At 45.3% G+C, this 72,089-nt stretch overlaps 1 long non-coding RNA gene and 1 pseudogene across 1 annotated transcript; one reads left to right on the plus strand and one right to left on the minus strand.

Annotated features, from left to right (window-relative positions):
* The first annotated feature begins 41,777 nt into the window (after positions 1–41,777).
* Positions 41,778–53,739, plus strand: LOC149328863 (uncharacterized). Its single transcript, XR_016285617.1, has 2 exons — positions 41,778–42,043; positions 53,490–53,739. It is a non-coding gene; the product is annotated as an uncharacterized LOC149328863 (long non-coding RNA).
* LOC149328864 (uncharacterized) lies at positions 48,786–50,803 on the minus strand (annotated as a pseudogene).
* Positions 53,740–72,089: the final 18,350 nt, after the last annotated feature.

Raw genomic sequence — 72,089 nt, forward strand, 5'->3', positions numbered from 1 at the left:
ACAAATGGGGCTAGATGGTATTCGATAGCTGTAGTAAAAATGCGCTGAGTATTACATTCGCAAAAGGAGACACGACTGGACTATACGGACGAAGCATAAAGCCTGTCCAAGTGCCTTCTATGCCATTTTTAACTGCTCACTAAGAAAACAACTGAAAACTTCAGAAGGCAGACATGCTCAACAGAAACATACACCTGGCAGCCATTTCATTACAGTCACTCGGCAGCTGCTCGAAAAATATGGCCTGTCTGTGCAACTAAAGAGATTGTGTACTACTTTTAACTTAGGACGTGTTGCACATAGCTCACACACCAGGCTTCAGCTTGTGTGTTGGTCATTGGCACAAACTCTGAACAGAAAGGCCTTCACTTCATCGAGATTAAACGCGCCTTTTATTGGGCAAGCATCACATAGATGCAAAGACCAACAAGCAATAAAAACAGTGCCCCACTTTGGGCAAAAGAAAAAAAAATACCAGAGACAAGCACGGTCATCGCTCCATGGCAGCAATACACAAATGGAGCTGGTCCATGAGCTGCTTCAGCTAGGAGGCCTGCCTCAGGAGGACGGTGGAACCCCGTATTTCATTCTCCATTGCAATTACAGACTCGCTTAGACGAGCGCACATGGTGCTCAGGGAACGCAATGCTTCCGTGTGGCGGTCGCACGCAGCCTCCAAGGCAGCTATGCGCTCGGCGCACCGCGACCTTCCAGTCTGCAGCTGACAGCGGCACGGCTCTGGGCATCGAACTCTGCTGATCTCCATGGGCAGCCTTGGAGCGGCTAGGGAAGCAAGCACTTCATCTTGCAACATTTGCTGCAGCCACGTTGCACGGGGGTCTGTGTTGTAATTAAGTGAAGCCATTCGTACTTCTACCCATCCATCTGTTGGTGACTCTGACTCCTGCTCACGCTGCCCGTCCCCAGCAAAGGCCACGTCGACGTCTGGAGATCCGACACCAGTGGGTCCAGGCGCAGAACCTTCTGCAGATTTGGATGAGGCAGCCACTGGTTCCAACAGCCTGTCACTGGTCGGCCCATCACTGGCCGACCCATCACTGTTTGATGAGTCACTGTCTGACGCATCACTGGATGACTCTGTGCTGCTTGATGTGTCGCTGCTTACCATGTAGCTGGTTGAGCGGTCACTGTCGGACTCTGACCCAGTGTCTTGAGGTGGTGTGCATGGTTTCACAAAGCTCTGCCCATCACCGAAATCTATCAGCACAGGGTTCCAGGCAGCACACGTAGAGTCCGACGGGGTCACATATGGCAGTGGCGACTGGTGTGCACTCGCCCGCAGTTCCTCAACTTGACCAGCTGCGTTTCCCGACTGAACCGGGGGATCTGTGCTGTCAGAGTCGAAGTCCACTTGGTTACTCCGAGACCACATTTGGGCCCTGCACTCGGACTCCACATCCCTGCAACAAGACTTGGACTCTACATTCTCATCAGATGAAGAGTCATATTCAAAGACTGACAAGGTGTTCAGGTTATGCGTATCCGCCTGCTTCCCCTGTGTGGCCTCCAATGGAGCTGGCACCGGTGGTATGCACTCCTCATCAGACGAAGAACTGCTGTACTCCAACAATATGAGGTCATCTACATCGCATGACTGGCTTCTGTTGATTTTGCCGATGAGCTTATTGATGGCGAATGTCTTGCACAGGGATAGGTGGCGAAAAGCTGGATGGGCGACTTGCAACAGTTCTGTGGAAAAAAGACGGGCGCAGCGACGTAGGAACAGCACTAGGCGTTGTTGTTCGTCTTGCTGTGCAGGAACGCACGAAACGTCCGGATGAGTGCAGTTCAGCAAACCAAGCGGTGAACATCCAGCAACACGAAGATCCATTCTATCTGCGGCCAACCAAAGTAATAGCTCTTGGTGGAATGCCATATGGTACAGGGTTCGGGTTATGGAAAAGAACGTTTTTCTTTAACAACGAAACTTCTGGGAGAGCTGTATAGCTGTATAGGAGGTGGATGGCGACTTGGAATTACTTGCTTTAAGTAATAGTCGGTCGAAGGTCGGTGCCGTGAAGCTTCCTTTCTTTCCAACCGGTTTTAAATATTGTTCGATTTTTCTCCTACGGCGTCACTGTCGGGGATCACTGACATTCCACTTCTCGATGGTCGCCAGGGACACGCGATCTCCCCGCGTGACGTCTCACTAGCTTTATTATTTATTTATTTATTTGAACATACTGCTAGCCTCACATTTGAGGCCGTCGCAGGAGTGGGACATCACATACACTAAAATAACATAGATCAAGTAAGTGTAAACACAAAAGCGATCGTAGTCCAACAAGGCAATATGCAATATACAAAAGGTAAAAGAAAGTAGCAAAACAGGAGCAAGTAGCATATTTGAGGACTTCGGCACGGTAAAGAAAAAAAAACTAAACAAGAAAAAAAACACAGTAACAAAAATGCAGACAATTTTTTAGGGAGCAAGAATTGAAACAATAGCTGCTGAAGAATGATACTGTCATGAGAAACGAGCAATAAGGTTAAAAAATATTAATAAGCGAGAGTCAGATAAGAAAGTCGGGATGTCATCGTCAGCAAGGAAAAAAGAGTGCAAGTGTACAGCGCACCAGCATCGTTATTGCAAAACAAAGCGTGATATGTTGGCGATGAAATATTTGAGTGATGCGCAGTTGACAGCATCGCAAAGCAGACTATTCCACTCACGGATTGTTTGTGGGAAGAAAGAGTACCTGAATATATCGTTGTGAAATCTGTACTCGGTTAAGTGCTTTTGGTGCTTTGTTCTGGTAATGCGCGTGTTTGACTTCATTAAGTACTTACTCGTATCGATTTTCATACCGCCATTAAGCAGAAGGAAAAGAAACTTGAGGCGCAGTAGTCTGGCTCGGTTATGTATAGTGGGAAGGTCGGCTTGTCTTAAGAGCTGTGTAGGGGAGTCATGACGGCGATATTTGTTAAAAATAAATCTTACCGCTTTTCGTTGTACGCGCTCTAATCTTTATATGTATTGTTTGCGGACGGGGAGCCAACATATTATTCCATAGTCCATTATAGAGCGAACAAGCGAAGGGTATGCTAAGAGCTTAGTGTCGACTGATGCGGATTTAAGCGAGCGTTTAATCGAGTAGAGAGCTGCCAGTGCTTTATTAGTAATATAGGCTATCTGCTTGTTCCATTTAAGATCCGAGGAAATTATTACTCCTAAATATTTATATTCTTCCACTTTCCTTAACTTCTGTCCTTGTAGAAAATAAGGAAAATGTATTGCCGCTCTCTTATTTGTTACTGTCATGCAAACCGTTTTTTCTACATTAATCGTCATCTGCCACGTTTCACACCATTGTGCTATGCTTTCAGGGGCACTATATAGAATTGCTTGGTCTGCATGGCAGGTTATTTCTTTGTAAATGATGCAGTCGTCTGCAAACATTCTTACTGTTACGTTAGTGCTATTATGCAGGTCGTTGATAAAAAGAAGAGGACAGGCGCCAGAACGAAGCCTTGTGGCACGCCAGACATCACATCGCCGCATTCTGAAGAGTGCCCTTTAAGATGTACATATTGGCGCCGGCCTGTTAGGTAGTCTTTCAGCCATTTGGTAATGTTATTGTCACCGAGATAATGGAGAAGTTTTTGGAGGAGCTTGAACGAATGCCAGTTTCAAGCGATGTGGAGCGTCTTCAGAGGATTTTACCGTGGCCCTCCTTTGAATATAGGTTGTGGTTGCAGGCGAGCAGCTGGTCGCGCACCGCCTTGAGGTTGTGGAAGGGATTGAAAACAGCGAGCGAAAATCGCTTCACGCATTCAAAGTGCGCGAGAATCGTAGAAAGTGACTTTTTTTTTTAGCGAAGCTCCTCAACTTTAACGTGGTGGCTGCTACCATAGTCCTTCAATGCTTTTATGGTCATGAAACTTCCCCGTAATGCTATGGGAGAGCTTCATATGTTGACCGCGCCTTCCACGAGGCGGCGCTAAGTGTCCTGTGGGGGCAACGACGCGAGGAAGCGAGCGTCTCTACGGCCGCGAGTCTACGGGCGGAATGTGACGCCCGCTGTGTGGCAGCAACTATTTTTATTGCTAAAGCAATACTGGATGAACTTTCAGTCCATCGCGTAGCGAGGCCGGTAGCTACCATATTAGAATATTGGATTGGATTGTATAACCGATGCATCACCACAAGTCTAACCACAAGCACCACCAACAGCTACACTACCAGCTCAAGCATGGCGTAGCTATTTCTTTTCACTTTGCCTTCGTTTGCAAAATAAGTACAGTGCACGTGACGTGTAAGCCTGTGATGCCGAATACTGCTGCGTGACTGGTTGCCGCTCCGGCTACGGAGGTACACAAGAAAAAGCTACGGAGGTACACAGTAAATCACATTTTAATCTCTTGTTCGCATCTCGAAGAACTTAGGAAAAAATTTTTTACCGTATTTTACAATGAACACATTCCATTTCATCCCGCATTGCTTTTAGGCGAGCAAACAATCGTCGAGTTTTCACTTGTTTGTAAGTTTCTAAAGAAAGCCAATGTTTTAAATTTAATATAATGTAACTTCTATACACTTAACATAACATCATCTAACCTTGTGTTTGGCGCATGATAGCCATAGTTGCTTTTGCGCCATAAAACCCCATATAACTAACTGTTCGCCGAGCAGCGTAAAATATGGCAGCGGGCGATACCCCGACCGGAAAGCGGTGGCTTTAGCTTCGTCTCCAAGCATGGCGGTGTCTGCGAGAGGCATGTTGCCACGCGGATTTAATTCAGCCTCACGAGTTTGTCATCAACGAAGAAGCAGCGTCGACGCAGCGCGAGAAGCTGAAACTCAGGCCACGGGCATTCGAAGGCCAACCAGCGTACTTGAGCACGAATTTTTGACGATGTTGAATTTCAGACAGCTGTACTCTTCAATGTGCTTATGGCTTTTGTTGCGAAAGTACTACTTCATGGGGTCAAACCGAACCAAGAATCGTGTGGCGTCCCTGAATTTAAGGATGCGTAAATAAAAATAAATATTGCCGCGACTGGAAATTTCGAGCCCCCGGCGGCACGAATCGATCAGCTTCGCTGGCCACTGCACGAGAGCACTGTGCTATCGGAGCAGGCGATCAAGCCTCGTGTTGTTGTTGTTGTTGTTGTTGTTGTTGTTGCCTGAAAAACGATGGCACATACCCACGGTGGGAGATTAGGGGGGAGGCCTCTGCCGGGAGCTGCTCGACTGACTAGAAGCGACTGATTTCCGGTACAAATCAATACCATTCATATCCAACCTGTGGTTGGGAAAGGACGGTGCATGAGTGACAGGCAAACGGAACAAAGGCTGTGTAATACATCCGGCCAGTTCAGACGAGCCGAGAAGGCCCCACAGTGAAGAACAAAGCGTGTCTGTTTCATTGGCATAAGTTTTGGCGCAAGATCCGCTGTGTCTCCATTCCAACGGATCCGTGCTGCCCGCATGTCGTAGTGCTGTGGGTTTCGAAATCCGCGGACGTCGTCCAGGCAATGCATGTCCGCTATGCCTCGTGCTGCAGGGTCTGGCCGGACGGCCATACATTCCATCACCTTCTTTCTGGCCAAACGAGAACCACCACCGCTCAAGTTGTCCAAAGAAAGTTCACAGTGATCAGAAGGCATTGCGGGTCTTCTAAATTGATGTGGTCGCCGGCCGCGGCGCCAGCTGAACAGCTGCTAGTGGCGGCGTCTGCTAGACCGCCCAGAGCGCGATGCCGACCCGCTCGGGTATCGGGCGCCTAACTTCGTAGGGGGCATCGGGTTGCTTTTAACATGTTTTCGCATTTGTTGGCACATAGATATCATACGGTTTGAACAACCGATATAGTGGGGCAGTGTGCAGTATGCAACACTTGCATAAAGGCTGCTGTATGTGTTATGCAAAAAAAACAGCGCGAACAAACGGGGACGAGACGAAGAATAACAGGAACAAGCGCTGACTCTCAACTAAAGTTTAATCACAGGAAACACGCTTAAAAAAGGAAACAGAAAACAAACAAAACACCAAAATCACAACGCATGTGTTACTATGTGATGTCCAGATATGCAACCTCACAGTCACGCAGGAGCAGGGATGGTTTGCTGACACACAATCTTGCTTTCTTTGCCATGTTGTACGCCTCGATAATTTTCCTGGTCAACTGGTCGGGGTGTTTGTACAAAATGTCAGTAAAATGCATGGACGGAAAACATGATTGAAAACGTCCCGTTTGCCCAATGTATATCTGACCACAGGATAGGGGGATTTTATAAACTAGCCCTTTGGAGCACGGCCCAAAACTTTTAGCGAGCGTAACACCCACAGGAAGCTACAGATTTCTTGGGGTTGCGGGACTTATTTTCTACTGCTGAAGAAATTTTACTGAGCTTATTCGGGGCCGCAAAAACCACACCAACTTTACACCTATGGGCCACATTTTTAAGACAATGAGAAAGGCGATGCACATAGGGAAGGACTGCGAACTTTTTCCATTTCTGTTCTTTCTGTGAAGGCGGCAGCAATGTCGGCGCTTTAAGCTTTTTAATTATTTTATTGCAACCCAAACTGATAAGGAAGCAGGATATCCAGCTGAGCTTAAGTCTCTTAGCCTGATTATCAAAGCTTTCTTGCATAGCATGGTGACAAGATTTTGGCAACGCAGATGACAAGGATGAAACAATTCCACATTTCACTACCTTCGAATGATGTGACTTTGATTGATTGATTGATTGATTGATTGATTCAATTTTATTTGTCAACATTCATACAAGGCATGTTTGTGACATCTGGATCCCTAGCTAAAAGCTAGTTGGGATCCATGCAATTCAGTTTCAAAGAAAATTGCAGGCATAACAAAAATTAATTACATACATATAAAAGCTCATGAAATTAGAAATACATAAATGGGTACATAGAACAACAATATTCAGAACACCAAGCCTCTTTTACAAATACTCCCCGCAGGGAGGCGTCTGCAGCATGCAGACGTTGGTGAGTGGCGACACCACGGGGTTAACCCGAGCATCCGCAGGGACATCCCCGCAGGGGGATGATGGTGAACAATGCGTCACCACGGACCCAAGCATCCGCGCTTAGCCGTGCGTGGCATCGCCGTGTCCGGGGAAAAGGGGATCCTGGTGGTTGAGCCGATGCCGAGCGTTTGGACCCTTAAGGCCCCTCGGCGGGGGCAACACACCACTTTGGCCCCAGCTTCCTGTAGACGGCACCTCCGGCCTGACACGACCGGGGGAAATCGGCAGTCCCCTTTTCCTGTCCTCCCCTCTATATTTCACTTTCCTATATCTTTCTTACAACTCTCCTGTCTCCTCCTCTTTTCTTCGTTTTTTCCCCTTTTTCCTGGCGGCGAGGGTTAACCGTGTGTGACCAACTACCCTGAGTTGAGTCATATTAGGTTATAGTTAAGGTGTACAGCTGGCGTGGGCAGGACTTGCTTTCAAGTTCCTGTCGCGTCCCCTTGTTGGACTCCATGGTGGGTGGCTGGCACCATGACCGAAAAACATCAATTTTTATGGCTCCCGCCTTTTCCAAATTTGATCACTCTCTCAAAAGAGTGCGGAACGAAGCAGCAGACGTTTTTTCGAAAAAGAAACCGACATTCACGAAGTTTCATGTGATACACAGCAACAGAGACGAAAAGCAAGCCCGAACAATATCCCCATTACTTGTTACCAAATGCCTAACAGATACGTTAGGGCCTGGCTACAAGGTATCCAAAATGTCCAGCGGTGACCTACTCCTTGAACTACGCGAGAGCATCCAGTGCTCGGAACTTGCAAACATTGTTTCTATAGGGGACATCTCTGTCTCCGTAACTCCCCACCGATCCCTCAACACAGTCAAAGGTGTAATCTCAGAGGCTGACTTCATCCATCTAACAGAAACCGAAATGCTTGAAGGACTTTCCGATCAAAATGTAATTGAAGTGCACAGAATCAAAATCCGTAAAGACAGCAAAGAAATAGACACCAAACACATGGTCCTCACGTTTAACACCAGCAGTTTGCCCGAAACGATCGATGTTGGATACCTGAAAATCACCGTAAGGCATTACATACCCAATACCCGTCGCTGTTTCAATTGCCAGAAGTTTGGCCATGGCTCACAGAGCTGCCGCGGCCGCAAAACCTGCGCGAAATGCGCATCAAAGGACCACCAGTCTCAGGAATGCGACGCAGCACTACGCTGCGCAAACTGCGAAGGCGACCACGCTGCGTACTCCAGGGCGTGTCCGTCCTGGAAAAAGAAATCATCACCATTAAGACCAAAGAACGCATTTCATTCAAAGAAGCGAGGAGGCGTTTTGCGCTTACCAACACATTCTCCTTCACAGCGAAACCTAACTTCGCTGATGTTGTGCGCGGGGGCGTAGCACCAAACAGCACTCCGGCACCTGCCGAGGCCAGTTCTACTGCGCCTGTGGCAGGGCCACCCACGCCCCAGGCAGGGACAGCGAAGGCTGCTCTGCCAACTCCAAGCCAGGGAGCGCCGGCCCATGGGTCGACATCCCGCAGGACTTCCCCCCGTTGGGGGAGGCCTGACACTCACCTACCCGCGGCTTCCCCGCGGTCGTCCAGCACCTCTTGCGAGGTAATGGACCAAACTCCCAGCCCGCCTGCTTTACAGCGGCGGAACAGCTCCCTTGAGCGGAAAAAAGACAGGACCATCATAACGGCCCCAGAAAATAAGTAAACTCTCAATCACTCCTATCCCAAACATAAATATGGCTTTTCTGGTTCAGTGGAACTGTAGAGGAATGTTGAGGAACTACAATGACATAAAAGATATCCTAGGGTCAATCTCGCCCGTAGTCTTATGCCTTCAAGAAACAAATCTAGGGCCACAACATACAAATATCCTGAAACATTATAAAACTTTTAGACGCGATCGTGAGCACGCAAATAGACTATCTGGAGGCGTTGCGATTATCGTACAATGCGGCGTTCCTGCTCGAGAAATAAAACTCAAAACAAAACTTGAAGCCGTTGCGGTCAGTGTCGTCAGCCATAAAACAATTTCTCTCTGTTCTGTATATATTCCTCCACATTCTACATTAACAGTCCACGATTTACAAGAACTTATCAACGAACTTCCAGAATCGTATCTAGTAGTTGGGGACTTCAACGCTCACTCCCCTTTTTTGGGGAAGCGAGCGCTGTGACTCTAGGGGTCAAATAATCGAAGATTTTATCATCACAAATAATGTATGTCTTTTAAATACAGGAAAAGCCACCTACTGCTCCCCTACTTCGGGGAAAATGTCCTTTTTAGACTTGTCATTTAGCTCACCTTCGGTTTTTAATGGTTTTAAATGGGATATCATTGACAACCCATATGGCAGTGACCACCTCCCTACACTAATCACTTTAACATCCCCACCGGAAATAATACCCACAAGGCCACGGCGCTGGAAGCTTCACCTCGCCGACTGGTCTTTTTAGAGCAAAGGCAAATTTAGAAAATATACTTTTAGATAATCTCTCCATCGACCAGATAAATGAAAAGTTCACTAATTGTATCATCACTGCCGCACTCACAGCTATTCCACAGTCGTCAGGAGTGGTGCAACAAAATCATAAAATATGGTGGACAAAAGAGAGCAAGGAAGCAAAAAAACTACAAAACAGAGCTTGGGGTAAATTTCGCCGGTATCCGACACATGAGAATCTCATAAATTTTAAAAAAGCAAGAGCTAAAGCTCGGTACGTCCGTCGTAGTGCCGAGAAAAAATCATGGCAAACTTACGTCTCTTCCATAAACAGTCACATCACATCTAAAAAAAATGTGGGAACGTGTGCGAAAATTAAATGGTAACTTTTCGCCATTCACAATTCCTTTTTTAACAACACCCGGCACACAAACAAGCATAGAGGAACAGGCAGACATACTAGGGGAACATTTCGCTGCAGTTTCAAGTTCGTCTCACTATACAGTCTTTTTTAAAATACAAAAACACAGCTGAAAAACAGAGGCTCCCAACAAGTGGAGGCACAAATGAAAAATACAATTGTCTAATTACCCTCCAAGAAATCAACAAAGTACTGTCTGCCGGAAAAAAAAACTGCTCCAGGACCCGACGAAATACATTATGAAATGCTTGCACATCTTTCCGAGCCAGCCGTGGACGCACTTTTAAGATTCTTTAACAGAATTTTCATATCTGAGAAAATACCAGAAGCCTGGAAGAAAGCTATTATTGTACCTCTTCTTAAGCCTAGTAAGCCCCCAACTTCTCCTAGCAGTTATAGACCCATAGCCCTGACTAGTTGCCTTGCCAAATCCTTCGAAAGTGTCCTAAATATAAGACTAACCTTTGTTCTTCAAACTGGTGAACTTCTTGATATCCATCAGTGTGGATTTAAAAAGGGATGCTGCACTACAGACCACCTAGTCCGCCTTGAAAATACTGTCAGAGAAGCTTTTATACACAAGCAACACTGTCTTAGCGTTTTTTTTGATTTAGAAAAACATATGATACTACCTAGAGGTTCGGGATCCTCCAGGACTTAGCTGAGCTTGGCATCCGTGGCAGAATTCTGAACTCAATTAAAGACTTTTTGACTAACCGTTCATTTAATGTTCGAGGGATTTTATTCAGAAAATGGAGTGCCTCAAGGGTGTATTTTAAGCACAACTCTTTTTATTGTAAAAATGAATTTTCTTAACAAAATTATACCAAGGTCCATAACATATTCAGTCTATGTCGACGATCTTCAGATAGCGTGCACATCTTCCAATATATCTACATGTGAAAGACAAGTACAACTTACAATCAACAAACTGGCAACATGGGCAGACAAGAATGGTTTCCAGTTCTCACCACAGAAAACAGTAGCCTTACTTTTTTCACTGAAACGAGGCTTGCACACAGATCCCACATTACACCTAAACCAAACCACACTGCCTTTAAAGAAAGAACACAAATTTCTAGGCATCACCTTCGATAAAAAGCTAACTTTCCTGCCTCACATAAACGCACTAAAGAAGGAAGCGTCGCTATCACTGAACATACTTAAAGTCCTTTCACGCAAACACTGGGGTTCTGATCGGGTATGCCTTCTACAGATTTATCGCTCTGTAGTACGTTCCGTTTTAGATTATGGCTGCATAGTGTATGGATCAGCACGGCCATCGTACTTGAAGCGACTGGATCCTGTGCACAATATGGGTTTGCGTCTTTCAACTGGTGCTTACAGGACATCACCCATAAAAAGCCTTTACGTGGAAACCAATGAACCACCACTTGCAGACAGACGAACAATGCTTACATGCTCTTACATTTTAAAGATCCGTTCCCAGCCTAAACACATCTGTTACCCACTCGTTACAAAGTGCCCATCCCGAACACTATTTACCAACAAACCTCTAGCAATCAGACCACTTCTTCTCCGCTTTGAAGAGAAATGCCAAGAACTAAACATAATGAACATATTACCTAATATTGCCCGCAAACCTGATCCACTCCCGCCTTGGCACTGCCTACCATCTGTGTGCGACTTCCCATTAACACAATTTCGGAAAAAACATACACCACATGAACAGATATTACAAGAATATATAGCACTCAAGGAAAAATACAGAGAATACGAAGCATTTTATACCGAGGGATCAAAATCGGCGCACTACGTGGGAAGTGCTGTAGTTCAGAATAATTGGGAAAAAATAGTACGGCTACCTGAGTGTACATCCATTTTCACCGCCGAGGGTTACGCAGTCTTGGTGGCTGTAGAAAAAAATAAATGAGAACATTCAGAACAGTATCATTTACACTGATTCTCTGAGCATACTAACCTCACTTCACCATAGAAATGCAGTGACACCACTAATTGGTAATATCATACACAACATAACGAGCGCCACAATACAGGGACAAGACAAAATTTTGCTGGGTTCCCAGCCACATTGGAATCACTGGCAATGAGAAGGCGGATGAATGTGCTGCGAAAGCTCGAAACAAAGAAATAAAGAAAGTGAATATCCCCTACAATGACTGTATGAAGTTGGTGCAGTGCAAGCTAAGAAATAAATGGCAGTCGCAATGGAATATTGAAAGAAATAATGAGCTCCACTTAGTAAAACCATTTATAGAAGAATGGAAGTCATGCTCCCACCAAGACCGTTCCATCGAAGTTATTTTATGCCGTCTCCGTATTGGACACACACATCTCACACACAACTTCCTGCTAACAAAGAAAGACAAACCTGTTTGTGAAAAGTGCGGAGATGAACTAACAGTAAACCACATATTATTCTCATGTACAGAACTCGAATCACTAAGAAAAAAACATTTTACTACCTTTTACCAAGAACACATTCCTTTTCATCCAGCATTGATATTAGGCAAAGAAGCACTTGTCAGTATACCCCGTGTTTTTAGCTTTTTAAGGGAAGCCAGTATTCTTCATCAACTCTAATCTACTCACCCTGTGCTTCACTACATACAATTATACACCTCAGCCACTTTCTCAATCAAGAGAAGGAGGCTGAGGTCTTTATCTGAGTTGTTGGGAGCCTCGAAATCTTGCCGAGCCAAGGATGTCTGCGGAGGTAACCCAACCTTGAAAAGTTTCTGCTATCAGACATTTTTTAAAATTCTTGTCTTTCTTCAGCTAGTTAGTAAAAATAACTTTTAGGCCCTTTACACCACCGTTTTTATCCACTTTGTTTTCAAACTCTGCTCAAGCATATTATTTCCATACCTTGTTCTTGGCGCATGATAGCCTTAGCTGCTTATGCGCCAATAAACCCAACACAACACAATCACTCCCGAGAAGACGGCTGAGGTCCCTATTCCATTGGTTGGGGACCTCGAGATCCTTGCACAGCCAAGGATGGCTGCTGAGGTGTCCAACCCTCTTTAAAGCTTTGACCATAAGTCACTTCTAAACTTTTGTCTTACGTTTATACTAGGTTGCATGAATTAACTTTTTAGGCCCTTTACACCGCCGTTCATTTAGTCTTTTGTATAACATCCTATATAAAACAATTTTCTTTACCCCGAGCTTGGCGCATGATTGCCTTAGTTGCTTATGCGCCATTAAACACAACACAACACAAACTCTTTTACAAATACATACAAGCACACAAAAATGAAAGAAAAAATATTTTTTCAATGACCCAGGAAAATTTCTACAATATTTGAGTTCGCCTGGAAGCTTGTTCCACAGCTTAGTACCAACATGGGCCATCCTTCTTTCTCCATAGACATTTTTCGTTTTCAGAAGAAGAAAATTTCTATGAGTGGCGTTGCGAGTGCATAGTGGTGGGATACAGAATAGCGATGAGTGTAACGGGTAATTGTCTGTAAGGCATGTGTGTATTGTCAAGACAGTCCTCTATTCAAGTAATGATTGTAGTGGCAGTATATTCATCTGTTTAAAAAGAGGAGCAGTGTGGGCGTTGTATCCCGAATGTGAAATGAATCGAATTGCCCTTTTTTGCAAGACCCTAAGTGGTTCCAAATAAGATCGGTTGGTGTGGCCCCATGATTCGATGCAATATGATAACTGGCTTTGAAAAATTGAGAAATAAATAATTCTGAGTATGTCATTACCAAAATAATCTCGGCATTTGTACAGTGCAAAGCATGCTGCAGCTAACTTTTTACAAAGCGCCTGAATGTATGGCTTCCAGTGTAGGTTCTCATCTAGAATTATTCCAAGATAAGTGATGTTATTGACAAGTGCAATAGGTGTTTCCAGCCATTGCACGGAAGGCAGGTTTAATGTATTATTTTTCTGGAGCCCCTAAATATTATGCATTTTGTCTTATTAACATTTACAAGTTTATTTGAAATAAACCAGCTATACAAAGTTCCCAATTTTCGGTTTGCGGTGCTAATAAGTTCCGTTGTCGATTCATGAGCACTCAGAAGAGCAGTGTCGTCAGCATACATAAAAACAGAGAAGTGTTGTGTGAAATGCGGCAGGTCATTAATATACAAGGAAAAAAAAATCGGACCAAGGACTGAACCTTCAGGCACACCAACCGTAACTGTTTCAAAGTTAGAATTTACACCACTAAGTTGGATCATTTGCCACCGATTATTGAGCTAACTTCTGAAGAATTCTAAACTAATACCTCTAAACCCGTAATGCACCAGCTTTTTCAGTAAAATTTCGTGATCAACAGTGTCAAATGCTTCCTTAATGTCCAAAAAAATTCGTAACACTATTTTATTATCATTTAGGAAAGTGTTGATCGTGTTTGTTAGCGGTATGACGGCCGTACCAGTTGATCTGTTTGGTCTAAAGCAGTGTTGTTGAGGAGATAGCAAGGCTTCTTTCTCGAGAAATATTTTGGGAAAATGAAATAATTTGGGAAATATTGGGAAAATGAAGGACACAACAAGCTGCATACCATAAAACCCATTTTAACAGAATGGAAATCTTGCCGCCGTAAAGAGCGCTTTATCGAAGTCATTTTATGTCGTTTACGCATAGATCACACACACATCACCCATAACTTCTTATTAACAAAAATACAAACCTCTGTGTGAAATGTGTGGTGAGGAGCTCACAGTAAATCACATTTTAATCTCTTGTTCGCATCTCGAAGAACTTAGAAATAATTTTTTTACGGTATTTTACAATGAACACATTCCATTTCATCCCGCATTGCTTTTAGGCGAGCAAACACTTGTCGAGTTTTCACTTGTTTGTAAGTTTCTAAAGAAAGCCAATGTTTGAAATTTAATATAATGTAACCTCTATACACTTAACATAACCTCATCTAACCTTGTGTTTGGCGCATGATAGCCATAGCTGCTTACGAGCCCTAACATCCAGCATACGCCCTCCTTTGTTTTCGATTGGCTCTTGCAAATGTCTGTTCTGTAGCGTCTTGCAGGCCTGATGCAGCTTTTGCATGACCAAAAGCGGTAGGGCTGCCGCCCTGCTGCCTCAGACCTTGCGAACCTTCAGAAAACTGTCGTCGTTGCCACGAGGCATTCTGGTTATTTGGTCAATTTTGTTTTGGCTTGTTGTATCTTTCTCGAGGAAATTTGCCACTTTTACGGTGAAGTGCAGTGCGTTTGTGTAGAGTCACTGTGCATAGAATGCAAGGACGGGGCGCAAGTATTCCGCAGAGTGTCCAGAGTTCTTAACGTTGCCGACTGCATTAGCTTACGCTCCAGCCACTGCCTGGAGCTCAGCCACGCTCCAGCCTGGGGCTCCAGCCACGGCCAGCCACGCTTCCACGGCCTGAGCGACAATAAGTTTCCTTTAGCTGAAACCAACTGAGATGAAGCGGCTTTAGTTTAGACTTGCTAATAGCCGTTGCTAAAAGCCTCTTGACCTCAAATTCTTAAATTTCAAATCTTCAAAGAAACCACCATTGCTGGCGGAGACATTGCTGGTAGAGTTTTTCTAGTCTGCCAGAGACGAGTTCTAAGGGCACGGCAATATCACAATAGCACCTCAGGCTTACGCCCTCTCAAACCAATTGTGTAATAAAGTTAGCCGAAGGAACATGCAATAATTCGTGGCTTGACAACGAAATGAATGCTTTTCTTACTCGGCGTGCGCAAGATCACCGCAGTAGCCGTCTTCGGATACCTTGAAGGCGAAACCAGGCGGCAGCACAGTGGCGGATCCCCCAGTGCGAAATACTAATCTGCGCCCTCTCCTAAGCCTCAAATTATTGCAGAAAATGTGGACAGGATTAGCGAACGATTTTGTGCAGCCGACTGGTAAGTTAAGGGCAACGCAACGAGCTGTGGGGAGGAAAATGACAGATGTCTCGTTAAGATCGAAGCAGAGGGTCCGGTAGAAAACTAATGGAATCCTAGTTAAGGAAATCGTGGTCGAAATGTGCTTGGGCAGGGCATGTAATGCGAAGGCAGGATAACCGCTCGTCCTTAAGGGAAACGGAGTGGATTCCAGGAGAAAGCAACTGTAGCAGGGGGCGGCAGAAATTTAGGTGGGTGGATGAGATTAAGAAGCATGACAGGGTTAATTGGAGGGACATGAGATGCTTTTCGCACAAATTTGCTATGTTGTTTAATGAGATGTTTAGTCTAAATTCGTCGCCCAGAGACCTAATGGTGGTGCAGACAACACAGTCGTCTGCGAAAAGTCGTTCCGTTACACTAGGCTCAAGACATAAGATGTCGTTTATGTACCTACACCAGAAAGAGCAATGGAACCAACAAAGACCCCTGTGGCCCACCAGAAAACACCACTCTCCGAGTCAGCATTGCTTATCGTTACGTATGGGGGCGCTGTAAAAAAACAATTGAGGATGACGCACACGATCAAACGCTTTGGAAAAATCTAAGAATATCGCGTCCCCTTGAACTCTGCAATTGATTATCTCTGCTAAGTCATGGGAGATTTCTAAGAGCTGTCACCGTGGAAAGACCCTTCCTGAAGCCATGCTGTCTAGAGTAGATTGAGTTATTACTCTCTAAGTAACTAATGGTGGATTTGTTAATGATGTGTTTCATTAATTTGCAGCAGCCACTAGTTAGTCTTGCCGCTAGGTATCTGTGTGCAGTCTATTGCAACCTTTCTGAACCGGAATTACTTTTGCAATGAGCCAGTCTGAAGGTAATGCAGCTGTTTGAAGCGATGTGGTAAACATTGTGTAAGAATGGAGCTTGTTGCGCAGCATATCGGTTTAGAAACGCGTTAGAGGTATCATCAGGACCGGAAGTTTTTTTTCGTGTCAGTGTTCAAGAGCAGGTTCAGTATACCGGTCTCACTTATAACGACGTCGGGCGTCACATGCACACGTCACGTCACCTGGACAAGAAGAACGTTTGAATACAGATTGTAAATGGGCGTTGACAGCGTTAGCGATTGCATGTGCATCATATGTTAGAGATCGAGCGAGTTCGATTTGTACTCTCGGAGCGTCTCGGACGTCATCTTTGAGTTGGACACGATTCCATACGATAAGGTCGTTGACAACACGTGCGGCTACGGCTGGCTGGACCCCGTGTATCTGGAAGCGTTCGAGAGCAGACTGAGCACTGCACTGACTACTACCAAGGTGGGTGAAAAGCTGACTGAATTGAAATTGTTATACGTCCTCCATGAAAAGTGGCAGATCGCCCGCCACGAGAATCTCTACTCGGTATCGATGTGGACACATGGCAAGAACCAGACGAAAGACTTTTGCGACGCGATCATGCGCAAGGGCGGACCTAAAGCCACACTGACTGAATTTTCCGTCTGCAGATTCGACATTCGCTCGATTCGGGCAGTGAGTACCGCAGTTGTGCGCAACAAGATCGAGTTTCACAGGGCAATCACTGCTATCGTCCGCGAGAACGAAACTGAGGAGCCATCTGTGAAAGGCTGGGACTGGCTGTCAGTCCTGGCGTACAGAAATCATCCAGCTCTGATCAACGAACTGCGGCTTCACTTTGCAGGTTCCACACTGACTGCGTCCGAGCTGGCGGACAAGGTAGATACCGTGATGAATGAACATCGCCACAGATTTCAAGACTTTTCGGATGCTATAGTGAAACTGAGTGACACGGGAGGGCGGCAGCAAAAGAAGCGCAAGCGTTCCAGCAGCAGCAGCGTACGCGCCAAGCGTCGCAAAATCACTACTTTGATTAAATGCGCATGCATGCAGTCCCGTTTGGAGCAGGATCGTCGTGAATGCAGACATGTCAGACACTTTGATTGAGGGCATAGCAGCAAGCGCCGCCGTGACCAAGAAGGAGAAGAATCCTGTGAGTGCTTATCTCGCATCTTCATCGACCACCACGGACGGTGCTTGCGCGTGTCACGGCACGGAAAATGTCAGGTTGCTAGAAATGGCTGTATGTGAGGAGGGGAAAGCACAGGAGTGTCTAAAGTCTGCACTGGAGCGTGTTGTGATGAGCGCGGCTGTGGGCGAATCGCCGCTGGATCCGATGAGTGCAATCGTGCCTTCCCAACTGTCTGTCGCCGCATCCTCGGCAATAATTTCTAAGGATTTGAATGCCTTTGGTGACTTTGTGACCCAGTCGTGCTGTTTTTCGAGGCTGTCTCGTGTACAATGTCTGCATTTTAACAGACATTAACACAATGTCAGAGGAACTATTCTATGTCAGGAAAAGGTGCTACTGCACTAGGTGTACGTATATGTGTTACTTTCCAATAAAGTACGGGTCGTGAAAAATGTATCTTTATTGCAATGTTAATAAAGAATTTTTACAACAAACACACTGCATTTACACCACATGTTTGAACAAATACAAGCCTTCGGCAGCAAGGGGAATTGCGTATGAGCGCGATAGTGCGCACCGGGTGAAGGCAGCCACTGCCGCCGTTGGTGGTGCGTCGTCGTCGCCGTCATCACCCCATTGCACTCTCGTCAGCACATAATCCTTGCAACTGGGCGGCGCGACCACCCCGTATGCGAAACAACGCGCATCCCTGCGATCACGTCTGCGCGTTATGCAGATGCGATGTAGGTTAGGACATTTTGCTTGAATAGCCTGAATTAAATTTTTCCGCGACGCTCGAGAACAATATCGCGGCGCCAGGGTAATCAAGTTGTTCAAGTGCTTGAAGTTTGCGAGAAACTTGACGATTGCTGCGTCTACAGCTCCGCTCGTTTTGCCTAGGTAGATATTCCTTACGCTGCAAAACGCCCCGCTAGTTAGGTAGGTCAATACTTCCCTATCCAATAGGGGTATTGCTTGCATGAATAGCGTTTCTGCATCATGCGTGTAGGCGTCGGTCGGAGGCTGCTGCTGCTTTATGAACGCGACAACGCCGCAACGAGTACATTTTATTGGCGCGTATACACCGAATCTGTCATCTACGCTAGCGACGATGACAGAAGTAACAGGTGTCACAAGACTGAAGGCGGCTCCTCTTCTACTACTACAATGGCACGAGGCAAGAACAGTCGTCGCGTACCTCACGTAAGGCGCCTCCTGAGAAGTAGCGGCAGCGTTGTGTGCGAGCGCGAAAGGAGCAGGAACTGCGTTCGAAAATCTATGCTCGACTACAACACATTCTGATGCTATCAGACACACGGCTTCCATAATTTCTGGGGGCACTGGATGCTTACATTCGCCAAGATCTACCCTGGCAAATGCACCGGTCTTGCTGGCAGTAAGGCGTGCAAAGACTGTTGGCGCTACGGTCCGAAGCCCGAACTGGGGCAATAGTACATGGCTGCACTCGGACGGCACTGTTGCTAGAAAGTTTGCGACGCTTTTAACAAACGGCGTTGATAGTCAGCTGGCATGGTCCGTTTGAAAACAGCGTCAGGTGGTCGGCGCTGTCTAACCGCTAGCACTTCGCGTGGATTTGGAGGCTAGTCGGCGCGAAGCCGAAACACTAGTCTAACGCGTCCACGAAGCGGGCGGACATTTCATCCACGTGGATGGTTAGGTTGATGATGTCGGGTCAACAACGCTGCTCCGTTGGCGATGCGATAAAAGCTGTACTCGACCGAAACTTGAGAACGACAGTAACACTCGGCCGTTCGTTCCACACACTCAACACACGCGCCAATTCGGCAGACCTCTCCGTGATGGCGATTTCCAGAATGTCCACGCGTGTGCCGCTCGGTAGTCGTCCAGATTCCGCCGTCGCGAAAAAGTCTTCTTCGTCCGCCGGTGACGCTCTCCTTTTCTGCTTGTTTCGTGGGTCAATTCGCTCACTCACTTCGTTTGTCAAGGTGGCAGTTGGGCCAATTCGCTGAACCGCCCACCAACCGCAACTGCATGCTCGTAATATCGGCATGGCGCCCAGTAGAAAAGGCCCGTCGCTGCTGTCGTCGTCGTCGTCTTCCTCTGCTGTCACTGCTGCCATCGCTGCTGCTGACGGGATCTGACCCCCTTCTAAACGCCGAACCACGTCCACAATACCGTTCTGCACAAGCTGCCACGAATCCGGCCGATTTACTGTGGCAATTCGTTCCGTAATGGACTTTACCCAGTCCAGCTCAAAATTGTGCAAAAGAAAGCCCAAAGTCTCTTGCACAAGACGCGGCGGACTTGTGTATCTCGAGTACGGCAAAAGCCTGGGGGGCGGTGGCGTTGGCGGGCCACTGCTGTCGTCGTCGGTAGCCATAGACGAGGCAGACGATTCTAGGTCCATCGTATTACTGCACCAAATAAAATTCGCTTGCCGGCGTGTATATATATAGGGTGTAATACGATTGATTCTAATCACTTATATACCTACCCTTTCCTAAAAACCGCCGGCGTGACTCTCGATTTGTACGATCGTACATGAAGATTACTGTAGCGTGGCGTCGCATACGAATAAGCATAACAGTTAAGACACTACATCGTAAGCTGTTAAGAATATTCAGTGACTGTTGTTCAGGAACTGCGTGATAGAAATAAAGAAGACACGTTTACCACCAACAATCGTGATTAGAATATCATCTTTATTTACACACGTTACGCAGCAAAAGCGTGACGTCCAACCTTTCCAACAAATCGTCCATGTTTTCCACACCTATTCTGTCTCTGATTTTGCGCCACCGGGTGATTTTACTTTCACTGGGGTCGTCGTTCAACACGGCTTGTATCACAGCAGCGCCGTTGATCACGTTGCGAGCCAGAACCTGGGCCAGACCGTCCACTCGTCGCGCGTCCATATTCCTCTCGTAGTGGTGCTCCACGAAAGCGTGAAGTCCCGTAGTGCACGCTCGTTCGCCTACCGTGATGGGTCTTTCCTTGGTCAGAATCTTCAGGTACGCCAGCGTCTCGAAAGTCACCGGGGTCACAGATTGGATCGGGGCGTTCAGGTCGATGCCGTCCGATAGCACACACGCAGTGTCTGTCACGATGCGAAGCACGTCTCTTCGCGTCCACTCGTTGGTCGGGCGTCTGTGCATGGAAGCGGCCCAGCCCATGCGGTCGCTCACCAAATCTCTGTATGACGAGTAGCACCGTCGCGTGGGGGAGTCCGCCATGTATGTTACCGTGACCGCTTCGAACACGTGCGAGCTGTGATGCGTGGACATCTATGCGTACACCACCGCTCTGGCCCCGTCGTATTGCTTGCCGCCTTCTACTCTCTGTAGTGAACACTTTACCGATCGCTACCATCTCGCTCGGCGTGAATCTGCCTCCCAGTAGACTTCTGGTGTACGTCCATCATGCGGGCGTCGTCGCTGCTGCAGTGGTGGCTGACGGAGGACGCGTGTCCACGCTGTATCGTATCCGCCGATCAAACAGCATGCGGCCCGGGTCATTTATGTCTAGAATGACGGTGGCGTGCGACTGGTCGGGAGGACAGGTCATGGGCAGACGAATGGAACGTTCAAACGAAGCCTTGAATTCGTCGTTACATTCCATACCCTTTCCTTCCCAGAGCACGAAATCTATTCTCTGTCTCTCGCAGGAATTGTTGTTGTTGTTCCCTTTGCTGGTTCGCTGGTGTATGACAGATGCGTGTACTACGACCAGTGTGAAAAAGTCGAGAAACGTGTGACCGACATCCACCACCAGTTCCCGATGAGAGCAACACGTGCAGTTCGAGCTGCATCGGAGCAAGTCTCTGTGCGCGTTGTACGCTGAGCGTACTAACCTCACTTCACCATAGAAATGCAGTGACACCACTAATTGGTAATATCATACACAACATAACGAGCGCCACAATACAGGGACAAGACATAAAATTTTGCTGGGTTCCCAGCCACATTGGAATCACTGGCAATGAGAAAGCGGATGAATGTGCTGCGAAAGCTCGGAACAAACAAATAAAGAAAGTTAACATTCCCTACAAAGATGGCATGAAGTTCGTACTGTATAAGCTCAGAGATAAATGGCAGTCGCAATGGAATATTTAACGAAATAATAAGCTCCACTTAGTAAAACCATTTATAGAAGAATGGAAGTCATGCTCCCACCAAGAACGTTCCATCGAAGTTATTTTATGCCGTCTTCGTATTGGACACACACATCTCACACACAACTTCCTACTTACAAAAGAAGACAAACCTGTTTGTGAAAAGTGCGGAGATGAACTAACAGTAAACCACATATTATTCTCATGTACAGAACTTGAATCACTATGGAAAAAACATTTTACTACCTTTTACAAAGAACACATTCCTTTTCATCCAGCATTGATTTTAGGCAAAGAAGCACTTGTCAGTATACCCCGTGTTTTTAGCTTTTTAAGGGAAGCCAGTATTCTTCATCAACTCTAATCTACTCACCCTGTGCTTCACTACATACAATTATACACCTGTGTACCCTGTGTCAGTGTACCCTGTGTTTTTAGCTTTTTGTGTTTTTAGTATAGCAAAATCATTTGCTATACATTTGCAAAATCATTTGCAAATGTATGTGCTCAACGTTAGGCTCATGTTCATTCTTGAATCACGCGAACTCCTTGACATCCACCAGTGCGGATTTAAGAAAGGATGTTCGACAACTGACCATCTCGTCCGCTTAGAAAATACAGTTCAAGAGGCGTTCATACATCAACACTGTCTGGCAGTCTTCTTTGACATGGAGTAGGCATATGATACCACATGGAGATATGGCATTCTACGCGACTTAGCAGATCTCGGCATCCGGGGCAGGATGTTGAACAGCCTGAAGGATTTCCTGTCAGACCGGTCTTTTCAGGTGCGCCTGGGTGCAACCCTTTCGAAGAGCTTTGTCCAGGAGAATGGGGTACCGCAGGGCTGTATCCTAAGTACCACTCTTTTTGTCGTGAAAATGAATCTCATAGCGAAAATTCCCAACTCCATTATGTATTCTGTGTTTGTCGACGACCTTCAGATTGCCTGCACGTCCTCCAGCCTGTCAACATGTGAGAGGCAGGTACAACTCACATTAAACAAGCTAGCAATCTGGGCAGACAAAAATGGGTTCAAGTTCTCTCCACAGAACACAGTGGCTGTTGTTATATCGCTTAAAAGAGGCTTGCAGATCGATCCGAACTTACATCTAAATGGAGCCACACTACTGGCAAAGCAAGAACATAAATTTTTAGTAATAATATTTGATAAAAAACTTACATTTCTGCCGCACATAAACAACTTGAAAGTAAAGGCCTCCCGTGCAATGAATATCCTTAAAGTACTCTCAAGGAAACGCTGGGGATCTGACAGAGCATGCCTCCTTCACATCTACCGTTCCGTAGTGCGCTCATGTCTAGATTATGGGAGTATAGTGTACGGCTCCGCAAGGCCTTCATATCTAAAAAGATTAGATCAAGTTCATAATCTTGGTGTCCGCCTTTCTTGTGGAGCATATCGAATATCTCCGGTAATGAGCCTTAATGTTGAAGCAAATGAGCCATCACTTGGAGATAGAAGAAAAGCACTTACATGTTCATACATTCTTAGAATTAGGTCGCGAACAAAACACGTGTTCTTAAATAGTCACAACATGCCCTTCTCGAATAATATTTACAAATAAGCCCCAAGCAAACAGGAATTTGCTAATGCGGTTTGAGGAGATCTGCCGAGAACTTGACTTATCAGAAACACACCCAAATGTTGCAGAATGTTGTACCGCATTTGCCCCTTGGTACAGTTTTCCATCGGTCTGTGATATAAGTTTTACACAGTTCAACAAATGACAAACTCCACCAGAAGACATCATACAAGAGTTCCTTACACTAAAGGAAAAATATGACAGCTACACCGAGTTCTACACGGACGGATCGAAAACTGAAGGTTATGTTGGAACTGCAGTAGTGGAAGGGAACTGGGAAAAAATAGTAAGGCTTCCTCAGTGTGCATCAGTTTTTACAGCCGTGTGTTATGCTGTGTTTCTTGTTACGGAGAAAATAATAAGCAACAACATCGAAAACAGTATTATCTACAGACTCCCTCAGTGTACTGAAAGCACTACAGTCCAGAAACAGTCATGCCATAAATAGGTACTGTCATACACAAGATAACAAGGATCATAACACAAGGGCATAACTTGAATTTATGTTGGGTTCCAAGCCATGCTGGAATTGATGGAAACGAGAAAGCGGACGCATGCGCTGCTCAGGCCCACAACAAGGAAATAAAGAAAATAAGCATGCCACATAATGATTGCATGAAGCTAGTTCAGAGCAGACTAAGGAACAAATGGCAGAGCACATGGAATAGTCAGATAAATAATAAGGTACTTAATGAAACCAATATTAGGAGAATGGAAATCAGGCACTCATCAAGAACGCTTTTTTGAAGTTATTTTATGTCGTTTACGTATTGGACACACACACACCTTACCCACAACTTTCTACTAACCAAACAAGACAAACCTGTTTGCGAAGAATGCGGAGACGAACTTACGGTTAACCATATTTTAATCTCTTGTGGTAATCTAGAAAAACTAAAAAAAAGTACTTTAGTCAATTTTATAAAGAATGCATTCCTTTCCATCCAACACTGCTCTTACATGATAATGCCATTGTTAACATACATGCTATTTTTAACTTTTTACAAGAAGCTGGCTTACTCGAAAAACTCCAAACACTGAACCACTGGCTCGCTTCATTGCATGATACACCTCAGCCGCTTTCTCATTCCTGAGAAGGCTGATGCTTTTATTTGATTGGTTGGGATCCTCGACATCCTTGGCCAGCCAAGAATGGCCGCTGAGGTTGCCTGACCTTTTTTTAAAGCTTTTACCATTAGCCATTCTCAAATCTCGTTTTGTCTCTTATTACTAGCTAGTTAAAATTTTTAGGCCCTTTACACCACATTTTTATTGAATCACACAAAGCATTCCCTATTACCTTGTGTTTGGCGCATGATGGCCTTAGATGTCTATGTGCCATTAAACCCCACACAATACAACACGATCTTTGAACACTGTCCGAGGCGTCATATCTGAAATCGACTTTATCCACCTCTCTGAGAAAGAAATGCTTGAAGGCCTTACTGACCAAGATGTCATACATGTTCAGCGCATAAAGATCCGGAAGGATAACAAGGAAATAGGCACAAAGCACCTGATCCTCACTTTCAATACCAGCACACTCCCCGAAAGCATTGAAGCTGGTTACCTGAAAATAAATTTAAGACCATATATACCCAACCCACGAAGATGTTTCAACTGTCAGAGATTCGGTCATGGCTCAGAGTTGTCGCGGCCGCAAAACTTGCGCAAAATGCTCGTCAAAGGAACACCAATCTGAAGAATGTGTTGCTACACCGCGGTGTGCAAACTGTGAAGGAGACCATGCTGCCTATTCCGGAGCTTGTCCTTGAAAAAAGAAAAAGAAATCATTACTCTCAAGACTACTGAAAACATTTCTTTCAAGGAAGCAAGAAGGCGATATGCTCAAACACATTCTCCTTCAGTGCAAAAACAAACTTCGCCGATGTGGTGCGTGGGCGCGGCACACCACACCAGGCTTCGGCACCTGTCCAGGCCACACGCAGTGAGCCTGTGGCGGGGCCACCCGCGCCCCCGTGTGGAGTAGCTAGCGCTACTCCGCAAACCCCGAAGGAGGCAACGCAGACCCCCGGGTCGGCGGGCCTCAAGACCTCTTCCCACAGGTCGAGGTCTAACTTGAAAACCAACGTGCCTCCTGCACGGTCGTCCAGCGCCTCTGCAGAGGCGATGGACACAACCCAAGGCAGCCCCGTGCCGTCCATGTCGGACGGACGACGAAGCTCCTTGGATCGACTGAATAATTTCAGTCGAGGACTCGTAAATAACTATACAGATATCAAAGACATTTTAAACATAAATTCTCCTGTTGCTTTATGCCTGCAGGAAACCAGTTTAGGTCCTCGGCACACAAACGTGCTAAAAAAATACACTGTCTTCCACCAGGACCGAGAAGGGGCGAGTAGACTCTCGGGAGGCATAGCCATCGTTGTGCAGCCTGGAGTAGCAGCTCGCGAGCTCAAACTGAAAACTAGATTCGAAGCCGTAGCAGCCACTGTGGTTGCTCACAAAACCATCACACTTTGTTCCATATATCTTAAACCGCACCTCGAAGTAACGCAGCATGACTTAGAGAACCTTTTAGAACAGTTGCCAGAGCCATACGTGGTAGTGGGAGATTTTAACGCACACTCTTGTTTTTGGGGCAGTGATAAAACAGATTACAGGGGTCATGTCGTTGAGGATTTTATACTATCTAATAATATTTGTCTACTAAACACTGGTAAGCCCACTTATTGCTGTCCTAGCTCAGGAAAAATGAGTGTTTTAGATTTGTCTTTTAGTTCTCCATCGGTTTTAGCGATTTTAAATGGGTTATTTTAGACAACCCCTACGGAAGCGATCATCTGCCTGTTGGAATCAGCCTGTCATCCCCACCATCAGTCATCCCGACAAAACCACGGCGCTGGAAGCTTCATTTAGCAGACTGGCAACTTTTTAGAACACAAGCCACTTTAGAAAAAATTGTTTTAGAAAATCTTAATATCAATGAAATAAATGAAAAATTCACAACTTGTATTCTCGCTGCCGCACACTCGGCTATACCTCAATCTTCAGGAATAGTGCGGCAAAACCATAAAGTGTGGTGTACTGAAGATTGCAAAGAAGCAAAAAAACTGCAAAACAAAGCTTGGGGCATATTTCGCAGATACCCTACGCAGGAGAACCTTATTAACTTTAAAAAAGCAAGAGCTAGGGCTCGGAACGTACGTCGAAATGCCGAAAAAGCATCATGGCAGAGCTTCGTTTCATCAATAAACAGCCACATCACATCAAAAAAAAAAAAAATGTGGGAGCATGCACATAAACTAGATGGTCGTTACTCCCCATTCACGGTTCCTCTTCTGACGGCTCCTGGTGTGCAGACAAATATAAAAGAACAAGCAGATATATTAGGTGAACATTTTTCCACTATATCGAGTTCCTCTCACTACACAGAATCATTTTTAAAATATAAAAACACGGCCGAAAGACAGAGACTGCCGACAACAGGCAATGCTCACGAAGCATATAATATCCCAATTACACTACTAGAAATTAAGAGCGTACTTTCTTCCGGTAAAAAGACAGCACCAGGACCAGATGGCATTCATTACGAAATGCTCGCCCATCTGTCTGAACCTGCTGTGGTATACTGTGGTATATTTTTTAACAAAATATGGGTATCAGGAGAGATACCAGAGGCTTGGAAAAAAGCCATTGTGGTACCATTGTTAAAGCCCGGAAAGCTGCCTACATCCCCTGGCAATTAGACCCATAGCCCTGACAAGTACACTTGCAAAATCCTTCCAAAGCGTTCTGAACATTAGGTCAATGTTTGTATTACAATCCCGTGAACATCTTGACATTCATCAGTGTGGGTTCAAAAAAGCATGCTCTACAACAGACCATCTTGTTCGCCTTGAGCACACAGTTCGAGAAGCATTTATACACAGACAACACTGCCTTGCGGTCTTTTTTGATTTAGAGAAAGCTTATGACACCACATGGAGGTCCGGCATTCTGCGGGACCTTGGAGACCTCGGCATACGTGGTAGGATGCTGAAGTGCTTGAGTGACTTTTTATCCAACCGTTCATTTCAAGTACGTCTCGGTGCCACTCTTTCTAAGAAGTTCACTCAAGAGAATGGCGTACCTCAGGGATGCATATTAAGCACTACGCTCTTCATAGTAAAAATGAACTCCCTAGCAAAAGTAATTCCAAAGTCCATCATGTATTCAATCTATGTCGACGATCTCCAGATTGCTTGCACATCCTCTAGTGTTACATCGTGTGAAAGGCAAATACAGCTGACAGTAAACATACTAACAACATCGGCAGATAAAAATTGATTCAAGTTTTCCAGGCTAAAGTCAGTAGCTGTACTCTTCTCGCTTAGAAGAGGGCTCCACACTGATCCAACTCTTTTCCAGGTCACAGTACAAGTACAAGTTTTTAGGAGTAACTTTTGAGAAAAAACTCACATTCCTGCCACACATAAACACCCTCAAAAAGAAAGCTTCTCAATCCCTGAATATAATAAAAGTACTATCACGAAAAAATCGGGGTTCCGACAGGACATGTCTTTTAAAAATTTACCGTTCTGTAGTACGCTCTACCCTTGATTATGGATGTACAGTATATGGCTCAGCGAGACCATCATACCTTAAACGACTAGATCCATTACACAACTTAGGTTTGCGTCTTTCCAGCGGTGCATACAGGTCGTCACCCATAAACAGTCTTTATGCAGAAACGCCGCCGCGGTGGCTCAGTGGCTATGGTGCTCGGCTGCTGGCCCGAAAGACGCGGGTTCGATCCCGGCCGCGGCGGCTGAATTTCTTTGGAGGAGAAATTCGAGGCCCGTGTACTGTGCGATGTCAGTGCACGTTAAAGAACCCCAGGTGGTCGAAATTTCCGGAGCCCTCCAATAGGGCGTCTCTCATAGCCTTAGTCGCTTTGGGACGTTAAACCCCATAAACCAAACCATCTTTATGCAGAAACCAACGAACCATCACTTACAGACCGAAGAACCATGCTCACATGCTCGTACATTTTCAAAATCCGTTCGATGCCCAAACATCTATGTTATCCCATAGTCACAAAATGCCCATAAAGAACACTGTATAACAACAAGCCGTTATCTGTAAGACCACTCCTCCTGCGTTTTGAAGAGATGTGCCAAAACATCGGTGTTCTAGACACATTACCTGCCATTGCACCAAGACGAAACCCACTGCCTCCATGGTACAATTTTCCTGCAATCTGTGACCTCACTCTTGCACACTTCCATAAAACACAAACTCCACAACAACATATAAAACAAGAATTGCTTGCACTGGAAGAAAAATACAATAGTTTTACGGATTTCTACACGGATGGATCAAAAACAGATGTTTACGTAGGAAGCGCAGTGGTACGAGGCAATTCGGAGAAAACAATAAGACTTCCACAGTGCACATCCATCTTCACTGCAGAAAGTTACGCAATCTGTAAGGCCATAGAAAAAATAGTTAACGAGAACCTCCCAAACAGTATTATTTATACAGACTCTAAGTGTAATTACAGCTCTCCACTCTGGAAACGCTATCACTCCTATACTTGGTGACATCATACACGACATAGTAACAGCCACATCTCGAGGACAAAACATAAAACTATGCTGGGTACCTAGTCATGTTGGAATAACAGGCAACGAGAGAGGAGATTTGTGTGCTGCTAAAGCTCGTGGAAAGGAAATTAAAAAAATGAGTATATCCTGTAATGACTGCATGAAATCAATAGAAAGGAAACTAAGGAAAAAGTGGCAGTCGGCTTGGAACAGTGAAGTAAAAAATAAACTGCACTTGGTAAAACCAGTTTTAGGTGAATTTAAGTCGTGTGTGCACCAGGAACGTTTTAAAAAAGTTATCTTACGCCGTCTCCGAATAGGCCACACGCACCTTACACACAACTTTCTCCTTACAAAAAAAGACAAACCTGTTTGCGAAGAATGCGGAGACGAACTTACGGTTAACCATATTTTAATATCTTGTGTTTAAACTTGAAAAACTGAGAAAAAAGTACTTTAGTCAATTTTATAGAGAATGCATTCCTTTTCATCCAGCACTGCTCTTAGACGATAATGCCATTGTTAACTATCCTTCTATATTTAGCTTTTTAAAAGAAGCAGGCGTACTGGAAAAACTAATTATTACAAGACTCATTTCCTTGCCGCTCTTTCCTTTTTTCCCCTTTGTTCCCCTCCCCAAGTGTAGGGTAGCCAACTGGGCATCGCCTGGTTAACCTCCCTGCCTTTCCGTCCCTTTCTCTCTCTCTCTCTCTCTCTTAACCACGAGCTCACTCTATTGCATGATACACCTCAGCCACTTTCTCATTCATGTGAAGAAGGCTGAGGTCTTTAATTTATCGGTTGGGATCCTGGACATCCTTGGCAAGCCAAGGATGGCCGCTGAGGCTACCTGACCTTTTTAAAGCTTTTACCATTAGCCATTGCTAGATCTCGTCTTTTCCGTTATTACTAGGTAATTAGGCCCTTCACACCAGTGATCACGTTCATCATTTTTATTTAATCCCGCAGAAAACATTTTCCATACCTTGTGCTTGGCGCATGATGGCCTTAGCTGCCTATGTGCCATAAAACCCAACACAACACAACGCCTTTCACCCAGTCCCGTGGAGGCTTTCCTTTGGCTTTATTTTGTTTATGTTTCCATGAATAAATAGTTTCATTCGCAGATAATATAGCTGCAAAATAAGCCCGAAGAAATAAAAATACCCGCGGACTACTTACTACTACGGACTACTACGTATTACTCCGCCGATGGCAGAGCGGCAAGCCGCCACGGGACTGGGTGAAACTCGCTCCACGCGTTGGTCGACTCCGCCCACCGTACGAGAGAGAATTAAAAAAAAAAAGGAGGGAGCAGCACTTTAATTCGATTTCCTTAGGGAAATCGGCAACACAGGGCAATAAATCGACGTTTCTAAGAAAGCTCGGAACGTGTAGATCGAGTTCCTGCGGCAAAAAGACAAGTTCAGATTCTTCTTCAGTGCACCTTTAAGTATCCCGTCCTGTATTTTTTAAACGGTTATTTCAATGAAACCGAAGGTGTGCAGCCCGGACGATATAGATAAAATATTCTTAAAATAAAAAAATAAATAAAACATGGACCCCGTCCTGAAGAACGCCATCTGCTGAGAATACATGTCCGTTTTCTTCCCGGCACTTTTGGCCAGCACGCATTTGTTGAAGCTCAATGTCAGGCGGTAGTTTTGAGACGATGCAACACGTCACCGGTACCGCTTTCATCAGAACAGGTGAAGAAAAGACACTGGTGGCGAAATATCGCACAACATTCCTGCGCTATACTGTAATCGATTAGCATAACTTGTGTGTGCGATTAGTTACCTGCCATTCACTCGCATCAATGCACAACTTGCAGAATAACAAGCGCCCTCTACAATTTTCCAACCAAGAACCCTCGTACGCAGAAGGCAATCTCGCATTCTTCTTCGAAAAGGGCAAGGAGAGACGTCCCTTTATTTGTATGGGAGCGAAATTTTGAAAGGACACAATAGAGCCGAGGCGCGAAAGCCAGGAGCGGGTCGAGACAGGTACTCGTGAAGGGAATGCATCATTGTAACCTTTGCACAACATTCCTTTACACTCTACCTGGAAAGCTGGCAATGTCCGGCGGGGCTTCAGGTTCACGCAGTTTTGGGGGCAGCCCCGCACACGTTTTCGAAGAAGGACGCAGTGCAGGGCTGCTGACTCATTTCCCCTCGCGCTAACCCCTTCAGGCACACAGGGCAGGAAGCGAAAACATGTCTGTGAACGAGGGTTTTTCGTTGGAAAACATCTTCCTTTAAGTCAGCTTTCCTGCAACTTGAAATTTTCAATGAATCAGAGAGTAAATGCAGAAGTCCTCACGTGCACTTGATATACGTGAAGTCTAAAATCAATGACTTTTGATCACAAACACATCACACATTTATGTAATGTATGCAGTATTTCTTGCTGAAAATCAACAGTAGCCAGAATGTCCAAACGGGCTAACCGCAATAAAAACCATCACGGCATTTAAACTAACGAGCGGTAACCTTGCATTTACCCACGACATTTGTGCACTTGATAACATATTTGCCGCCTTTTTCCCTTTTACACTTAACGCCGCAATTCGTCACTAGTAAGGCGCAAAGCTAGAGCGGAATTCACATAATAGAGTACAACTGGTTCACACCTTAACACATCGAAAACAATTTAGAAAAGGGTTAGGGTAAAAAAATGCTTTACCTCTTTGAAAATGGTGCTGTCTGCAATTTGGTGAGGTAGCAGTATTTAAGATAAGCTGTAGCAGCAATTAGAAAAAGGGCTAAATTTTGTATACACTATTTTCTTACACCACGATGTTCCTGCGTTAATTTAAGTGGAAAATGAAACTACAAATTCCACTGCTAACATCTAAAACAAAAACCAGGGTGGTGGCCCGGGGGGGGGGGGGGGGGGGTAAAAAGCATTGGCGCATGTGAGCACATGACCTAAGAAGCAATACGGCTGGCACTGAAGTCGCTGTAAGTGCGGGATAGTATGTTAAAAACATTTCCATACTTTTTAGGTTGTCAGCTGAAAATTTCACGTCACGCATTTAATTTTTTTCTGCGCAGGCAAGCGAGAGGAAGGCACAAGTAAAGGCTAAAGAGTGCAAGACTCCCCGGCACAGCAGTTTTGTCTCAGCGCTATGCATAATTTCTATTCACAAGCAGACTCCAGGTCCAAGCGAAAGCAATGTGGTCTGAAACACAAGTACTGGCAGCTAACGCTAATTGTGTAAGGACTGTCTGTTAGCACAGCAAATTTCAAAAACATTTCCGCACACGCATCTAAATAAAAAAGAGCTGCGTCTATTCCAAATGCAGCGTTTCATTCGTTGGTCACATTTGACTTGACCACAGAAGCGGCTTGCCACAGGCATTTTCAATTCCTTTCGTGTTTCAACTGTAAGTCTTCATTTTTAATTCATAGTTCTAATATAAATATAGCGACTTCCTATACTTTATGGTCTTTTATGACGCCGAGCGAAAAGGAGTAAGCAACCTTCATTGGAAATACAACATTGTCCGCATCCCTTGAATTTAGTTCCACCAATGCAAGGAGTGTATTTGCACTTTAAAAAACATTTGACAGAAAAAAAGCAAATATATTTTTGCAGCAGGCAAAAAAAAGAAAAGCACTTACCGCCGTTCCGGCCAACCTCATCAGCTGGCAGCAGGTCTCCACCACTCTCCACTTCTCGAAACGCACCACAATGCTCCTGTCCTCGGCTTCAATACCCGCTAATGGGTGTCACATACTGGCGTCCGGCAACAAAGGCGGAATTTAGGCTGCCGTAACGCCCATCCAGGATGCCGAAGTAATCACCGACAAGTGCCGTACTCAGAGCGGTCAAAAAGCGTCTTTCAATGCTGGCGCCTTCCACTCGAACGACCAGCAATGCTAGTCCGGACCACAGGGCGATGCAAATAACCTTGTGCTCCATGTTCCCACTCTTTGTCCTTGGTGAGCAGTGTAGCGTAGAAGGCAGCCGACAAAGTTGCCCACATCGTTTTTACGGTGTGCTCAGGAGCGTGTAAAGCAGCTGAAAGGCGCTCGAAGAATGATGGGCAGTCGAACTTCAAGTCTGCAGGTGAACTCAGGTGACAAAGCAGCCACACGCGTAGTACGTCGCGTGTCATAAGCCAGCAGTATGTTCCGGTCATGCGCAACAGTCGCTCGTCGATAAAAGGGTCATCCTCCAGGAAATTGAATATCTCGCTCTTGACCATATTGGGGCCCAGTCTTGCCACGCTTGAAAACTGTGGTATAAGTCTGTCTCGGAATGAGGCCAATTCGCTTCGGCTCACCAGGCTCAGATGTTCACGCAGTGTGAGCAAGTCTCTGGCTGTCATGGCGGCAAACGCAGCTGAAGGAACGCAGTGAATTTAGGGGATCTGTGCCGAAGGCGGTGCACAATGGCTGCGCAAAAGCTGCCAGAATCTAATTCGCTAGGACGTCGGCCTGCAGCATGGAATTTTGTAGAGAAAAGGAATTTTTTCTAAGCAAACCGGAAGAACCAGAGACGCAGATCCCCACACAGCACTGTGAAATTCCGACTGGCCGCGCTGGATGGAAACGGACAACTTATAAACCCAGCAACAAAAGAGCGGAATGCAGGGTCACAAAGCTGACACACCCCGAATCATGCATGAATCATCAAGCGCGGGGGCACTTCCAAGAACCAGATCTGACTGAAAGCCTGAACAATTCCATCTGAACACTTCACCTCTTTTTGTGAAAGTGTCAACGACTGCGGGCGGAAGAATTTGAAGCTTCTCGAAACTCTAAAAAGTATGACAGCCATTTCTCTTTTTGTCCTCAGCTTGCACGGACGTTTCCCTGAACTATTCCCCTCTCCTGTCGACTATGCGGCATACCAGGCGACTTTCTGCATGTTCTGCTCACCGGTTCCACTTACCGGCACCCTCCCCCCCAGAGGTGGCACTTCCTGGGAAGAGCTGATGTCCAGTTCAGCACTCCAAGACCAACGACTCGCCGTCACCAGTGCCTCTAACAGGCTTGCCCTCCGGAGTCTGGCACACCATTTGTAAGAGAGGAACCCACTGTGTGGGCCCCTCCCGCAGGCCATGAGGGGTGCTCTGCCCCCCACCTGAAATTTGTCATGCCCAATAAAGTTTACACCACCACCCTAGCCTCACTGACTATTAATTTCAGTATTCATTTCTACAACTGCAGCTTTTGCACTGCCCAGGCAGATTATTCCGAGAATATTAGCGAAGAAATCGCATTTTTTTTCGTGTTCCTGTTTCCTGACTCATTGGCACGTTTTACCTAGATATACGCGTCCGCAAGATAGGGGAGATATCCCATAGAAAACTTCTGGGACTTATGAACTTCTCCATCTTTAACCACGTCTCTTTTTGTCCTCATCTGAGCCTCAGTAACTTCGGCTTTCGGAAACCTTGATGACAGCTCCAGCTTTCCCACCTTTTCCAGTGCACAGGCAGATAAAGGCGGGAATCGCTGCAAAGAAATCGCCTTTTTTCTTCGCGTGCCCATTTCCTCCCGCATCGGCACGTTTGACCGAACCCGCCAGATAGAGGTATCTCGCAGATAACTTCTGCGACCTAGTTAGTGAACTTCTCCACGTGATTCACTTTACACGAGATTGATACGTTTCGAAGCGCAGTTGCAGGAGCTAATACCAACTGATTGGGATTTCCCATATCTCCAAAATCTGTTATGAGTGCGTCAGACGCTATCATTATTACTTTTAACCGGAACTATCAACTTTAGGAAGCAGGCAGTATCCATTACTTTTGTTTGATAGAGAATAACACGCTGGTCATGACGCCACAATAAGCGGCATTTGTTTTTTGCTTATGTGCTACCTGTTTCTTATACAGTTATATCTCATCAGCTACTTCTTCCATTCCGCGCCGTCTTCTTCATCTCCGGCGTCGGCATTCACAGCGCCACCTGGTTCGGTTGGCAGCCGGTTCGCCATACTCTTCTCCTTTCAGGGTTACTACCCTCCTAATAAAAAGTTCTTTCTTCGGAGTGGTTCATACCAGAGTTTAGGTAAACTGAAACCATATGCGCGAAGGCAATGGCCTGGGTTGCGCTTGCCCAAGGGGGTCGCGCGACGGCACGGGCAGACGATTTTCACGGCTACCGGAAGTGTGCTCGCGACGTCGTGGCTCCAGCGAGTGACAGCGTGACGTAACCTGCCATGGTCACGGGACTAGTGACGTCTATTTTCACGATTATAGCTTCAAAAGCGGTGACTACGAAGACACCAGTCGGCCCACGAATTTTAAAAACCATGGTTTTTAAAAATTAATAATAAATTGCCGGCTCAGCTCGGAACACTCATACTTGGTGTGAATGCTTCTTAGCATCGTTTCTAAGCCCTAAAAACATTTACAAGCGACTTTAATTCGTTGCATAGCCCCTTAAGGCCGACAATGACTTCGGCACATTTCTTTGTTTGCAGTTGGACGCGCGGGCGGGCAGCTTCGATAACTCCTAACGTTGAGTGGAGGCCTGCAGTGACCTCAAGCTAAAGTAACTTAAAGTGCCCCTGCGACGGAGATTAAGCATGATGATTTTATTCTTTGTATGCCTAGTCAAGGACTTTATGACGCCTTAGCGCCCAAACAGATCGCCGCAATCGTAATATTTATGTTAATGTTGTCCAGAAATGCTCGTTTCGAGCTGACGGTGCTTCGACGCAGCGGCCTATTTCGGCAGTGAAAATGAGGTGGCACTCACATTGGGCGGTGCATTACTGATTGGTTTGGCGTCCGGTTTGAATACTCTTCCTTTATACACTCGAAATGGAACCAATATATTATGTCTCTGAGTACTAGAAGCTTTTCGCATGCCAAAAAAACTGTAAAGAAGTGAAAGCGCAGGAAAATTAATAATAATATCGCAAGGGCCGACACTTTTCATTCCGCTTCAGGCCTTGGTGGGGGCGAGCGCTTCCAAAGTCACACCAAAGCAGCGAACAAAAAAAAAAGCCAGTCGAAACACTTTGCCCAAAAAATGTTAAGAGAATGGTTGGACAGGAAACGGGAGGCAAGATTGGGGGGGGGGTGCGCCGCCCACGTACCACTCCTATCAACAAAGAAACATTCTGGGAGCTTCCTTTGGTGTTAGTCACCCCTACCCTCTCTACGGCGCCGCGTACACAGGTGGACGACACTGTCAAAACGCGAGGCAGTGGGCTGCTCAGGCAAAGCAACAATTGCATAAAAGCTTCCCATGCGTGTGCGCTGGGCGCAGTTCCGATTGGCAGCGCCCATTCTTGGTACTGGTTGAGTAAAATGGCTGAGTAAAACGCTTTTTCGTCTAAACTTTTTATTTCGAATTTTCAAAGCGGAATAACTTTGCATACTCACATTCAATACTTCCCTTTGCAATGGTTACTGAACGGAATAATAATGATATTAATCGAAGGTCAGGAAAGCATTTCGGCGCCCCTATAAAGAAAAAACTAACGACTCCTTAATGAGGCGCGGGGCGGCCTTAGGGTCCTTGTGGTTACCGTTGCAAGCACCCACCGATTGCGCCTTCTTACAGTGGGTACACATGTGCCGGAATCGCTGCGAATCCACCCCGGCGCGCCGTGTGCGCAGCTTTGCGCCCGCCCACCGACGACTGTCGCTTGCGTCAGAACGACTAGCTATCACCGGAGCAACGCATGCAGCGTTGCATCGGCGGGCGGTAGCAGCCAATGCGAGCTCGGAGAGCGTCACCGTCTGAGGGCGTAGGGGAGAGCCCCGGGGGCAGGCCGGCCGGCCAGGTGATGTAAACCGTCCGTTGGAGTAAAATAAAAAATCAGCTAAAATATGTTCTCGACGGAAATAGTAACTCCTGGCATTGGCAAATGTCAAAAATTAATCATGTTTCGGGATCAATGACCAGCACTTAGTTGCTAGTGGTGATAACAAGTGTAATAGAAGCAAATTCCTTTCTGCACCCGCCTTGCAGCTGCCGGTTACCTGGAATTGCAGTGTGGCTTGCCTGACATCCGCTGTCGAATGTGTCGCAGAGATCAATTTTGTTTAGATTTCATTGTAAAATGATGCTGTTGAATGCAGAGCAATATCAAATGTAAGCTTTTTATTATATCGCTGGTGACTGCCGAGGCGCCATCGGCTGCGGGATCGATGCGAAAAAGGCTATTGGTCTAGCAACGACCATTGCAGCCAGCCAGCAGCTCAGTTTCTATCCCGGATGGTGGTGGGTTGCGCAAAAAAAAAAAGAAAATTATTGCTGCTGTTTTCAAGTTCGTGGTTGCAGGACTTCAACGACCACTATAGACTCTCCTTTCATATGCACCACGAACCACCGTCCAGGGACATTTCGTGCTTTCGGAGGCGCACATTGAGACAACGAAATAAGACAACGAATTAAGAACGCATGACCAAGCATTAGTTTAAACCACACCCGCAAACACAATCTACAAACGCATGGCAGCGATTCACACCACAACCCTCAACCTCTCCCTTACGTCCTTGCTCCTTCGGTGCTGCGCACACCACGATCTGCACTTGCTGTGCAATTGCCATAACATCGTCAACTCTCTAAGATAATATTTCTACCACTGTGCGGCGTCACCATTCATGATATTGCCACGTATGATTGTAGTGTTTGTTCGTTGACGCTTAAGGCTGCAGGACAGGGTTGTTATCACTTTTGTTCGTGACGCGAGAAGCGACCATACTAATCTCGATTGATCCCAGCCATCAAAGGCTGCATCTAGGTTTTTCTAGGTTACTGCAGATGATCTTGTCCTGTTATCTGGAAGTTTCCTTGCCGCCTTTAAATTTAGCGATGCCGCGAGCGGCGGACATTCGTAGTTCGACGACCGACGAGCACGTTTGTTGCTTACGCCGCCGCCGAGTGATTCAGTTATTTTGCAGGCGCAAGTCAACCCAAATAAAGAGCTTCGTTTCCAAGACTGGTTGGTGTCTTCCTGACCACTGGACTGCCGTCACTACAACGTGACATCTGGTGGAGGTGCGGGGTAGCCTCTCATGTTCCGGACACCCCCTACAAGTCGTGACGGCAGCTTTTTGAGTCATCTACCGCAGGACCTGAGTGCAGTCCACCGCGCAAGCCGACGCCTGCAAGGGGACGAACCTGAGTTCGGGATTCTGCCGGACCCTACCCGGAAGCGAAAGCCAGCAGCGACGTCTACCATGAGCTTGCCCCAGACGATGACTCCAATCATTCTTCAGCAGCCCCGGTTGCCACCAACCTTCGACGGCCCGCAGGGGCGTCTGATTCATGCAGACGATGGTTAGTTGCGACACCACGGGTACCTGAGCATCCGCTGGAACGTCCCCGCAAGGGGATGACGGTGAGCAGTGTGCTACCACGGACCCGAGCACCCACGCTTAGCCGTGCGTGGCATCGCCGTGTCCGGGGAAAAGGGGATCCTGGTGGTTCAGCCAATGCCGAGCGTTTGGACCCTTAAGGCCCCTCGGCGGAGGCAACACACCACTTTGGCCCCAGCTTCCTGTAGACGGCACCTCCGGCCTGACCCGACCGGGGGAAATCGGTAGTCGCCTTTTCCTGTTCTCCTCTCCATCTTTCACTTTCCTATCTCTTTCTTACAACTCTCCTGTCTCCTCCTGTTTACCCAGTTTTTATGCGAAGCATACTACTTTAGCTACCACTTCAGCCCTTCACCGTGGTTATGCGCCTCCAAATCACGTGATACATGACGTCACGCCACGTGACACGATGACGTCACGACAGTGGAGAAACGGTGGCCCACCTCGCGCCGTCGCTGTGGTTGTGCGCCTCCAGATCACGTGATACATGACGTCACACCACGTGACACGATGACGTCACGGTAGTGGAGAAACTGGGGCCCACCTCGCGCCGTCGCTGTGGTTGTGCGCCTCCAAATTACGCGACACGATGATGCTTCGCATTCTCCAGGCTTAACCAAGTTAAGCCTCAGCCATTTTTTTTTCACTTTTCATAGGCGGCTAGGGTTAACCTTGTGTGGCCAACTGCCCTGAGTTGCGTCATATTTGGTTATAGTTAAGGTGTACAGCTGGCGTAGGCAGGACTTGCTTTCAAGTTCCTGTCGCGTCCCCTTGTTAGACTCCATGGTGGGTGGCTGGCACCATGACCGAAAAAACTAAATTTTTTATGGCTCCCCTTTTTCCAAACCTGATCGCTCTCTCAAGAGAGGGCGGACCAATGCAGATGACTTTTTCAAAAAAGAAAACAGCATTCACCAAATTTTATGTGCTCCACAGCGAAATAGCTGAAAAACAAGCTAGAATTCTATCCCCGTTCCTTGTGTCAAGAAGCTTAACAGATGCCTTGGGCCCTGGCTATAAGGTATCGAAAATGGCCAGTGGAGACTTATTGTTAGACATGCGTGACAATGTCCAGAACTCGAAAATCGCAAACATTGCATCCATGGGAGAAATCTCAGTCTCCATAACAGCACATAGATCCCTGAACACCGTCCGCGGCGTCATCTCTGAAAATGATTTCATGTATCTAACAGAAAAACAGATGCTGGAAGGTCTCATCGACCAAAATGTCACAGATGTGCACAGAATAAAAATCCGGAAAGACAATAAGGAAATAGATACAAAGCACCTGGTTCTCACCTTCAACACAAGTACATTAATGTCAGGCACTACAATCCAAACCCCCGAAGATGCTTCAATTGCCAGAGGTTTGGCCACGGCTCACAGAGCTGCCGCGGCCGCAAAACGTGCGCAAAATGCGCATCGAAGGACCATGTTTCAGAGAACTGCGACGACACTGCGCTACACTGTGCAAACTGTGAAGGAGAGCACGCTGCCTGCTCAAGGTCGTGCCCTTCCTGGAAGAAGGAGAAAGAAATCATAACTATAAAAACAAAAGAAAACATCAGCTTTGGAGAAGCACCAAAACGATACGCACAGACGCAGGGCACTTTCTCATTCAGTGCAAAAATGAACTTCTCCGATGTGGTGCGTGGGCGCGGCACACCACACCGGTCGACGGCACCTGCCCAGCTCACACACAGTGAGCCTGAGGCAGGGCCATGCGCGCCTCTGGCAGAAGCAGTGAAAACTGCTATGCCACCCCCGAAAAAGAGCCCGCCGGCTACGACGTCGGCAGCTCGCCAGGCTTCCCCCGTTCGGGAGAAGCCCAGCCCTCTTCCCGCGGGTTCTCCGCGGAACTCCAGCGCCTCTACTGAGGCGATGGACACACTCCTGAGCTCGCCTCCGCTGCAGCGGCGGCGAAGCTCTCTAGAACAAAAAAAGAAAACTCTCATCACCGGTCCCAAACAAGCAGGGACCGAAGTTTTTAGCTCATCCCACAAACCATCATGGCGTTCTTAATCCACTGGAACTGGCGTGGACTACTAACCAACTATAGCGATGTAACAGATCTTTTAAATTCACTGTCGCCCTTGGCATTGTGCCTGCGGGAGACAAACTTGGGGCCTCTGCAAAAACATGTTTTAAAGAAGTACAAAGTATTCAGAAAAGACCGAGAGCAGGCGAGCAGGCTCTCGGGAGGAGTTGCTATTATTGTCAACAGTGGTGTTGCAACATATGAAATTGGACTGCAAACAAAATATGAAGCAATTGCAGTCACTGTTCTTGATTACAAAATAATAACAGTATGCTCTATATATCTTCCACCACACCTCCCTGTAACACTTCATGATTTAGAGGCACTTTTTAAACAGCTACCAGAGCCATATCTGGTAGTAGGAGATTTTGATGCACATTCCTCTTTTGGGGGGAGCGATCGAACAGACAGCCGAGGGCGTATTTTAGAAGATTTTATTTTGTGCAATGACGTCTGCCTGCTCAACACAGGGAAACCAACATACTGCTCTCCGAGCTCAGGAAAAATGAGCTGCCTAGATCTATCATTTATCTCTCCATCTGTTTTGACTGATTTTAAATGGGACGTCCTCGATAACCCTTACGGAAGCGATCACCTTCCTGTATTAATTAGTCTATCATTCCTGTTACCGCCTCGGCCCCCACCTTTTTTTTTTCCCCCTATCAGTTCTCGTAAACCATGACATTCCTGTTACCCTTTCTCTGAACTCCAGCCATTCCCCCCCCCCCCCCCTTTCTTTTTCCTTCCAGTGCCAGCCTGTTTTGTTTGCCTTGTTCTCATTTCCCTGTGCCACGCTGACTAATCCTCTTATCTGATCTTTACAGGTCCACCCAGCGCCTCCCCCCCCCGTTTATAAGCTCCCCGTTGGCATGAAGAATGATCAGTCCGAAGTCCACGTTGCGTTTCTCTGCTTCTCTCGATGGGTCTATTTACGTAGTGAGATTTCAATGCTCTGCGAAATTCAGTTTTCTGACCCACCTCCTGGCGTCTTGGATTTCAGATACTCTTGCAGAGCGATTCTTCATTTTCTCCGGCACAAATCGCAGAAGTTTCCTGAGTTGCTTTAGCCGCTACTACAACCATGACAGCCAGAGACTTGATGACACTGCGTGAGCTTCTGAGCCAGCTGAACAGAAAAGAGCTGCTCGCTTATCGAGCCGTATGTGTACCCCAGCTTTCAAGAGCGGGCAGACTGCGGCGCGACATGGTGATGAGTGACATATTCAATTTCCTACAGGATATCGTTCAAACGGAATAGCTGCCGCGCCGTATGGTCTGGACGTACAGCTGGCTTATGTCACGCAATGTACTGCGCGAGTGGCGGCTGTTGCATCTGAGTTCAACTGCAGAGTTGGAGTTCCACAGTCCAAGCCTCTTCGAGCGCCTTTCAGCCGCTCTACGCTTTCCCGACTACACTGTAAAGTGGACCTGGTACGCCTTCGGTGGTGTTTTCTACGCTACACTGATCACCGATGATGAAGAGAATAGGCACCTTGAGCACAAGGTAGTGTGCATTGCGGTGTGGTCTGGACTACCATTAATGGCAGTTCGAGTGGAAGGAGCCAGCATTGAACGTCGCTTTATGGTCGCTCTCAACGTGGCGCTTGCCGATGACACTTTCAAGCTCCTGGATGGGATTCACGAGAGCTTAGATGCTGCGTTTACTGCTGGACGCATACATCTGGAGCACCTTGGCGGTTACTGGAGCCGACGGCAGCAGCACTGAGGTGTTTCGAGAAACGGCCAGCGATAAAGACCAGCAGCCCGCTAAGAAAATTGGCCGGAACGGGGGTGAGCACTTTTCTTTTTACTCCTTGTGATAGAATGTGATTCTTTCGACGGAAAATCTTTTCTGAGGTGCAATTACAGGTGTTTGTTTTATGGTTATTATAGTTTATGGTTTATGTGGGCTTAATGTCCCAAAGTCACTGGGGCTATGAAGGACGCCGTAGGGAAGGACTCCGGAAATTTAAACCACCTGGGGCTCTTTACGTGCACTGACATCGCACAGTGGACGTGCATCTAGAATTTCGCCAGCATCGAAATGACACATGTTGCAAAGAACGACAACGATTGTAGTTCCAGTGGAGGTTACTTAATTACTTTAGTTCGCCGCCATGAGCAATCAGATATTTTAGAACGCCTCTAGATTTTCATAAAGACTAGGAGTTATAAAAAGTCTAACTTGAAACAGGTAATGCGTTCAAAAAGCCTGTGGCATGCCGGTTAGGCGGTCAAGTCAAATAAGGCCAACGAATGAAACTCCACCTTCTGAGTACACCTGGCTGTAATTATATTTAGTTGTGTACGCAAGAAAACCAATTGTGAGGAAAAGAAGTGGCGCAGTAATGGTCTAACAATTCGATGGTCACCCGAACAGCGCCTTGAGGGAAGGGAGAAAAGCGGGAGTGAAAGAAAGAAGAGAATGAAGTGCGCAATGGAGGACTCCGGATTTAATTTAGACCACCTGGGGATCTTTTACGTGCACTGGCATCGCAGAGCAACTTTTGGCCTTTTGTGTTCTGCCTGCATCGAAACGCGGCATCGGCGGCCGAGTTCGAATCCGGGTACTATGGCTAAGTTGCCGAGCGTCCTAACCACTTAGCCAACGCTGCGGGTAGGTGTGCAAGGGGGTTTCGAATTCTCTATGCTGAGAGAGGGTGCGTGCACCATTAGCGCAAGGTGCAAGTACTTCAGTATAAATGGCGACTCAGCTCCTGAACTGCACTGTAACCAGACATGTCTCATATCGCATTTCTTTAGCTTGCCCCTGTCTACTGGGTGTAAATAAAAATGTACAGCGCGGTAACAGAACTTCTCCGCCGGGGCGTATTATACTCTTCAGTCTTGCTTGTACCTTCCTCTAACGCGGCTCCCACTTGCTTGCGAACACATAAGTTGAATATATGCCGTGAAATGGTTTGGTTTGGTTTATGGGGTTTAACGTCCCAAAGCGACTAAGGCTATGAGAGACGCCGTAGTGAAGGGCTCCGGACATTTCGACCACCTGGGGTTCTTTAACGTGCACTGACATCGCACAATACACGGGCCTCGAATTTCTCCTCCAAAGAAATTCAGCCGCCGCGGCCGGGATCGAACCCGCGTCTTTTAGGTCAGCAGCCGAGCACCATAACCACTGAGCCACCACGGCGGCGACTGGTGTAGAGGACTACCAATAATTGATGCCTCATTGATGAACTTCCAGAGCCATATCTAGTAGTCGGGGATTTTAACGCTCACTCCCCTTTTTGGGGAAGTGAGCGCTGTGACTCTAGGGGTCAAATAATCGAAGATTTTATCCTCACAAATAGTGTATGCTTTTAAATACACAAAAAGCCACATACTGCTCCCCTGCCTCAGGGAAAATGACCTGTTTAGATTTGTCTTTTAGTTCACCTTGTGTTTTTAACGATTTCAACTGGGACGTCATTGACAACCCATATGGCAGCGATCACCTCCCTATACTAATCACTTTAACATCCCCACCGGAAATAATCCCCACAAGGCCACGGCGCTGGAAGCTTCACCTCGCCGACTGGTCACTTTTTAGGGCAAAGGCAAATTTAGAAAATATACTTTTAGATCTCACCATCGACCAGATCGAACGAAAAGCTCACTAATTGTATCATAACGGCCGCACTCATAGCTATTCCTCAGTCGCCGGGAGTAGCGCGACAAAACCATTAAGTATAGTGGACAAAAGACTGTAAGGAGGCTAAAAAAGAACAAAATAGAGCGTGGGGTAAATTTCGTTGGTATCCGACCTATGAGAATCTCTTGAATTTTAAAAAAGCAAAAGCTAAAGCTCGGTACGTCCGTCGCAGTGCCGTGAAAGCTTCATGGCAGAATTATGTTTCATCTATCAACAGTCAGATCCCATCTAAAAAAAGGTGGGAGCAGGTTTGAAAATTAAATGGCACCTTTTAACCATTCATAATTCCTTTTTTAACAACATCCGGCACACAAACAAGCATAGAGGAACAGGCAGACATACTAGTGGAACATTTCGCTGACGTTCCAAGTTCATCTCAATATACACAGTCTTTTTTAAAATACAAAAATACAGCCGAAAAACAGAGGCTCCCAACAAGTGGAGGCGCAAATGAAGAATACAATAGTCTAATTACCCTCCAAGAAATCAATAAAGTACTATCTGCCGGCAAAAAAACTGCTCCAGGACCCGACGAAATACATTATGAAATGCTTGCACATCTTTCCGAGCCAGCCGTGGACGCACTGCACTTTTAAGATTCTTTAACACAATATTCATATCTGGGAAAATACCACAAGCCTGGAAGAAAGCTATTATTGTACCGCTTCTTAAGCCTAGTAAACCCCCATGTTCTCCTAGCAGTTATAGACCCATAGCCCTGACCAGTTGCCTTGCCAAATCCTTCGAAAGTGTCCTAAATATAAGACTAACCTTTGTTCTTCAATCTGGTGAACTTCTTGATATCCATCAGTGTGGATTTAAAAAGGGATGCTGCTCTACTGACCACCTAGTCCGCCTTGAAAATACTGTCAGAGAAGCTTTTATTCACAAGCAACACTGTCTTAGTGTCTTTTTTGATTTAGAAAATGCATATGATACTACCTGGAGGTTCGGGATTCTCCAGGACTTAGCTGAGCTTGGCATCCGTGGCAGAATACTGAACTCCATTAGACTTTTTATCTAACCGTTCATTTAATGTCCGTATAGGCTCAACCCTTTCGAGGGATTTTATTCAGGGAAATGGAGTGCCTCAAGGGTGTATTTTAAGCACAACTCTTTTTATTGTAAAAATTAATTCTCTTAACAAAATAATACCAAGGTCCGTAACATATTCAGTCTATGTTGACGATCTTCAGATAGCGTGCACATCTTCCAATATATACATGTGAAAGACCAGTACAACTTACAATCAACAAACTGGCAACATGGGCAGACAAGAATGGTTTCCAGTTCTCACCACAGAAAACAGTAGCCTTACTTTTTTCACTCAAACGAGGCTTGCACACCGATCCCACATTACACCCAAACCAAACTCCCTTTAAAAAAAGAACACAAATTTCTAGGCATCACCTTCGATAAAAAGCTCACTTTCCTGCCTCACATAAACGCACTAAAGAAGAGTTAGTTAGTTAGTTATATTGATTTTTATGGCGCAAAAGCAACTGAGGCTATGATGCGCCAAACACAAGGTTAGAGTTTTTGTTAATGGTGAAGCTTTTTTTAAAAAATACTTAGAGTTTGTTTAAAACGTTGGCTTCCTTGAGAAACCTAAAAATACATGAAATGTCAACCAGTGCTTGATCACCTAAGAGTAGCATGGGGTGTAATGGGATGCTTTCCCTGTAAAATGTTGTGAAATATTTCTTTCTTAGTTCTTCTAGTTTTATGCATGAAATTAAAATGTGGTTCACTGTGAGTTCAGTACCACACATTTCACAGAGAGGTTTGTTTTGTTTGGCTAGCAGAAAGTTGTGCGTGAGGTGGGTGTGTCCAATGCGGAGCCGACATAAAATAACTTCGGTAAAACGTTCTTGATGCCTACATGATTGCCATTCCCCTAAAATTGGCTTCACAGAATGTAGTTTGTTGTTTACGTGCTCTTGCCATGCAGCCTGCCACTTATTTCTGAGTTTACTGTAGATAAACTTTAAGCAATCCCTGTGCGGTATGTTCACTTGCTTTATTTGGCCATTCCGGGCTTGTGCAGCGCATACATCTGCTTTCTCATTGCCCACAATTCCAACATGGCTAGGCACCCAGCAGAATTTAATGTTATGTTTTTGTTTTGTGATTTTAACAATGTTATGTATGATGTTTCCTATTATAGGTTCAGCTGCATTTCTGGAGTGCAGTGCTTTAAGCATACTCAGGGAATCGGTGTAAATGATGCTATTTTTGATATTCTCTCTTACTATTTTTTGCACAGCTACAAAGATGGCATAACACTCAGCAGTAAAAACCGATGCGCATTCTGGTAGTCGCATTATCTGTTTGTTTTTTCCTTCGATTACTGCACTTCCAGCGTGACTTTTTGTTTTTGAGCCATCGGTATAAAATTCAATGTAAGTGTCATACTTTTCTTGTAGTGCAAAGAATTCCTGTAATATGTACTCATTTGGCGTTTGCTTTTTATCTAAATGTGTCATTGTGAGGTCACATACTGAAGGCAGGCTGTACCATGGTGGTAAATATTCATTCCTTTGTGCAATATTCGGTAGGGCATCTAGTACTGTTAGCTCTTCACATTTATCTTCAAAGCGCAGCAGTAATGGTCTGATAGAATGTGGTTTGTTGATGAATAATCTTTTAGATGGGCACTTGGTGACAACTGGATGGCAGAGATGTTTCGGAAGAGAACGGATTTTTAAGACATATGAGCATGTAAGGGCAATTCTTCGATCCTCAAGAGCGGGCTCATTAGTTTCGACGTAAAGGCTGGCTACTGGTGATGTTCTGTATGCTCCAGATGATAGGCGCAGACCAAGATTATGAATGGGGTCTAATCTTTTTAAGTAGGATGCTCTTGCCGAACCATATATTATGCACCCGTAGTCCAGCTTGGAGCGCACCAGAGAGCGATATATTTGTAAAAGGCTTGCTCTATCGGACCCCCACCGCTTCCGTGAGAGCACTTTTAAGATATTGAGGGCTTGAGAAGCTTTCTTTTTAAGGTTGTTAATGTGTGGTAGAAATGTGAGTTTCTTGTCGAAAGTTACGCCTAAAAATTTGTGTTCTTGTTTAATTGGTAGCGCAGTGTGATTCAAGTATAGATTGGGATCGACCTGTAGGCCTCGTCGCAATGAAAAAAGAACAGCTACTGTTTTTTGAGGAGAAAATTTAAACCCATTTCTGTCTGCCCAAGCACCTAGTTTGTTTAGTGTGATTTGTATTTGTCTCTCACAGGTTGATATGTTAGAGGACGTGCATGCTATTTGTAGGTCATCTACATAAACTGAATACATTATGGACTTGGGTATTACTTTAGCTAAGGAATTCATTTTTACTATGAAGAGTGTCGTGCTTAGAATGCACCCCTGGGGTACGCCGTTCTCTTGGGTGAAAGTCATGGAGAGAGTTGCTCCTAGGCGGACTCGGAATGTGCGGTTAGCCAGGAAGTCGTTCAAGCAGTTCAACATCCTGCCGCGGATACCTAGCTCTGCTAGGTCACGGAGGATGCCGAACTTCCACGTAGTATCGTAGGCCTTCTCCAAGTCGAAGAAGACCCCAATACAGTGCTGCTTGTGGATGAACGCCTCCCGGATGGTGTTTTCTAGACGGACAAGGTGATCTGTGGTCGAGCATGCTTTTTTAAACCCACATTGGTGTGTATCTAATAGTTGCCGAGATTCAAGTATGAAGGTCAATCTAATGTTTATTACACTTTCGAAAGATTTAGCAATGCAGCTGGTGAGGGCTATTGGTCTGTAACTGCTAGGACTTGTTGGTGGTTTTCCGGGTTTGAGAAAAGGTATTATGACTGCTTTTTTCCACTCGCCAGGTATATTTCCAGTTATCCAGATTTTATTAAAGAATTTTAACAGTGCCTCTACAGCAGCCTCGGAGAGATGTGCAAGCATAGCGTAATGCACGTTGTCTGGTCCCGGTGCTGTCTTTTTGCCAGAAGATAGTACCTTATTTAATTCTTGTAGTGTGAGAGGCTGGTTGTAATCCTCATGTACACCTGCTCCAGATGGGAATTTTTGTTTTTCAGCTATTGCTTTGTGTTTCTGAAATGTGTTTGTGTAGTTGGATGAGCTTGAGATCTCAGCAAAATGCTCGCCCAGTATGTTGGCCTGCTCTTCTAAAGATGTTTGTGTCCCGGGTGCTGTCAAGAGAGGAAGTGTGAAAGGGGTATGGTCACCAGTAAATTTACGAACTTTTTCCCACATTTTCTTTGATGTTATTGAACTATTTATTGAGGAGACATATTTCTGCCAAGAGGTTTTCTCTGCATTTCTTCGCACATACCGCGCTCTGGCTTTTGCCTTCTTAAAGGTAAGTAGGTTCTCTGCTGTGGGATATCGACGCAGAGCGCTCCAGGCTTTGTTTTGTTGTTTTTTTGCTAATGTGCATTCTTTTGTCCACCACACTTTGTGTTTCTTTTGTGCAAGTCCTGTTGTTTGTGGTATAGCGAGTGTTGCGGCCGATATTATGCATTCAGTAAACTTCTCATTAATTTCATCTGTGGTAAGGTCGTCACAAAATTCCTTTTCCAGAGTGGCACTTTTTGTAAAAGGTGACCAGTCGGCGAGCTGAATTTTCCAGCGCCGTGGCCTTGTGGGGATGATTGGAGTGGACGATGAGAGCCTGATGACGGTAGGTAAGTGATCGCTGCCCATGGGGTCATTTAAAACATCCCATTTAAAATCGTTAAAAAGTAATGGTGATGCGAAAGCTAAATCGAGAGAGCTCATTTTTGCTGAGCTTGGACAGCAATATGTGGCTTTTCCCGTATTTAAAAGACAGATATTATTTGAGAGGATAAAATCTTCGATTATTTGGCCCCTCGAGTCACAGCGTTCGCTTCCCCAGAAAGGTGAGTGAGCATTAAAATCGCCAACTACCAGGAATGGCTCCGGTAGTTCATTTATCAAGCCTTCTAAATCTTGTATTGTTAATGTCATGTGCGGGGGAAGATATAGAGAACATATAGTTATGGTTTTGTAGCTCACGACGCTAACCGCAACCGCTTCCAGTTTTGTGTTAAGATTGATTTTTTTAGCAGGGACGCCGCTCTGAGTGACGATTGCGACGCCTCCTGAGAGTCTGTTAGCATGCTCGCGATCACGTCGGAATGTTTGATAATGTCTCAGGATATTCGTATGTTGTGGACCGAGGTTGGTTTCCTGAAGACATAAAGCTACAGGAAACATTGAGCCAAGAAAATGTGTGATATCATTGTAATTCCTGAGCAATCCTCTACAGTTCCATTGAAGTAGGAAAGTCATGTTTATATTTTTGAGTGAGGATTGAAGGGATTTACTTGTTTTCTGGGCCCGTTATTGGGGTCCTGTCTATTCTTCGCTCAAGAGAGCGGTTCCGCCGCTGCAAAGCGGGCGGATCGGGAGTTACCTCCATCACCTCACTAGAGGTGCTGGTGGACCGCGGGGAAGCCGCGGATGTGTTAGTGTCAGGCCTCCCCCGACGGGGGGAAGTCCTGCTGGGTGCCGACCCGTGAGCCGGCGCTCCCTGCTTTGGGGATGGCAGAGCAGCATTCGCTGTCTCTGCCTGGGGCGCAGATGGCTCTGCCATAGCCTCGGTGGAAGTGGCCTGGACAGATGCCGGAGTGCTGTGTGGTGTGCCGCCCCTGCGCACCACATCAGCAAAGTTTGTTTTTGTGGAAAAGTTGAAGCTGTTCTTTGCGTAAAAGAGTCTTCGCGCTTCCTTAAATGTGATGTTCTGTTTGGTTTTCATTGTAACGATTTCTTTCTCATTTTTCCACGATGGACACGACCTTGAATAGGCGGGATGATCGCCTTCACAGTTTGCGCAGCGAAGTGCTGCTCCTTGACAGTTGTCGGAAGCGTGTTCTTTTGAGGCACATTTAGCGCAAGTTTCGCGGCCACGGCAGATTTGAGACCCATGACCGTACCTCTGACATTTGAAACACCGGCGTGGATTTGGGATATAATGCCTGACATTTATTTTGAGGTAGCCTGCTTCTATGGATTCTGGGAGTGTGCTCGAGTTGAAAGTCAGTACTAAGTGCTTTGTAGGTATCTCTTTGTTGTCTTTCCTTATTTTGATTCGATATACACTTACAACATTCTGTTCTCTGAGGCCATCAAGCATTTCTTCCTCGGTCAAGTCAATGAAATCTGATTCAGATATCACACCACGGACGGTGTTGAGAGATCGGTGTGCTGTGATTGATACAGGGATTTCCCCGATGGATACTAGGTTGGAAAGTTTTGTATATTGGGCAATGTCTCTGAGTTCAAGGAGCAGGTCACCACTAGGCATTTTAGAGACTTTGTACCCGGGACCCAAGGCATCAGTTAGACTTTTTGACACTAAGAAAGGGGACATCATTCTTGCGGTTTTTTCCGTTTCTTCACAATGAAGAACGTGGAACTTTGGAAATGATTTTGGTTTTTGGAAAAACTCTGCGGTTGCTTCGTTCCGCCCTCTTTTGTGAGGGCGATCTGGTTTGGAAAAAGGGGGAGCCATGAAAAATATGTGTTGTTCGGCCATGGTGCCAGCCACCCACCATGGAGCCCAACGAGGGGACGCGACAGGAACTCGCAAGCGAGCCCTGCCCACGCCAGCTGTACACCTTAACTATAACCTAATATGACTCAACTCGGGATAGTTGGTCACACACGGTTAACCCTCGCCGCCAGGAAAAACAGGAAAAAACAAAGAAAATAGGAGGAGACAGGAGAGTTGTAAGAAAGAGATAGGAAAGTGAAAGATAGAGGGGAGGACAGGAAAAGGCGACTGCCGATTTCCCCCGGTCGGGTCAGGCCGGAGGTGCCGTCTACAGGAAGCTGGGGCCAAAGTGGTGTGTTGCCTCCGCCGAGGGGCCTTAAGGGTCCAAACGCTCGGCATCGGCTCAACCACCAGGATCCCCTTTTCTCCGGACACGGCGATGCCACGCACCGCTAAGCGCAGATGCTCGGGTCCGTGGTGACGCATTGTTCACCATCATCCCCCTGCGGGGATGTCCCTGCGGATGCTCGGGTTAACCCCGTGGTGTCGCCACTCACCAACGTCTGCATGCTGCAGACGCCTCCCTGCGGGGACACTAAAGAAGAAAGCATCGCTATCACTGAACATATTTAAAGTCCTTTCACGCAAACACTGGGGTTCTGATCGGGTATGCCTTCTACAGATTTATCGCTCTGTAGTACGTTCCGTTTTAGATTATGGCTGCAGATTGTATGGATCAGCAAGGCCGTCGTACTTGAAGCGACTGTACCCTGTGCACAATATGGGTTTGCGTCTTTCAACTGGTGCTTACAGGACATCATCCGTAAAAAGCCTTTACGTGGAAACAAATGAACCACCACTTGCAGACAGACGAACAATGCTCACATGCTCGTACATTTTAAAGATCCGTTCCCAGCCTAAACACATCCGTTACCCACTCGTTACAAAGTGCCCATACCGAACACTATTTACCAACAAACCTCTAGCAATCAGACCACTTCTCCGCTTTGAAGAGAAATGCCAAGAGATAGACATAATGAACATATTACCTAATATTGCCCGCAAACCTGATCCACTCCCGCCTTGGTACTCGCTACCATCTGTGTGCGACTTCACATTAACACAATTTCGGAAAAAAACATACACCACATGAACAGATATTACAAGAATATTTAGCACTCAATGAAAAATACGGAGAACACGATGCATTTTATACCGATGGATCAAAATCGGCGCACTACGTGGGAAGTGCTGTAGTTCAGAATAATTGGGAAAAAATAGTACGGCTACCTGAGTGTGCATCCATTTTCACCGCCGAGTATTACACAGTCTTGCTAGCTGTAGAAAAAATAATAAATGAGAACATTCAGAACAGTATCATTTAAACTGATTCTCTGAGCATACTAACCTCACTTCACCATAGAAATGCAGTGACACCACTAATTGGTGATATCATACACAACATAACAAGCGCCACAATACAGGGACAAGACATAAAATTTTGCTGGGTCCCCAGTCACATTGGAATCACTGGCAATGAGAAGGCACATGAATGTGCTGGAAAAGCTCGGAACAAAGAAATAAAGAAAGTGTACATTCCTTACAAAGATGGTATGAGGTTGGTGCAGTGAAAATTAAGAAATAAATGGCAGTCGCAATGGAATATCGAAAGAAATAATAAGCTACATTTAGTAAAACCCATTCCAGACGAATGGAAATCATGCTCACACTAAAAACGATTCATCGAAGTTATTTTATGCCGTCTCCGTATAGAACACACATCTCACACAGAACTTCCTGCTAACAAAGAAAGACAAACCTGTTTGCGAGCAATGCGGACATGAACTTACCGTAAACCACACACTACTATCATGCACAAAACTTGAATCATTAAGGAAAAAATATTTTGCTACATTTTACAAAGAACATATCCCATTTCATCCAGCGTTGATTTTAGCTGATTATGCACTCGTTAGTATACTTGACGTTTTTAGCTTTTTAAGGGAAGCCGGTGTTCTTCAAAACCTGTAATATTCTGACCCTGTGCTTCTCTACATAGAACGATACACCTCAGCCACTTTCTCAGTCCTGCGAAGGAGGCTGAGAAACTTTTACCAACTTTTAAAAGCTTCTGCAAACAGCCATTTCTAAAAAGTTTGTCTTTAATCAGCCAGGTAATAAAAATAACTTTCAGGCTCTTTACACCACCGTTTTTATCAACTTTGTTTTCACACTCTGCTCAAGCCAATCTTTCCATACCTTGTTCATGGCGCATGATAGCCTTAGCTGCTTATGCGCCAATAAACCCAACACAACACAACACAAATTTCTTCTCCAAAGAAATTCCAGCGGCCGGGATCGAACCCGCGTCTTTTGATATGCCGCGAAATGTCCAAGTGGCAAGCTAAGTGTTATGGGGTGCCTTCAGAAATACCGTCCTGCAATTACCTAGACCGTTTATTGCGAGCCGCATTTCTTCTAAGGTCTTGGGCTCAAATGTGCCGCCAGAAGCAGCAGAACTATTTAACCTCATTGTCCTCTGCATGTTTGCAGTGGTAGTTTCATTTTATTATTTACTTAATGCAGCTGCATTGTTATGTTCGTTGACCGACTTTCCGAAAGCTAACCTTTTCTATAATTGCTACTCCAGCTTATTTTTAATGCTTCTGCCTCACCTCATTGCAAAGAAACCCACAACCAAATATAGCTAATATCGGCAGAAATCACACTCTTCTTCATGTAACGGCTGTCAAATTCGCTCTCCATCTGATAACATGTTGCCCATTTGCAGCCTACTCTGCAAATTCAGCCCCCGATTTACACCTCAACGGAGTTAACGGTAAAATGGGAAGCAGGTTAAAACAAATTTAGCAATTACACAGACGTTAAGCTATGATGGGACAACGTTACTATTACTTAAGTGCCGTGATTCATTCTTTTATGGGGTCAAGCCGTTAAGTTATCGAGCTGATATCAGCAGGAAGTTCCAAACACTACGACTTACGAGCAGTGCTTGGATGAGTGGAAATTTCTGAGCGTTTTATTTACCTCACCCCTGTTTTTCGCTTAAGCTTTTATTTCTCTTTTTTTCAGCTGCACTTTCTCGAAGCATCAACACACCAGCGCTTTTATGAAACTACTGCACTGCCAAGGAAGTAGGAAAGACCCGGATCAAGGTAGTACCACCTACAGCTCAACGCACAATCTCCGCACGACGACATCCAAAGACAAGATACCTTGGCCACAGTGTCGTGCTGTCAGTTGCCAGGTTGGACATTTCCGGACCGTTTGGGCCAAAAAGTTCGTCATGAAGTTCCCGATGCATCTACGCCAAGTATTATTCCTGAAAAAAAAAGACTGCACTTCTTACAAGCACCCATGGCCATGCAATGGCTTTCTATCTCTTATGCGCTGTCCTGGGTTGCCAGGGATAAAAGCATCCACTTCTACCGTATGAACACCCTGTATGCCACCTATATTATGTTATTTTGTAATATGAGCATCAATATTTTTGTTCAAAAATAAAAGCTTTCTATTGTGTAACGGGCGTGTTACACTGCATCGAAAACATGACATTTTTTTTACAAACGTATATAAGTATCATTATGTAGTTATGACTTTTCACTTCGAGAAGCGCAGTCAATCAACCTCAGGGCAAATAAAACTATAGACCAAAAAATATAATCATCTTTCATGCAAATTTGGAATGTGCATAGAAGGTTTTGGTTGGTTTATTGGGGTTTAACGTCCCGAAGCAACTCAGGCTATGAGGAACGCCGTAGTGAAGGGCTCCGGAAATTTCGACCACCTGGGTTTCTTTAACGTGCACTGACATCGCACAGCACATGGGCCTCTAGAATTTCGCCTTCATCGAAATTCGGCCGCCGCGGCCGGGATCGAACCCGCGTCTTTCGGGTCAGCAGCCGAGCTCCGTAACCACAGAGCCACAGCGGCGGGAAAGAATTTGCATAGAAGAACGAATATAATTGATAATCTGCTGTCGCTCTGCGTTTAAGTGCGGCGAATGTAACAAGTGGTCTGATTACTTGATTTATGTCGTCGCACCACCGTGCTACCAAGGTAATTGTATTCTAGTTACTCACCAAAGCCTCTCAATTTGTGCTTTGGGGCTAACATTCAGTCTCTAAATTCAGGAGCTGCGCAATGACATAATATTCTGGTTTTGGATCCTGCCCATTACTTGAGAAATGCATTACACGACAACATTACATTTGACTACAGCACTGATAGCTCACATTTCCTTGCTTTAAACTGTAATTCTTTCAGTTCTTTGCCGCCTAATGTAATCATCTCCATTCCAGACTTTTTTTTTACTCTGAATCACAAATTTTGAATTATAATGTCGCATTTTATCCCTGTTTCGCTCTTTCGCTACATTTTTTGAAGTTAGCTTGGCGATTGCCTTTCTTGCTGGGATTGGTAAGAGACCTAGCGTATTCAGTGTGTGGGCCTGATGTTCATTTTTAATTCTGGCACGTGACTTGAACAAAAGGACAGATTGCGTTTACTAGTATTTGACAATTGTATACTATCTGTACAAGCAGGCCGATCGGCTTGCTGTTTGAGAAGTCGCGGATGAAATAAACAACAAATAATTCTCCGTTTCAATGGCGCTCTTCCGGAAAAATACTCTGGGAGTTCGAACACCTAGCAGCAATATCTGTAAAGCAGCCGTCTACAGCCAGCGTTCTCAGAGCGTGCTTCCCCTATTCCACGTGGCTCGCGTTTCCTTGTTCTGGCCTCTCTTAATGCTGCGTTCCGAAAACGGCGCCTCATATCAGCTCGATGGATGATTACCTCTTTAGCCAAAAGCGTAAATCGGGAAATCGACGGCTTGCAATAGTAGCAGCCGCTAACCCCAGTGTCACGGATGCAGCCATAACGACAGGCTTACAAGCAAAGTGAATAATAAGTGAGCGCGACCATTTTTCTGATGAGCACTTCAAGGCTCCTCTCATGAAACCGAAGCGACAAGCCCAAGAAAGCTCTCACACGCATCAGCATTACTGTGCGTGCGATATCTTACTGACACAAGTAAATATATTCGGTATTGTGCTTGCACTACGAGCATAATGCTGTATTCTGAGAGGCAGCCGCTAGTCGCTGCTTAATAACGATAAGGTACTGCTGACGCCACTTGATGCATGGGCATTGCTCTGCGCAGCTCGTCCCCGCTATGAACGCAACCACGTTGCCTAATCACCGCCATTACTGAACAATCATTTTTTTTTATTCCCGCTTTTTCGTATGCCTTGCACCGACCTTTTTAAGACCGGACTATAACGGCTGAAATTGCACCATGCGGTTAGCGACACACATTGCTTATTTTATGTTCTAGGGCAAAGAGTGCGGCTAGTTGACCAGCCAGTAAGGTCACTGCGTTCAACGTTACGTTCAAGAAACCGGCATGCTGATTAAGCTATATGCTTCATCGTTGTGCTTGACGTAACTCTCCTGGGAACTGACATAAGCGTCAGTGCTAGCTCGTAGAAACTGATAATCCATTCCCCTTTTTGTGAGTGGACCATCAATGGACTTGCATATTTAGCAATATTTAGCAGGATTCTTATAAACGCGGGTTGCTTCAGGTTGCTTAATACCTTTCTCGCCGTACCGTGTGCTACCCGTAAATATCAGCTGAGCTGGTGGTGTGACTGCCGCAGACAGATGGTGGTTACGGGTTCGAATCCCCGTAAGTATTAATGTTCTTTGACATATAAAGTTTGTCTTAAAGCTGTATATCTGTCTTTTGTAGCTGTATTGCTCAGCTTGCATGGATTATAATGAGTAATTACTTCCTAGTTATTAGCCATGAAGCTACTGCATTACTTTGGCAGTGATGCCTTGCTTTCAAAAATCCTTTGCATCATTATTCTCGGTCTCTCCTTATGTCATGCGACTTGAAAGGAAAACGAAAAGGCGGCTGTTATCTACTTACTTGGCGAGTCCGATTGCTGTTATCGGTGGATTTAGTTAAAAGAAACTTCGTCTGGTTGTGATGTGACTGCGCATTTTTTTCGTAAATCCGAAAGGACGTTCACCCATACTCGAATGGCCCGTTTCCGCCGAAAGAGTGGCCACCAATTCTTAATAACCACTTCATTTACGTGTGGCTACCAAACTTTAAGGATGCCGATATTTTGGCAATAGTCTGGGAGATGTTTGAGCATGTGAAAGGTGGAATCGGTTCATTTACGCGCAAACACACGCGAGTAATGATTCACTATAAGAGAACGCAACACAATGGGACGGGAAGCCGCACCCGCGGGCTCTTTCCTACCGCTTCCATTAACCTCATTGGGAATGGTCAGAAGGGGCAGAGTCTGCTGTTTGCTTTTTTTTTTTCGAAGGGACACCGATCTTGGTAACTATCGCCCGATATCCGTGCTTCCAGTTTTCGCGAAGGTGGCGGAAAAAATAATCAACACTAGAATCAGTAGTTTTTTGTCCTCTAAGGGTATAATTTCAAACCAACAGTATTGTTTCTAAAAAGGGAAATCCGTTGAATCAGCACTACTGAATATTAAGGAAAAAATAATAACAAACATAGAGAGACAGCTATATACTCTTGGTATATTCCTAGATTTCAGGAAGGCATTTGACTCCATTAAACACGATATATTGTTTAGTAAACTTTACGACTATGGAATCCGCGGCAAAGCTCTTGATTTGATAAAAAGTTATTTATACAACCGCCTCCAGTTCGTTAGCATTCATAACAGCAGATCAACAGCACAGGTAATTAAATATGGCGTACCCCAATGCTCCATCTTAGGTCCTCTCCTATTTCTCTTATATATTAATGACATTGTATCAATACCCCAAACCCCCGAAATAGTGTTGTATGCTGATGATACTAATGTGTTTTTCCATGGCAATTGTCTAATAACCCTAATGAACAATGCCAATACATGGCTCGAAGAATTATCGACGTGGTTGCAGCATAGCCAGTTAAGACTCAATACAGACAAAACGAACTACATTATCTTTCGGGCTAAAAATAAGGCGATTGACACTAAACTTAAACAAGTCTTCGAGGGGCACACATTAAACCGTGTTAGCGCTCAGAAATTTCTGGGTGTACATTTCCACGAAAACTTGAACTGGACACACCACATAAACTATTTGACTGTGGACCTCGCGAAAACTATTGGAATGCTAAATAGATTTATGTTTATGCTCCCAGCGTGGTTCAAACGCCAGCTTTATTATACCATGATTAATTCAAGATTGCAATACTGCATACTAGTTTGGGGCACCACTACCACTGGTAATTTGGAACGTCTTCATATTCTTCAAAAGAAATGCATCCGATTCATAGAAAATGCAGCGTTGCGAGAACACACAGCTCCACTGTTCGTAAAAAATGAAATACTTGCAATTACAAGTATATTTCGACAGCGCTTGGCACTGAACATATTCACTCATATAAAAAGTAACCTAAATTCATTTCTTGGGAAGTACCGACGTCAAGAATGCGGCTATAACTTTAGGGCAAATTCATTTGCTAAGAAAAAAGTCAGAACTTCCTATGGTACACAATCGTTAGACTACTAGATTCCTGTCCTTTTAAATTTGTTTCCAGAGCTTATTGACATCGCAGTGAATGTACAGTCACCGTATACTTATAAAGCACGGATAAAAAAAATACTCCTGGTAGAAAAAAAATGACCTGTCTCCTTGTTATCTCATTTAGGTTTGTGTTTCGTTTGTATTGCTGTGTTCCTTGTTAGATTATTGAAATATGTCGATACAAATGTTGCTTTTTCATGCTTTTGACACTAATAATTTTCTGGTTAGGAGCTAATCTTTTGTTGAGATAAATATTTATGCAACTGTGGTTCTTACCTTTTGACACAATAATAACTAACAGGTTGTGATGTAAGCTTTTTTTTTTAGGAAAATTTCTCTTGTTTTCTGTAGTACTTACGGTTTTAGTTACATATAATGCTTGTCCACAATGCTTCTGTTTTCTGCACGTAATGAATGGTGCAATATATTTTTTTTTTTCAACGGCTTTTGTAGCATAGAGAGTGCAATGTATCTCGCCAGGAGGCGAGGCCTTGTCAGGCGTAGATGAAACGCCTTTTGCCTCGTCTTCCTTGGTAGAATAATCCCCTTTTAAACTCTCTTGCTCATGATGTATACTTGCTTTCTACCAGAAATAAAGTGAATTTGAATTTGAATTTGAAGTGAAATTACAGTTTCACTGAAATTGAGGTATCTGCATTCAGACGGCGTTATTATCTGGAGGTGGAATTCTTTATTTCAGTTATTTTTGCCTTGGTAACATTAATTGCTAAGTGTTGTGCTCGCGTGCCAGTTGACGCCTGCGCAGGCGGGAGGCGTATTCGGCGCCACATACCAGCCGGTGACCTTCCGTCGCATCGTGGTGACATTAGTCGAGCTGTCGCGCAAGGTAGTTCAGAGTTTGCGGCAACAAAACGTGCAACAAATCAACAGACAAACGCAGAAAGTGGCAACGGGAGTGCCGACTATGAGTCACACACTAAACACGGACGTACTGAAAAAATACCCAGATGTGCATAGTAGTAGTAAAAACATTTATTTTTGCAAAATGAAGAGTTAGGGAGTAGGGGGTTTGGGCTAGATAGATGTGGAGCTCCAGTGGACGGTCTTCGCTATTCCAGGATCCCGTTGGCCTCAGATGTGCATAAGGTCGCTTCTCCTCAAGCGCATTACCTGAGAAATTAACTTTATTGCTGGAAAACGGAATAAATGATTTGTGCCCGTCAAGGGAGGTTTCTTTCGGGTAGAATGAGAATAGTTTTTAGTTCCTTCAAACGCCTGCTAGGGGGAGCTGAGGGAATGATTTTCATGCCCATTAGTAGGCTTTAAATGCCGCCTTTGAGAAATATTTTATAACATTTAGGGGTTAATGAGAACGTGCGGGATTTTTTTCTTTTTTTAGGAAGGCATATTTTTGGGTCGTGGGATCTCGTTAGGACCTTTTTTTTTAACCTGTTGCAGTCTTGGAGTCTTTGAGCAAGAACCGAAGTGATACTATGCAAAAATTTGTTACAGTGCGCGATACCATTGTACAGGATCTACACTCTCAAGACGAATTAACCTATATTGCAGTAACAAAAAGAGTAAGCTGTCCTATAGCGCACTCCTTTTAGGAGAAGGGTTCGCTTCCCGAGCCCTAAGGCAGATTGTGATCACTTAGTATGGTGACGGCGTTGCCTTCGCAAATCAGTATGCCTTCCGGATCGGGATGACCGACAGCCCTTTTTGTGTAATCACTCACCTCTTGTGTGAGTGCCCTGTCTTTGTGACCGAAAGACATAAGCTGCGTTGTGCTCTGGACCGCCTTGATCCTCGCCCCTTCACAGAGGCCAAGATCCTCGGTCGGTGGCCACAACAGTCGACTGCCATCAAGGCTTATAAGGCACTGATTTGTTTTTTTTTTTTTTTTTTGCGAGAGACTGTCTTGATTGACAGATTGTGACCGTGTCTTCCGTTCCTTCTCTTTTCCCTCTTTAATCCCCTCATTCCCTTCCCCAGTGCAGGGTAGCCAACCAGAAACCTTCCTGGTTAACATCCCTACCTTTCCTCCCTTTCTGTATCTATCTATCTAGCATGCGGATTGCTCACTCTTTGCAACCGAGTCATATTCCACCGCAGTTAACAATGGGAGGAGGCTTTAAAAATACGCATCGAAGGCTTCAAGGTGAACAAATAAAGGAGACAGAAACCTTCGTTAAAACCTCCGTAACTGCTACAACTTGAATTGTTTTTAAGAGGGAATTACTTTGTTGCCAACCGTAAATAATCCGCATATCCAGCTTCATAGATCCACCGTAGTGGTAGCGCAGAATACGTTCCTCCTGAAAGAGTGTGTGCTAGATGACAGGTTACTCATTTTTTACTCGAATATAGACTATTTCTTGTTCACAGTGTACACTGGACTAACACAGTACTGTAATATACTAAACGACGCTCAGGGCGATGGGAATAGAAGAAGAATCAAACCAGGGTGGATAGGTAGACGCGTGCATCAGCCGGCATAATCCAGGAAGGTATCCCACTATACCTGAGGCGTATAATCGGTGGACACATCTGCACAGACTGCCGCTGCCGGCACTCACACCACACTCTTCACATCCCGGAGGTAAAGACCATCACTGCGGCTACACCTGAAGTCGCCAACCACGACAAGCACCGACCGCCGCCGCCACGCATCATGACCCCAGCGCACGGAACCGCCATCCGAATAGTGCGAGGACATGTTTCAGGGAATCGGCGAATCCATAAAGGAGCGCCCTGAGTTGCGTGTGAACCGGAGGGGGGCGTAACGTAATACCCAACCATCCTTCGCAGGGCCAACCAGCACGGCAGGACGAGAGATGGAGGTTGTTTGGAGCGGCGGTTGGTTTGCAGCACGGTGGAAGGCAAAAATGGAGAGGACACTGAAGCTGTGCGTTAAGGTTGTCAGCATAGCGTAATAGGTCAATTCCCGTATATGCAGAAGGTCATTCTCTATTTCACGTTCATGGATCCCTTTGAGTCCTCATACTGCTCCTGGGGCAGTGGTGCGCGGTTGAGATATGCGCCACCGCCCTGCGACGGCAGGAACTCCCAGTTTTGGGCCTTGTGCGAGTGACCAATCATTAAGTTAATGCCACGCCCCACGATGGGCAGTTTTCTTACTATCTGGAGGGCAAGTTGTGCTGATGCCGGAAGGTCACGTGAGCTATGTGACCCGCCTGCCTCCCAGGTTGCTCTCTGGGGACGACCTGTCAAAGCCATTTTTGTCTCACAACTCTGACACCGGTTTTTCTGGAGAAAGAGGTCTTTAACGATTTCCCATTAAAATGGCCCGGTGAAAGATCCGCGGCGAGCAGGCCCGCGGTTAAAGTATTTCCATGGGCGCAAAAACAGCTCTAGGAAGCTGAAGGTGTGCGGGAAACGAAGCCCTCCCTTGAGAGCGAGCGCCATGGGTGGCGCGAGCAGGGAAGGAGGCGAGGACGCCAAGATGTGAGATGCCGCCGTCCTCCCGTCGGCTGGAATTCGTCGAGCCCGTGGGGGAGAAATGACGACCTCCGTGGTACACAGTAAAAAAAAAAAAAATTGGAACCTTAAATTCGTAACACTCATTACTGCCCCCTTTTTGACACCATTATTTTTTCTCTCTTCTTTTTTTTAGATGGTGTGCTCAGTAAGGTAACACCTTTAATGGACATCACCCATAAAAAGCCTTTACGTGGAAACCAATGAACCACCACTTGCAGACAGACGAACAATGCTTACATGCTCATACATTTTAAAGATCCGTTCCCAGCCTAATACATCTGTTACCCACTCGTTACAAAGTGCCCATCCCGAACACTGTTTACCAAGAAACCTCTAGCAATCAGACCACTTCTTCTCCGCTTTGAAGAGAAATGCCAAGAACTAGACATAATGAACATATTAACTAATATTGCCCGCAAACCTGATCCACTCCCGCCTTGATACTGCCTACCATCTGTGTGCGACTTCACATTAACACAATTTCGGAAAAAACATACACCACATGAACAGATATTACAAGAATATTTAGCACTCAACGAAAAATACGGAGAATACGAAGCATTTTATACCGATGGATCAAAATCGGCGCACTACGTGGGAAGTGCTGTAGTTCAGAATAATTGGGAAAAAATAGTACGGCTACCTGAGTGTGCATCCATTTTCACCGCCGAGTGTTACGCAGTCTTGGTGGCTGTAGAAAAAATAATAAATGAGAACATTCAGAACAGTATCATTTACACTGATTCTCTGAGCATACTAACCTCACTTCACCATAGCAATGCAGTCACACCACTAATCGGGGATATCATACATAACATAACAAGCGCCACAATACAGGGACAAGACATAAAATTTTGCTGGGTTCCCAGCCACATTGGAATCGCTGGCAATGAGAAAGCAGATGAATGTGCTGGAAAAGCTCGAAACAAAGAAATAAAGAAAGTGTACATTCCCTACAAAGATGGTATGAAGTTGGTGCAGAGCAAATTAAGAAATAAATGGCAGTCGCAGTGGAATATCGAAAGAAATAATAAGCTACATTTAGTAAAACCCATTCTAGACGAATGGAAATCATGCTCACACCAAAAACGATTCATCGAAGTTATTTTATGCCGTCTCCATATAGGACACACACATCTCACACACAACTTCCTGCTAACAAAGAAATACAAACCTGTTTGCGAGCAATGCGGACATGAACTTACCGTAAACCACATACTACTATCATGCACAAAACTTGAATCATTAAGGAAAAAATATTTTGCTACATTTTACAAAGAACATATCCCATTTCATCCAGCGTTGATTTTAGCTGAATATGCACTCGTTAGTATACTTGACGTTTTTAGCTTTTTAAGGGAAGCCGGTGTTCTTCAAAACCTGTAATGTTCTGACCCTGTGCTTCTCTACTTAGAACGATACACCTCAGCCACTTTTTCAGTCCTGAGAAGGAGGCTGAGGTTTTTATCTGAGTAGTTGGGCACCTCGAGATCCTTGGGAAGCCAAGGATGTCCACGGAGGTTAACCAACTTTTAAAAGCTTCTGCAAACAGCCATTTCTAAAAAAGTTTGTATTTAATCAGCCAGGTAATAAAAATAACTTTTAGGCCCTTTACACCACCGTTTTTATCAACTTTGTTTTCACACTCTGCTCAAGCCAATCTTTCCATACCTTGTTCTTGGCGCATGATAGCCTTAGCTGCTTATGCGCCAATAAACCCAACACAACACACAAACGCACCCTTTAAAGGCACACGGGTGTGACGGTCTTGCAGCTCCTTTGAGTGCAAGAGTGCGTAACGGTGTACGGGCGCTCTTTGGCTTTTTGAGCAAATTTAGAGTAGTTCAATCAAGCGTGATTTTTAAATGGCTTGGATTATTGGGGTTTAACGTACCAAAGCGACTCAGGCTATGAGGGACGCCGTAGTGAAGGGCTCCGGAAATTTCGACCAACTGGGGTTCTTTAACGTGCACTGACATCGCACAGCACGGGCCTCTAGAATTTCGCCTCCATCGAAATTCGGCCACCGCGGCCGGGATCAAACCCGCGTCTTTCGGGTCAGCAGCCGAGCGCCGTAACCACTGAGCCACCGCGGCGGGGCGAGTTCTTTTAAAATGGCGTGAGCTATTAGAGCTTTCCATTAGATGACAACTATAGCTTTGATGCGTGCAACCATGACAGCGATTTACGCCCCTATATTGTGAAAATTAACTAAATTATTTTAGCTGGAGTGCCAAGCTGCACTGACATCAAATACGGGCTCACTGAAACGGCATACATATAAGCATGGAAAAAGTATGCGCGTCATGGGCACTACGACTTCAGTAGCTTGGTATGACTCATTCCAGGTTCCAGGAGGGCTTATAGCTGTTAGTACTCATTGTGCAAAAAATACGTAGCACAAGCTAGCATTGTGTGACTGTGCGAGCGGGTCTTCTGAAGGCTGGTCTCCTTAAGCGAGCTATATTTCCTAAAATTTATTTTTAAAAAAAATGACCATGAGAGGATTATGCAAAGAATACAAATGTGACTCCACAGCAAACAGATCCAAACACGCAATGAAAGGCGTGTCTCGGCATCATAATTATTGTTCGGGATGCCGTAACTAAAGTGCAAATTTAAACAGGCCATCGGCAGGTTATCGTAGAGAATGTTAAGCTGCCCTGCACGACTGCAGGCAAAAAAAAAACGACAGACAAAATTGGCGAGCGTGTTTTAAAAACTATGAAACTGTAAAGAATTCGGAAAAAGGGTGCAACTGTAACGAGCGTGACAACCGTATTATGCACCCTTTTGTGAGGGTGCGAGTTATGGACACGGTTAAGGCGGAAACTTGGGCTAGTTGGAAAGCGTTTGGAATCATATTTTCTAATGCTCAGTGAACACACAGGACAAGAACACAAATACACAGGAGAGACGCTAGACACGGAAATGCACCCCTAGGGGTGCAAACTATTTACAGTGCATACGTTGCCCAATGCTTCGAACGAGACTACCTTGGGGCACCAGTGTTGCAAACATGCTTCCGAACGGCGCAAGACTCCCATCGAATCACGCACCTGGCTTTCATACCCTTTGTGCATGTCGCGCTGTTAGTGCACTTCTAGCATCGGTGTTCCGCCAGCTTTGCAAGAAATAGGCATAAAGTGGTTTCGATGGGACCTGCGAAGACCAATCCCTTGACGTCCCGCTACGCTTCATTCCAGTAGGCGACACCACTGGTTTGATTATAATATCTGCTCACTGATTACACCTCTTTTGACATCACAACAGGAAAACAAAATCGGCGGCCCGCACTGGGAGAATGCGGAAGCATTGGCGCCTCCTCGGCACTCGTCACCTCTCTTTCCCTCTCTGTATGTTTTTCTTTTTGTTTTAATTAATTTAACTAGCTTCATTAGGATAGTTATATTTTGTTTTAATTACATAACGATTTATTTACTCTGAATATACCTTCTGTTATCACAATCAACCATTTTGGATTTGAAATTTGATGCCGTGGTTGCTTTCCGTCCACTTACTATATACCCGTCTAGCCTATTCAGTCGCCCAATGGTTTTTCCTGATAATAAATTAACTAATTATTCTAAGTCAAAGAAACCTTCTTGTAAAGCTAATTATCATTCGTGAATTCAATTCAATTCAAACATTATTCTCACGCTTATGACAATTTTGCACTATCTTGCCGGTCAGGGCTGTTTTCCCGTTCACTCCCTTTACCGACATCCGAGCTATTTCGACGCTTTATCGATATTTTTGGCTCTAATTAACTAATCATCCTGTCGAGATAATTTTTTTCGCACCACCCTCCCGTCATCCTCTATCGATTACAAGCACTTGTTTGATGCTACTTATTCTTAGAAATTCACAACTGCTGCGGACACCTTCTGGGGACACGATTTGCGGACACGTTTTACAGACACGACTCCACCGACATAGCCTAGAAATACTGTGGAATTAAAAAGCACAGTCCTAAACTGTCGATCAAACAGCTGCGTCAGCCGGCACGAGCAGCCTTCTGGCTTGCCCGAAATAATATGGAGCAAGGTGCTGCGGAGTTGCTGTGCGCGCGCGAAGTACTGCACGCGAAGTTTGCAAAGTTTTGGCCGCTATTTCTTGAATTCGCTTCCACAGTACATTTGAGTTTTTATTGCGAAAGCAATACTACTTGCACTTTCACGCCTTTGCCGTGCCGCGGCGGTGACCACCATTCACCTTCATTTGACCTTGATTGCATTAGATTGGATTAGATTAGATTATATTGGATTGGATTGGATTGGACAGGACTGGATTAGATTGGATTGGGTTAAATTAAATTAGATTAGATTGGAGTGGAATGGTTTCGATTGGAGTGGATTGGATTGGATTGAATTGCATTTTATTGGATTGTATAACCGATACATCACCACAAGTCTAACCACAAGCACCACCACCAGCTACACTACCAGTTGAACCATGGCGTAGGTACGGATATTGCTTTCGCAATTACTGGGCTTAACCAAGCTAAGCCACAGCGAATTTTTTTGTCCAGTCAAAGAGCTTGGTGTATGCAGCGGTCCTATATAAGAAAGATCGTTTAATCCTTTCAGACATTAGTGCAAATGTCAAGACAAGACTAAAGTCAAGGCGTAATCTGAGAAATGTAACAAAATATTTCGGCAAGCTTAGCGGTCGGCAACGGTACCGAGGTAGCACTGAGTTCCTAGTTCGACTCAAGGATTCAAGCGGTGTGCTGAATAGTTATGACTCCCAATATCGCGAACGGTTCGGAGTCGAACTAGAGCCACAGTCAACTCCGAGCAGCTGGTTTTCGACAACTTCAAGCTGTTCTTGTGCAGCGTGGTTCCAATGAAATTGAGATCAATAGTTTTTCTTGTCCAGTGGTTACCAGGTTGGTAATAAAACGCGAAAATATCTTTTCCATCCACTGTCTGAATATTTATTCTCCGCTTGTTGCGATTGTCGTTCTGCAGAAGAATAGGGAGGATTGGGTTGCAAACTGAAATCTCAGTTTGCATTAGATGTCCAACATTTCTCGACACAATTATTTTCAACGAGAAATAGCTAATGAACGCAATTTTTTACACACTGTAAGATTTCGCCATAACAGTCAATGTATCCGTAGATCTTCCGAGGGCAGAATTGCATTCTTTTTTGGTGCTAACGTTGTTGCTACCGTGAAAAGCGTTCGAAATTGGTTTTCTATGGGAGTTTTATCAGCTCGATGCGAGCGATGGAAAATCTTTAAAAGTAATATCTTGCTACACATAGGAAGAATGGACGATTACTTTCAATAATTTCGTAACATTACCTTAAAATTTTCTAGTATTCAAAAGTTTGGCCCAAGAATGTTGGACATGTCGAAGCAGATCCTAAACTAAAAAAGGAAAATTTTTGCTAGCGTGACGTAAAAATGCCTGTTCTGAATGGGAACAAAAATGATTTACGGTATGCTCATGACTACTCAATTGACGACGGGTATACAATCTGTAGAAGAATTGGTTTAATTTCCAAGTGACAGAGTAGATGTTTAGGGCATGGAAATTGAAACGGTATTTCTCTCCTTGAGCCCGCGATATCAGTAGATTTGTGTTTAGTGTGCAAATCTCGCGACGACCACGAACTAAAGATAATCCGTCGTGACCCCGCCACCTCGTTAAGCGACCACGAGAAAAACAAGACGGGAGTGCCTGAAATTTTCTCCCAGGCGTGCGCATCTAGTGTACTGCTAGCTGTGCACTCTAATTCAAATTGGTATGCTATTTACCATATTTCCTGATAAAGCAAAACTACTTTCTTCTCAAAATAAAATCGAGCTCCCGCCCTCATTCACTGAGCCAGCCGTCCAGAGAAAATGGAAATGAAATTTAATTTCGATGAGGTTGAAGGAGCAGTAGGAGTAACTTCTCGGTGGACTCTGCAACCGGTTTTGAGTGAAGGGAGGTAGATGGGAGTGAAATAATTGCGAAAGAAAGAGGTGTCGTAGTGGAGGCCTCCGGAATAACTTCTAACACTAACGAGTGGCCATGGCGCCGGATCGAGGGACGAAGAAAGAGAGGGAATCCGAAATAGCACTTGTACCTGAGGTATAAACCCTTACAGCGGATTGAATGCTATAAATCTAAAGGCAGATTGCTCAATTACATCACTACAGCTAAAAAATGTTCACCTTTTTTTTTTTACACGAGCGCTGTTATTGCGTTGTCACCCTTGCTTGCAAAACTCACACGCAATGGATGTGGCATGCAGTCTACTGGCATGTCTTAAATGTCCCACGCCGACTGCTGAGGTGGATCTTGGCCACCTCTTGTGGACTTGGTCAGGAACGTAGGACTCCAGAAGAAGACGATTACTGGATGTTCGAGTTACGGCTACAAGTGAGAAATACCTGACTTTGTGGTTAACGGACAACCCTAAGTGCCGGAACCTGTTAAGGTTTCTTGAAGAGCAAGCAATGGCTGCACGACCTATTTTAGCTTAACCTCAACCACTGATTATGCCCCCAGGCAAGTCCTCGCCTTAAAGAAAATGTGTCATTGGCACTGCCAGTGTTTATTTGTGATCGTCTCGATGCCGAGCGAAGAAGCTCTCCGCTCATTTTTCCTTATATTTTGGAATACTGGAAACACCTGTGCGCATTTTTTTTCAGGCAGTTGAATTGCGCATATATACTTCCTGGGGTCGGTTTATTTGCGTAACGTACTGCAGATTCGGAATCAGAAATACACTAGCGTGTTCCAGATTTAGTTTCTTTCCGGATCCGAGATGATTTTATTTTGGAGGTTATTTGAATGAATGAAATAATTTGAACCAATGAAAATACTTCCTAGCTGCCGCTTGAAAGGAAAATGCAATGGTAGAGCGACTGCTCCGGTGAAGCGGTGGTCCCGGGTTCGAACCCCGGACCAGGACGAATTTTTATTTAACTGCAAAGTTTCTGAGTAAGCTGTATAGCTTTCCTTTGTAGCCATATGGTTGCGCTCGGGTGGACGTCAATGAGTAATTACCCCCTTATTAAAAAGCAATGTTTACTAATGCGTCCATGTTTTTTCCCTGGGTGTTCTGCTATGTAGTTTTGATGTAGTTCAGGTCGTTTTTCTTAACCGGGGCTGTCATGCCTCCTGTGTAGAGCTTTGCAAGGATTATGAACAGGGGAGCGCCAGGTGTAAGACGGTCCACTGACATGCTTACGAATATCTCGAGGGCTAATTTATTTGCTCAGTTTCAGTCGATAAAATGGTCCAGATAAAAAAAATAGGACCACCATGCTTTGTCGCCAAGGTTGCGCCACATGGACCTACATTTTGGAGTTTAGTAACATTAAGAAATTCGTGACATAGTGTGTCCTTTCATCCCACTGCACTTCTATTATAACCTGGAGCGGGACAGTTCATTGGAGCCCCGTTTTCACTGGCCCAGGTGTCAGGTTCACATTGAGAAGACTAAGCAACAAACGGCTACAGAAAGCGACGGCCCTTTCAGGGCGTTCTGTACGTGAAGCTTTTTATGTTTTTATTTATCTATCAGCAATAGATTTTTTATCTATCAGCCGCAAAACATTGAATGAGATAAGACATGATACTTTTAATGTATTCCAATACTTTTTTTATTGTATTACTTTTAATTTTTGTTTCCTGCAAAGCGGCCTTAATCTGAAGCAAATTTTTTTTTAGACTCGTTGGTTGAGTTTTGTGGACTAAAGTAACTCCTTGAAGTAATCGTGGTGGAAGTGAGACGCAAGCAGAGAGAAAAACACACTGAGTATTCTTTCATGTTATTCTATTTCATGAAAACTGCGACACTCAAAAAGTCCAACATCAAGAAAAACAAAATCACAATAACATCAGTTTTAAATCCTGGGTGATCGAGTAAAAAAAATGTAGCATGCAAATGCCTTCATCACAGCTGGTTCATCACAGCTCAAAATGCTTCATCACATCTGAGCGCGGTTTTCTAAATATTTCAGCTCTTTTAGTGAATCTGAAAATAAGGGTAATCGTGTCTACTTGTCCCACATTGTAGACACATAGAACGCCTGAATAACTTCTCTTTTGGTTCTTCCCCGCAGGGAGGCGTCTGCAGCATGCAGACGTTGGTGAGTGGCGACACCACGGGGTTAACCCGAGCATCCGCAGGGACATCCCCGCAGGGGGATGATGGTGAAAATGCGTCACCACGGACCCGAGCATCCGCGCTTAGCCGTGCGTGGCATCGCCGTGTCCGGGGAAAAGGGGATCCTGGTGGTTGAGCCGATGCCGAGCGTTTGGACCTTTAAGGCCCCTCGGCGGAGGCAACACACCACTTTGGCCCCAGCTTCCTGTAGACGGCACCTCCGGCCTGACCCGACCAGGGGAAATCGGCAGTCGCCTTTTCCTATCCTCCCCTCTATCTTTTTTTTTAATTTTTTCTTTATTTATTCTCAGAAACAGTACACAAACTGTTGTTTGGACCCATAGCCTTTACGGCTAGTGAGGGGTCCAAATACAAAACAAGTACAATAATACTGCAGAACGTGCAAAATAAAAAAACTTCAAGATTAACACACACAATTGAATTCATTCATACATTTCCGTGCAAATTAAATAGTGTTTTAAAGATGCCGAAAAGTTATTTTTTTCTTTAACTTCATTAGGGATTTCATTCCACACATGGGCTCCGCTGTATTCTAGGAGTCTCCGGCCGTACATATTGTAACAAGGTGGTAAATTAAATAGATTGTTGGTTGCAGCTCTTGTTTGTTTCATTGGTAATCTAAATAAACTAAGGGGCAGGGGGTTGTTAGATTTTATTACATTGTTTACTATTTCAGCTATCTTCAGTTTATATGCCATTGATAGGGGTAAGATACGAAGCTGCTGAAAGAGTGGCCTGCTGGGGTATGTATTATTTAAATAAGTTATCATACGAATAGCTCGTTTTTGAAGGCGAGAAACAGGATCTAGGTATGTTTTATATGTACCACCCCATGCTTCCAGGCAATAAGATAATTGACTGTGCACAAAGGCGAAATACAGAATGCGTAGAATTGGAAGATCAAAGCAGTCCCTGGCCTTTAGTAAAATATGACAACCATAGGCTAATTTGGAGCAAATATTATTAATTTGATCTTTCCAGTGCATATCAGACGCGAACAGGACACCAAGATACTTGTATTGAGGCACCCTCAGCAGAGTAGTGTTGTCGATAGTTAGAGATATATGTTCGTAGTTCATGTTCTTCCTGCGCGAGTGAAACACGGTGTACTTTATTTTCTCAGTGTTAAGGGTTGGCCGATTACTTTTAAACCACTGCGAAACTTCACTAAGCTCTTCATTAATTATACATTTAAGTATAAATGTACACTTTCCTATCTCTTTCTTACAACTCTCCTGTCTCCTCCTCTTTTCTTTGTTTTTTCCTCTTTTTCCGGGCGGCGAGGGTTAACCGTGTGTGACCAACTACCCTGAGTTGTCATATTAGGTTATAGTTAAGGTGTACAGCTGCCGTAGGCAGGACTTTCTTTCAAGTTCCTGTCGCGTCCCCTTGTTGGACTCCATGGTGGGTGGCTGGCACCATGACCGAAAAACATCAATTTTTATGGCTCCCCCCCTTTCCAAACTTGATCGCTCTCTCAAAAGAGTGCGGAACGAAGCAGCAGACTTTTTTTTTAAAAAAGAAACCGACATTCACTAAGTTTCATGTGATACTCAGCAACAGTGACGAAAAGCAAGCCCGAATAATATCCCCATTTCTTGTTACCAAATGCCTAACAGATACGTTAGGGCCTGGCTACAAGGTATCCAAAATGTCCAGCGGTGACCTACTCCTTGAACTACGCGAGAGCATCCAGTGCTCGAAACTTGCAAACATTGTTTCCATAGGGGACATCTCTGTCTCCGTAACTCCCCACCGATCCCTCAACACAGTCAAAGGCGTGATCTCAGAGGCTGACTTTATCCACCTTACAGAAACCGAAATGCTTCAAGGACTCTCCGACCAAAATGTCATTGACGTCCATAGCATCAAAATCCGCAAGGATAACAAGGAAATAGACACTAAACACATGGTCCTTACATTTAACACCAGCAGCTTACCCGAAACAATCGAAGTAGGATACCTGAAAGTCAACGTAAGACACTACATACCCAATCCCCGTCGCTGTTTCAATTGCCAGAAGTTTGGCCATGGCTCACAGAGCTGCCGCGGCCGCAAAACCTGCGCGAAATGCGCATCAAAGGACCACCAGTCTGAGGAATGCGACGCAGCACTACGCTGCGCAAACTGCGAAGGAGACCATGCTGCGTACTCCAGGGCGTGTCCGTCCTGGAAAAAAGAGAAAGAAATCATTACCATAAAGACAAAAGATAACATTTCATTTAAAGAAGCCAGAAAGCGTTTTGCACTTACAAATACATTCTCCTTCTCAGCAAAACCAAACTTCGCTGATGTGGTGCGCAGGGGCGTAGCACCATACAGCAGTCCGGCACCTGCCGAGGCCAGTTCCACTGTGCCTGTAGCAGGGCCACCCACGCCCCAGGCAGAGACAGCGAAAGCTGCTCTGCTAACTCCAAGCCAGGGAGTGCCGGCCCATGGGTCGACATCCCGCAGGACTTCCCCCCGTCGGGTGAGACCTGACACTCACACACGCGCGGCTTC

Source organism: Amblyomma mixtum, chromosome 9 (genome assembly GCF_055824585.1).
Source record: "Amblyomma mixtum isolate Tamu chromosome 9, ASM5582458v1, whole genome shotgun sequence".
In the NCBI taxonomy this organism is placed as follows: Eukaryota; Metazoa; Arthropoda; class Arachnida; order Ixodida; family Ixodidae; genus Amblyomma; species Amblyomma mixtum.